Source organism: Lactuca serriola, chromosome 9 (genome assembly GCF_051521515.1).
Source record: "Lactuca serriola cultivar US96UC23 chromosome 9, Lser_US96UC23_V15, whole genome shotgun sequence".
Classification (NCBI taxonomy): Eukaryota; Viridiplantae; Streptophyta; class Magnoliopsida; order Asterales; family Asteraceae; genus Lactuca; species Lactuca serriola.
Genome location: NC_136416.1, coordinates 32,171,075 through 32,243,163, shown reverse-complemented (window position 1 = coordinate 32,243,163; position 72,089 = coordinate 32,171,075). Strand labels below are relative to the sequence as shown.

Below are 72,089 nucleotides of genomic sequence, written 5' to 3'. Positions count from 1 at the left end.
CTGCTATCGTTGTACCTGCTGAAGTGATCCAGAAGATTTGTTCTCTCTGATGTTCTCTCTGAAGATTCTCAAGGTGAAAGCGCTATCTTTCAAGAATCAGTACATCAAGCCTCCTCACCCAATGTGCGTTCAGAGTCAAATCTTGAAGAAAAGTTCAAGTGCTCAAGATGAAGTCATTCATTGAAGATTCATCAAGTTCATCTTGAAGTTGTGAAGAATCTGAAGATAAATGCTGAAGCCAATCTCCCAATGAAGATTAACAAGAAGAGCCAGCTACTTTTTAGGGGGAGCTTATTGGGTAAATTAAGAAAAGAAAGCTATAAACCAAGGGGGAGATTGTTGGGTCAAAATATGGTTTATACTTTGCTTTTCTGGGCATATTTTTATGTAATATTTTATCAGCTTACAGTCTAGTTTACGGTCAGGTGGTGTTTACGGTTGAGTTTACGGCCGTAAACAGGTTTACAGCCGTAAACCCATTTACGGTCCATATCCACCAAGCCCATGTTCCCCTTGTATATATATATATATATATATATATATATATATATATATATATATAGGTGTTAGGGGTGAGGAGTAAAGATTGATGAACAGAAGAGAGTTTACGGCCAGAGAGAAGTTTTGTGTGTGTGAATCTTTTGTATCTGGACTTTAATTCTAATCAATTCATATAGAGATGCATATTCTTCTTCTTCTTCTTCTCTTCTATTTGATATGACATCATCCGTTTGATTGGGATTCCGCACCATCAAACGGATCTGATTGATACACTGACAGATTAGGGACTTACAAGATTTGGATTCTCATTTCGTTCGAGAAAAAATCATTGATCATATTATCAAAGTACTTCCTATAAGGAATCAATTTCAGCTTCCCGATATCTTTATAAAACCATTACCTCATTCCAAATTTCTGCCCACTTAACTCTAAGATGACTTTTACAAATATATTCCCATATACATCTTGAGTTATCGTTCTATTGTTGTAATTATATTAGGGGTTGTTAGCTTAGGTTAAAACAGTGTTGATAATTTGTTGGGTGCCAGTTAGTTAGATATGATGCATCATAGCAAGGGCGGAACTATGTAGTATCCCAAGGAGACCCTCAAATTTTGCAACGAACTGTAAATTTCTTTTACCGATACATGTGTAAACCCTAAAAAAAGTTGGTGCAACCAATGCAATCCATTTTTAGTGTCTATGCAATTATACACTAGATTAAGGCAAGAGAAGCATTCAAAATTCATCCTAAGTGTACATGCACCCTATGATCTAAGTTTTACTATTATAGCAATGTGCTTTAAAACTAACCCAACAAGATATAGGAAAAAGAATTGAAACATTAACCTTTTGACAAATCGTTTTTTCACTTGTAGTTTGATCTCTTTGTTTCTCTTGTTGCTTCTTGGAAAGACTAGTACCCAAAGTAGAGTACTTCTAATGATTCACACCCAAAAATCAAGATTCCTAGAAACTATAGGAGAAAGATAGGAGAGAGGTGGAAATCCAATTTCTCATCCTTTCAGTAGGAGTGTATGAGCCAAAAATAAGAGGAACCCAAGGGTCCTATATATAGTTGTGGTGGTAACAGGATGGCTATGATTTGAATCAGTTAAATATTAAGATTTAATCCATATTCAAATCTGCTCCTTATATGTTACTTAAATTGATTCTAGAAGCCTCCAAGGAGCCTCCTAAAACCTTCCACCACATATAGGTTACATCATATTCCCATTGTTCAACTATTGAACAATTAACATTCATTCCATGTACCTCCATATTAATTAATCCTAAATTATATCTAAATTAATTCAAATTAACTTCAACTAGTTTCTAATTAATTTATTAGCATGTAATAAATTAATAAACCATTTTCTCAATCTTCAAAAAAATTTCTAGCTATTCTTGCTCTTTAGAGGAACCTAGAAACGAATTTTTCATTATTCCCAAAGTTACACCAATAAGTTATGACAATGAACACCTATTCCAACAATCAATGATATATTTTTGGGTACACCTTTGCATGATTGAATACGTAACAATGATTACTATGTATAAATACTTCTATATGCTTCGTAATATGATCAAATGCTCATTTCAAAATCAAAATTACATTTCATTTCCCATTTCTAATAATATTAGTTATCAATTATTTGACGGATTAGTTAGACCTTAAAAAAACTACATATCAAAGGCCACATTGCTTTCCAAAAATAAGGAAAATTGCATCTGTAAAGAGAATTTTACTCGGATGATTTAAATTGTCTTAGGCTGAACAATGTGGAGTCAACCACATCATTGTAACATCCTGAATTTGCAAGTATTTTCATATCCTTTCCTTGATATTTCAGTTGTGACATTTAGGTCCTTGAAGTTGTTTGGAATTAGCCCTAAGGAGCCCTAATGTCAAATTGGTAACTTAGAGGGCATGAGATGTACGCTGCACGTACATGTGGGTACGCTAAGCATACTAGGGCACATCCTAGTACGTTGGGCGTACACATATGTACGCTGGGCGTACTAGTGTCTGAGTGAAACCCTAAATTTTAGGGTTTGAGGAGTATTAACCATCATTATGGACCAAGTCCCCTTATCCTTTCAGCCTCCAAGTCCCTCAGTTGTTCTTACAAAACCCTATCCCCCTTGAGTGAGAGTGAGAGCCTTAAAGTGTGTCTTTGGTGTTTTAGAGTCAAAGGAAGTGCATCAAGAAGGTTGGGAACATGAAGAAAGGATTGGATATGGGGTTTTGGCTTCCTTCTTCATCATCCAAAGGTATAAAGCTCATACCTTTATGATTGTTTTGCTAGATCTCTTGTTGGGTTCTTTATTGCTTCTTTTTGGTCCCAAATGCTCCATTTTGAACATGGCATGTTCTGGTTGATTTGAGTTGTCCTTTAAAACCCTTATAGGGGTCCTTAATCATAAAAATGAGGTCCCAATGGCTAGAAGTGTCCCATGCATTTGGTAGAAAGGTCTTAAAGAGCTAAGATGTTGTATTAAGAACTTTTAGACATCTAAAGTCATAAAGTTGGAAACTTTATGATTCTAAGGTGCATTTGGACCATGGATCTGAAGTTTGGGATGAAGTGCTTAAGGCATTAAGCACTTATTGAAGTTTGGACTCTACAAGGGAACACCCCACGTAGAAGGGAGTACGCCCCGAGTACGTGGTCAATGCCCCCATTTCTAGTCAATGTGAGCCTCGCGTACGCCCTGCATAACTTTGGGGTACGCCCAACGTATGCCTTCTATTGGGCTTTTGCAAATTGGGCTTCAAATTTGGGCCATATTTGGGCCAGTTTGGCTTGGGCCCCAAATGGACTTTCTGAGTAGGAGTATTCTGGGCCATTTAGGGAATTGAACCTTAGGATGAGGCCTAATAGGGAGTTGGGCCCAATTTGGAAAATTAGGCCAATTATGGGTGTTGTATGTTTGGACCTTTTTGGATCAAGGTTTGGGCTTGGGCTTTGGCCCAATTATGGAAGAGTTAATGGACAATTATGGGTTAAGAGATTTGAGGTTATAATCCGATCATTAATTGGAGGTTTATTTATTATGATAGTTCGAGGTTTTCGTGAGCTGGCAGCTGGAGGTTTTGTTTGATACGTTAGTGTGATGTGAGTTTTCCTCACTGTACTTAAGGGTCTAAGGCACCAAGGTCGACCCTTTGGATTGTTATCTTGATTATCATATGATTGAGTACTACAGTGATATGTTGATCTGAATCCTGGTAGACAGGATACGACTATGCTTATTGATTTTTATGATTTGTGCTTGCCTGTTGATTGATTATATGTATGAGTTATGTATATGTCGACATGTGTGTGTGGTTGGATTGAGGCGGTCATGCTTTGTGCTGAAGGCTAACAGACCCAGGGCGGTCCAGATAGACTAAAGACCTGCGAGGCGGAGCAGTCAGGCCGAACTTTTAAGACTTTTAAGATTGTTGAGTTGCTCTAATATTATTGTCGCCATATTATAGAAACAATATTCTTGCAATTATTAATAAATATTTATATCTACCATAATAAATCAAAATCATTTTTGCCACTTGTCACTTACTCAAGACTTTGTCACATGTCATTATATGAGATTTTAAATTTTATTAAATTCCACATGTCATTATGTGGTATTTTTATTTTTTATTAAAATCAATTTCACTAATGAATACATCTAGTATATATATGTAAAGTATCTATTCTATTAAATGTGTAAATTAATCCTTCCCGATATTAAATGTGTAAATTAATCCTTCCCGATTTGTTTATTTCCTACTTTTTCTATTATCTTATATTTACAGTATATAAATATTTATTAGTGAAATTAATTTTAATAAAAAATAAAAATACCACATAATGACATGTGGAATTTAAGAAAATTTAAAATCTCAAATAATGACATGTGACAAAGTCTTGAGGAAGTGACAAGTGGCAAATATGATTTTGATTTTGTTGGAATCCTAAGTCAGGTAGGACCTTGGAGACCATGCAATCATAATATGGCTAGTTGGTCATGTTTCCTAATTCAAATCTAATAGCAAGTCGGTTATTATATCCTATATAAACATTGTCTTAGCCGTGTTAGGATATGAGATAGTAATTGTAAACAATTTAGTTTTAAGCAAGTTTCTCATTAATCAAAGAGCTATTTTGATTAAACCATTTTGCAATTTACTTTCTTTTCATTAATTGGTATCAGAGCTAAGAAACAAGAAGCTGTGAGATCGATTCCTACCTGTTGTCTGTCCGATGCTTACACCAACAAATTACACTGTCTGGGCCCTGCGTATGAAGGTGGTGCTTAAAATTCACAAGGCTTGGACAGTGATTGATCCAAGAATAGAGAAGAATGCGGAGAAAGATTGCCTTGCTATAGGGTTGCTTTATCAGGCAATTCCAGAAAGCTTGATAATGCAAATTGGTGATGTCGAGTCTTCGAAGGCACTTTGGGATGCAATCAAGACTCGATACATTGGGGCTGATCGAGTGAAGGAGGCCCGTCTTCAAACCCTAAGTTCCGAGTTCGATCGGCTCAGGTTGAATGAATTAGAGACAATCGATAGTTTCTCCAGAAAGTTGTCTGGAATTTCTTCAAAATCGGCGGCATTAGGATTTGTAATCGATGAATCCAAGCTTGTAAAGAAGCTCCTTAAGTCACTGTCACGAAAAATCATTCATATGGTAGCATCACTCGAACAGATTCTAGACCTAAATAATACCAATTTTGATGATGTAGTCGGCAGGATGAAGGCGTATGAAGAGAGAATCAGAGAAGAAGAATCTTATGGTGGTGTGAAAGATCAAGCTCTGTTCGTCGAGCATGGTGGAACCTTGAATCGAAACTGGAGAAGAAAGGGAAAGGCAATGGAGGCTCACGGGTCTGGTGCGACTGGGAAGTCTAATAGCTCAAGTAGATCCGGATCTTGTGGGTCGAATGGATCAAATGGTTCAGGCTCTGGGTCTAAATCAAAACAGGCCTAACAATACCGGGTTCAATAATCACCAGTCCAACAGCAGGCCTAATTCTAATTATGAACCTAATCAAAAAAATAAAAATAAAAAAGACCGGTCCAAAATTATTTGTTACCGGTGCGATAAGCCAGGCCACTTCACGTCTCAATGCCCGGACCGAATCAAAAAATTACAAGAAAGTAATTTTGCTGAATATGAAGATACCGACGATGCCGTATTTTTACACGAGACCGTGTTTTTGAATGAAGAGAAGGTGATACCGCCTCGATACGACTCACAAGACAACGATGTGTGGTATATGGATAATGGGGCGAATAATCACATGACGGGAAACCGGTCATTTTTCTCCGAGCTTGATGAAGGTATAACCGGGAGGGTTAAATTCGGAGATAATTCCTGTGTAAAAATCAAGGGAAACGGTGTTATACTTTTCCAAGGCAAAAGGGGTCAACAAAGGCTGATGATGGAGATTTACTACATACCAGATCTCAAGAACAATATTATAAGTCTCGGACAAGAAACCGAAGCCGGGTGTGATATTCGAATGAAAGATAACTATTTGACCATGCACGATGCCGATAATTGCTTATTAATGAAAGTGCAAAGAACTCCAAACCGCCTTTATAAAATAAAATTACAAATTGGAGTTCCTATTTGCCTTCATTCGAGACTAAGTGAAGATGTGTGGCGATGACATGCAAGACTTGGGCACATCAATTTCGAGTCAATGAAAAAGATGTCCAAGAAGGGTTTAGTCAAGAGTTACCTCAATTTGATCATGAGAATCAATTATGTGAATCGTGCTTGGTCGGCAAGCAAACAAGAAAGTCATTCCCGACTATGACGACATACAAAGTAAAACAACCATTAGAGCTAGTTCATGGTGATTTATGTGGTCCGATCACGCCGGCAACCAAGGGTCAAAATCGGTATATTTTTACACTTATCGATGATTTTTCACAATTTATGTGGATTTATCTTATGAAAGAAAAGAGTAAGGCATTTACACACTTCAAAAAATTCAAAGCTTTGGTGGAGAATGAAATTGGAAAGCCTTTAAAAGTGTTTAGAAGTGATCGAGGAGGTGAGTTTACTTTTCTCAAGTTTAACTCTTTTTGTGAACAAAATGGAGTCAAACGCCACCTTACCACCCCATACTCTCCACAACAAAACGGAATTGTGGAACGAAGAAACCGAACACTAATGGACATGACACGAATCAATCACGTTTACACAAGAGTCCTTGGTGATACAACTCCATACGAAAAGTTGTATAAAAGAAAACCGAATTTAGAAAATGTTCGTATATTTGGGTGTCTAGCACATGCAAAAATTGAACCGGTTAATCTAAAGAAGTTAGATGCAAGATAAAGACCACCAGTGCATGTTGGTTCCGAACAGGGTACGAAAGCTTATCGGTTGTTTAACCCGGTAACACAAAAAATAATCATGAGTTGAGACGTTATTTTTGATGAAACCAAAGGGTGGGATTGGGCTAAAGAAGCAGAAACCAACAATGAAGAACCGGGCTCATTCATAATACCATGGGACTATCCAAGAGACGATGTGAACAACAACCAAGGAAATGATGTAAACAATGATCCAATTGAACCAATTGAATCGGATCATGAGATTGGAGACGGAGCGGAAGTACAAGATAATGAACAACCAAGTATGGTAAATAATAATGTTCAACAAGGAGCTGCAAGTTAAAGACCCTCAAGAACAAGAGTACCTCCAAGATGATTTCAAGATTATGAACTTGATCTTGATAATCTCGAAGAAGTCCTTCTAAGTTAGAACCGGAAAACCGGACCGGAACCGTTAGAACCGGAATATATAGAACCGGTTCCGGGTCTAAAAATTGGCTTTATCCGGGTTTTGGGTAATCCGAGTTTAGGTCCATCGGGTCCGGGTAAACCGGGTCTAAAAACCGGAATCGGTGTTCGAAACCGGAACCACTTTTAGGACCGGAACCGGTTTTTGTGAAACATTTAAAAGATGCATATCTCATTCGTTTCAACCCCGATTGACATGCGGTTTTTTCCAACATGTAGTTTAGAGTTTGTACATGACTTTAGACTATAAATTTGCCATTTTTAGTGTAATGCCCTGTTCTAAAATATTCATTTATGGAATTTCAAAGGCCAAGGCCAGGGGCGTTTTAGTCCTTTATTAAATATGGAGGTATTATTCGAGAAGTTTGTGGGCCAGGGTGTATTGTTAGAAACGTAGGGTTTCTCGTCACCTTTCCGTGGATATAAAGTTTGCCGGAATCGGATCAAGAATAAAGAAGTTACAACACTTTGAAGATGTTGACAATGATGGCCCCTTAATGGAAAAGTTGGCAAGGATGCCCCCTTTGCATGCATGTAGTGCACGCGTGTTTAGCTGGGTACGCCCAGCGTAGAAGAGCAAGTGATCGCGGGTCCGGGTAGGCGTACGCCCAGTGTACGAGAAGTACGCCCAACATACGCTCAGAGTCTCAAAACCCTAATTTTTTAGGGTAAGTCACTATATAAAGAACATGATACCTTGGTTTTCAGCCTCCCTCTCATTCTCACTCAGCCACCACGAAACCCTAAACTCTCTAGAGTGTTCTTGGAGATTGTAAGGCCATTTTGTGTGCATTTTGGTGCTTTTGGGGTGGAGTGACCATCTTGAGGTCTCATTGATCAAGGAAGAGCCTTTGGATCCAAGTTCTTTAGCTCAATTGCAAGCTCCTGAAGGTATAAAGTTTCTAACTTTCCTCTTAGAAGCTTAGATCTAGATCTAGGGAGCTTTTGGGACCTTTTTAGGTCCAAAAGTTGGACCTTTAAGATGTAACTTCGCCTTCAAGCTTGGGATTGCCACCCTTAGAGCTAAAAGTTCCCCATAAGCAGTAAAGTCTCGATCTTTAAGGTCCCAATAAGCTCATGCATGAGATCTAGCCTTGGTTTTAGAAGAGTATGGTCACCTTTTTGAGTTTGAGTGTATTTGGTGGATTGCAAGTCACCAAGTTAGTGACTTTATGGACTAAGACATCAGCAAGGACCTGGATCTGATTTAGTAGCCTCTGGAGTGGGGTATTAAGCACTTAATGGAAAAGTGTCTTAATAGGATGGTTACGCCGAGCGTAAGTGAAGGTACGCCACGCGTACTCACTAGCAGGCCAATACGCTTAGCGTACAATGGAGTACGCCCAACGTACTCAGCAGAGTTGGCCTTTGTGCATATTAGGCCTCGGTGTAGGCTGTGTTGTGGATTTTGGGCCTGTGAGCCATAGTGGGCCATCAAAAGTCAGTTAGATTATGGGCCAGGGACATTTTTGGGCTTAAGTAGGGCCCCGATGAGGAGTTAGGCCCAATTTAGACAATTGGGCCATTAGTGGGCCTTTAGTGGGCTATTGATGGACTTAGAAGAATTAAAGGGTTTGGGGCTTGGTTATGACCCACACCATAGTAGGGGGTAAAATAGTCATTTTACCCGTAGATGGATCCTTATTCTGATTTAGTGTTTTAATTGGTCATGATAGTCGGGGAGCAGTCAGAACAGCAGTCAGGGATTTCTTACTCAGGCTTTTAGCAGTCAGTTCTTCGAGGTGAGTTTCCTTCCAGTAGGAACGGTTCTACGGCCACAATGCCAACCCGTCTAGTTAGCAGTAGTTTCCGGACCTCGGTCCGATGCAGTAGTTCAGTGTGCTTGATGTCTTTGTGATTCAAGCATGTTTTTGTGTTATGTGCTCCGAACTTCGGTTCGATACAGTATGCAGTATACGTGATCATGCTAGTTGATATGTTTATGCTATGTTATGTTCAGTTAGTCCGAGCTTCAGCCCGATGCAGGGGCAAGGCCCCAGTTAGTCCGAGCTTCGGCCCGATGCAGTTAGCCGAACTTCGGTCCGATGCAGGGGCAAGGCCCCAGTTAGTCCGGGCTTCGGCCCGATGTAGTTCCCGGACTTCGGTCCGATGCAGGGGGGGCAAGGCCCCAGTGAGTCCGGGCTTTGGCCCGATGCAGTTAGCCAAACTTCGGTCCGATGCAGTGGGCAAGGCCCATTTTGTGCTTATTATGTTATTGTATGGTAAGTGGTAGTTTGGGGGAGCTCACTAAGCTTCGTGCTTAGAGTTTCAGTTTTGGTTTCAGGTACTTCCGCAAGTAAAGGGAAGAGCTTGGGATGATGGCATTGCACACACCACAACTTCAGTTTTTGTCCTGGGAGTTGATTTAACTTTTCATAGATATGATTTGATACAGTTTTCTCGTGATACTTTGTTATGGTTTTGAGATATTGACGTATGGGTTTTTACTTTATGGTATTGATATAATGATTTTAGTAATGACTAAACAAAATTTTTGGGTCGTATTTTGGGTCGTTACATTTAGTTTTATATTCATTGACTTACAGTCCCCCAAAATCGAGATATCAAAGCTGGAAGTTTTTAGTTTTTCAATTTTTTTGTATTCGGTGAAAGTTTTAAAACATGCATATCTAATTCGTTTGAAGTCGGATTGACATGTGGTTTTTTCCAACTTGTAGTTTACAGTTTGTACATGAGTTTAGACTATAATTTTGTCATTTTTGGTTTAACATTCAATGATTTACAGTCCTCTGAAGTCAGGATATCAAAACTGAAAATTTTCAATTTTCAGCTATTTGTTTTTGTACTTTGTATTATGTGAAAATGTTAACACATGCATATCTCATTTATTTAAAGTCGGATTGACATGCGGTTTTTTCCAGAGTGTATTTTATATTTTGTACATGATTTTAGACTATAATTTTGTTAAATTTGGTTTCACATTCAATGAGTTACAGTCCCCCAAATTCGGGATATCATTATGAAAATTTTCAAAGCTCAACCCACTAAGTAGTAAGTAATTACCAAAAAATTCCGGGTTTTCTGGGTCTAAACCCACTTTATCCGGTTCCATCCTACCCACTTTGATGTTTCCGGGTTTTTTCGGTTCTAGACCCACTTTACCCGGAACCAAACCGGAACTGGTTCCTATATACCGGTCCGGTTTCCGGTTCTACAAAATCCCGTTAACCGGTTCCGGGTATTTCGGGTCCGGGTCTATCCGGTCCGGGTTTGGACCCACTTTCATCCCTAGGTTATAGTGATAGTAGTCACAGTGTTGACCCAGATGACGGAAGAAGCACAACCGGTCACATTTTCTACTATGGGTCATCTCCAATTACATGGTGTTCGCAAAAGCAAGATACCGTTGCTTTATCATCTTGTGAGGCGGAATTCATGGAAGCTACAGCAACCGCATGTCAAGCAATATGGCTTCAAGATTTGCTTGGAGAAATCATGAACAAAGCACAAGAGAAAGTGATTCTTAAAGTTGATAACAAGTCCGCTATCGAACTAACAAAGAATCCCATCTTTCATGGAAGAAGTAAACACACCCACATGAGGTTTCACTTCATTCATAATTGTGTTGAAAAGGAACAAGTGGAGGTGGAGTACATTCCCGGTGAAGAACAATGACGGATATCGTTACAAAGTCATTAGCTCGAGTCAAGTTCAAGGAAATGCGGAGCTTGATCGGGGTTGAAGAATTCTCTAGAAGGACTTAGAGATTCGGGGGTGATTGTTGGAATCCTAAGTCACGTAGGACCTTGGAGACCAAGCAATCATAATATGGCAAGTTGGTCATGTTTCCTAATTCCAATCTAATAGCAAGTCGGTTATTAGATCCTATATAAACATTGTCTTAGCCGTGTTAGGGTATGAGATAGTAATTGTAAACAAGTGAGTTTTAAACAAGTTTCTCATTAATCAAAGAGCTATTTTGATTAAACCGTTTTGCAATTTACTTTCTTTTCATTAGATTTATTATGGTAGATATATTTCTTGATTTGTTGAAAAAAACTATAACATCTTAAAATTTGAAGATTTAGTTTGTAGAATAATTAAATTAAATAAAATTGAACTTGAGGCAAAATTCAAACTTGGGGAAAATTGGTGAAGAAATGTAAAAATGATTTCTATTGCTCACTTAATTAAATTTGTAGTGGACCATATTTTCTATGTAGTTATTGAAAGAAGTAAATAAATTTAAAATGAATATAATGGAAATAAAGAAGTACATATAAGAAAAAAAAGATATAACTACTTCACTATAATAAGCGTCCTACTTTAGAAACATGCAAATTTCATATAAATACATAATAAATGTGTTATAATTGTTAAAATGCTTAATTGAGACAATAGATAAGATAATCGACTTTAGATACATCCAACTTTATAGATAACAAACTAAATTATATTAACTATATAATAATTGTATTATATTATAACCTTAATATTTTATGCATTATTAGGATGTTATAAGTTTTTCCAACAAAATCAAGAAGCATATCTACAAGAACCAAAAATCATGAAAATATACAACAAACGATCATTTGGTAATTAAAGCGATCCCAAGACCCTCATGTCCCCCAAGATCACATTAGCTTATATGACTGTGCATTCCACACATTCAAACTTATTTTAATGTTTCGTATTTTATGAAAAATACAGTTATAATATAACCAAAACATATTTATACATAAAATTATGATTTTAATATAAAAAACCTTGTATTTATATAAAAAAATGTGGTTTTTAAATGAAAAAATGTTTTTATATGATTTCAAATGTAAAAAATTATTTATACAGTTTCAAATGGAAAATGGCCAACACCGAACGAAATTGAAAAAATAATGTTCGATTTGGAACAAAAAATTAAAATTGAAAAATTGAAAAAAAAATCTTAGTAACATTTTTTTATGACTAATAAGTCTTTTTTATAATCTTACAACGAACGAGAAGGAAAACGGAAAACAAGTTGCACCGTTAAACATTTTCTTATGGTAACAAAATTGAAAAAAAAAAAAAACAAAAAAACTTAAAGTTTTTAGTGTATTTTTTTTTTCAAAAATGTCAACATGACATATCATTAAAATTGACATATACGTTCTCAAAACTAACAATTATCATCTCACGTTAGCAGACAACCGAATTAAACAGTCAAATGGTCAAAATTGTTACAAATAGTTAAAAAAAATAACGTGTCAAAAATTAGTTTTCATATAAACGAATTTAGTTTACCTTTTTATATACAAAAACCCTACGATTCCATAACAAATTTTTAGCACCAATATAACTAGAATAAATTAAGAAATTAGGTCAACAAGTAGTTCTGAATTGCAGTCAACAGAATGACTAAACTAATGACGAGAATATTAGGATTTTTATATGTTTTATAGTTAACAACTTAACATGACTAAAGTAGTGAATTGCAGTCAAGAGATTAACTAAACTATACATTTTTATATCAATTGAAATACTCGGTTTTATGACTTAGAACTTAATTTCTGTAAGTAATAGTTAATAAATAAAAAAGGTAAAACCAAAATTAGAAAGAGAACTTTCAGAAATTTTGCCTGTCTTTTTATATTCAATATATGATTATATTTTATAAATAAATATGTTTCATTTACTCGATCTTTTTCCAACCGCCTGTTTAATCATATCCTCCTATATTTTAAAACTTTAGCCTACTTTTTCTCTCTCGATGTCCGTAAAGCAAACGTTTTTGCTTTCGATTCGTTAAGAGTATTTGAGAGCAGTCGATACTGCAAGTTTACTCCTGAACTTGAAGGAAATTACAAGATTGTCCCATCTCCAGTCATCGTTATCATTAATAACTTCTGCTTTAGCTTAGTTTCATCACAATAGAACACACACACAGAGACACGAATCAAGCTCTCATCAGATCTGCTCACAAAATATCTCCACACAAAACCCTAAAAAATTTAATATCCTTACTTACTTCACCCACAAGTTTCAAATACCGACAAAGCTTATAAACCAAGCAGATTTAATTCTGATAATGATTCAAGAAAACAAAAGGTGAAAGGAACTCATGCTCATCATGATTCTCAAGCATTATTCATCGGTTCCACCTCTATTTGTTCTTAGATGTTAAAGCATCGGCACATGAATTTCATCTCTCACAGAATTTAACTTTTATTGATTTTTATTTTTAATTTAAGAGTTGGGTTTTGATGAATTTTGATATGAGCAATCAGAACAATAATGGGTTGCTCAGGTTTCGGTCGGCACCTAGCTCTGTTCTTCAGAGTTTCGTTAATGATATTGAAAAACCCAGAGATGTAAATGATGGGTTGAATTACAATTTGGTTTCTCAGAGTTATCAAGATCTACAAGAAGAGGTGGATCTTAAACCTAATTTGATTACTGGGTTCTCTTTGAATCCTCAATTGCAATCATCTCATTATCCGAGACAGAGTACAAGTCAAACAAGCATGGATAGTACAAATTCATACAGCAGGGAAGCTCACTTAAGCTCGTCCATGGCGATGAGTATTGATAATTTGAGCCAGCAATCTAAAATGGGTTCGAGTCTTTTGAGACAAAACAGCTCTCCTGCTGGATTATTCTCTCACCTCAATCACCCAAATGGTACTGTTCAATGTTCTTGATTATATTCATGTTCTTTTCCCTCAAAATTTTAATTTTTTTTTCTGGGTATGTCATGAAATCGTTCTTGTTTATATCAATGGATTGAAGTTCGATTCGTTTTTTTTACATGAAATTCGTATTCAATTTCGATCTCGTTTTTTTGGATTTTTTTACCATTTATGGTAATAGCTGTTGGAGTAAAAAATTTCTATATTTGGGGTCTGTCTTTTGATCCATGTATCTATCTACTTATGAATGTTTATCCCTTTTTAACTTTGCACACCTTCCGCCATGATTAAAACATGGTTTTGATTTTGAAAACTTTATTATTCCACTTAAACTTTTCTAATCCATCTTAGACTATTAAATTGATAAAATCAAAATTAAACCGAATTTCTTCAAAAATTATAAATTCAAGGTATCAAGTTACACTTCATATTTTCGGATTATATCCAATAAAAAACCGTTCATCTCATTCGGGGTTTCGGATATTCTAAAGAATCAAGAACCAAAAACCGAAAAGAAAAAAATTAACAATCTTGAGTTCAATTAATGAATGTTATTCAGCAAAAATATGCAGGTTATGGTTCAATGAGGGGTACAATTGGAAGTTACAGATTGGGAAATAATGTGAACAACAATGGTGATCTAATTTCATCTTCAAGCAGATTAAAGAGACAAATGAGTTCCTCATCTTTAGGAATGCTCCCACGGATCTCTGAAATCGAGCCCGTTACGGTTGAACCGGGGGTCCTTAACGATGCATCGGATTATCCTTTTGGTTCATGGGAACACGACTCTTCACCCTTCATTGACAACTTCACCGGGCTCAAAAGAGAGATAGAAACTCGGGTATTGTTTATCAAAACACATCTTGGATTCTTGACCTCACTTTCATATTGTTCTTGTTATACAATGCTATAGTTAATAGATTTTTCACAATATAATGTTCTAATAAAACATAATTTGAAATACAATGCTACAATAAAAAACAACTCGCATATTACAAAAAGACAACGAGTAAAACGATTATGTTTTTGTCAGGTTTGATGTTTAACTACTAATACTTTATCTTTTTCCAATCAAATCACAAAAGTATCAAAGTACTAATATTTTATCTTTTCCAATCAAATCACAAAAGTTTCAAAATATAATAAGAGATAATTGGACATGTTATACTAGGTTTCACCATATGGTAATTTTCCAAATTAACCATTTTCACTTACCTAAGGTGAGAAATGGTTAATTTTGAAAAACTTCTAAAACTTGTATGTTTGATTAGAAAAAATAAAGTATAAACGGTTAAACTGCAAAATTGCCCTAAAAACATGGGAAGTACATTGCTATTTTCTGCATTTATAATTTTAGTAAATTGCTTGATTTTAGAATGGCGATCATCTTGGCAATCAAATACCGATGTTGTCACATCACTTGAGCTTACCGAAAACCTCAATAGAAATGGCGGCTGTTGAAAAGTTACTTCATTTTCAAGATTCTGTACCCTGCAAGATTCGTGCAAAACGAGGATGTGCTACACATCCACGAAGCATTGCTGAGAGGGTAATTTAGAAATTTTGACGTTTGATTTTTGGTCTTTTTTTAATCATTCATCAATTTCTTTAGGTTCGAAGAACACGAATAAGTGAAAGAATGAGGAAATTACAAGAACTGGTCCCACACATGGACAAGGTATCGACCTTTTCAATATATGTATATAGAGAGAGGTTAAATGCCAAGGAATAACAACGTTCTCTCACAATTTGTCTATCATAATATAAGATTTTAATTTTTTCCTAGTAAAATATCGAACATGAGAAAATATTCTCAATTATAGCGGTGCCAACCGAATATTAAACAATTTTCATTGCTGTAATTGCACATTTTTTAAATATAACGCTATAATTGGGTAATTAACAAAGTACAACGTTTCCATAAGAACACAAATGGAAGTACAATGTTGCAACAAAGGAAATGAAAGTAGGATGTGATAATTCACAAATAAATGAAAGTATATTATGCGTTCTTGGATTTAGGCCATGAATATATACACGCTAGTACTCTTTAAAGACAACTTTTGGAAAACTAGAATCTAAATGTTCTTTATGTTATGGGTAGCAAACAAACACATCGGACATGTTGGATTTGGCTGTTGATTACATCAAAGATCTTCAAGAACAGTACAAGGTATCAAAGGAACAACCTTAACTTTCTCAACTAATTACTATTTATATTTTTTAAAGTTTTTTTTATTTTATTTTATTTTATTTTATTTTTTTTTTTCTGTTTTGTTTGATCGATACCATTTTTGTTAATATTCAAATTTTTATTTTTATTTGTAGGTGTTGAAGGATGGTCGAGCAAACTGTGTATGTTCTGCAAGGTCGGGTCCAACCTAAGCTTATGAAGAAATTTTTTTGTTGGTTATATATATATATATATATATATATATATATATATATATATATATATATATATATATATATATATATATATATTTCTTATGTACTTCTGGTTATTATCCAAAAGAACGTAAGTGAGGATAAACTGTTAGTTACTAGCTTACGTATTAGTTTGACAAATGTTATATTAACGGTTGTCAAACGAAATATAAAAATATAAAATATTATTAGGTATAATAAAGTTTTTATTTAGTTGTACATGGAATGTAATAACATTAATATTTGCTATATATAGTAATATACATATATAAATTGTAATAGTGGACCATGAAGTGTGAACACAGTTTCAAATGGCGGTCTAACCAGTTTAGGAAAGAAAAATGTTGTTAGGAAATGTCTTTTTCTGGAAAGAAAGTGACGCAACATGGCGTGACACTTTGTATTTAATTTTTCATCTGTCACGTAAAACATATGTTGGCCCCTGATAACCCTCCCTCATAAATTGCAATTATTTTTGTTTGTACCTTTTCTCTTTAGGTCATCATCATTCATCAATGCATTTATAAAAGTATTTCATTTGTTTCCATTTTTTTTAATTACTTTATATATTAATTCGGTTACGTATTTTTGAAGATTGTTAACAATGTCATAAGAACGTTATAATTGATAAAATAAATATAGCTTTAGTTATTTATATCTTAGAAAATGAGTTAAATATCTGTCAATAGTTTATTCCAAATTCTAAAAATAGAATAATTGAACTATGTGAACGGTGAAACAAGCGGGCCTATAACGAAAAATCTTAGGGCGTGTTTTGGTTTACAGATTTTAAAAGAATTTGAAGGAATTGTAATGTAAATTCAGTAAAAGTTGCATTTGGTTGCAAAAAGAAATTGAAATCTATTAAATTCTATCAAAGACAAAATCACATAAATGGTCGATATATAAATGGTCGATATGATTTACAAAAGGTCATAAGTTCATATCCCAATCTCTTTTTATGAGGATGATCTCTGCGGTTTTAATTTTTACGTGGTTAGTTCATTATCCATATAAACAAATTTTTTATAAAAGAAAAGAAAACTCAAAACAGGTAGACCCATCCCATTTAACTAATCTCTTGCCGTTCACCACATTGGTATACACACATCTCCTTTCAGTGCAACCACTCTTATCGTATAAATCATATGTTGTAGTAACTCGATTTCAACTTGATGCGGAGCACATAGATGATATGGTTGTAACTTTTATAAATAAGTGGGAGAAAGGCAAACGGAGCCAAAAGAGGCCCAACGTGAAATGAACATAACTTTTGACATGTAAGGAATTTGGAGGCGTGCGAGACAGAAAGTTATTGATGGGCCGGAGCTCCTAACAGGTAGAAAAAGTCGCCTTGCCCCACATTCAACCCTCAAATTCCACAACTTAGCCGCTCAAATCCCAATTTTCCTAAATTTTCGAATAATTTATGTTTTTAATTCATTTTGTTTTAATGACAAAATATCCGTTTTCCTTACTTTTTGAACTTTCCTTTCTTATTTAGAAAGTTATTTATTAGAATTTATCGTTGATTTCGGTTTTCAAAATTTGGTTGTACAATCTAGGATTGCCATTTATAAATGATCCATTGTAAGCCTTAGAGACATCTTGAATTTCATTAATAAAATACTTTGACTTTCTCTCTATTATTTACTTTTATTCTACGTCACAACTAGTGACCCCATAATCCTAACATGAATCAAATTTATATTTTGTTTTGAGATATCCTCTTCAAACCTTTTCAAACCTTGGTTTTTTTTTACTAATTTTGTATTTTTGTTATGAGATTTGTGAGTAGGCTTGCCATGAAGAAGGAAGCAACTCCATTTTAAAAGAAAATGTCAGTTAACAAATGGAAGTAAGATAACAGATCTAGGGTATGGAATCCATTTTTGGAGTGTTCGAAAAGATGACGACACCAACGATGGATGCTCTGTTACGATTTGGGGAGACAAAGTTAGAGGAAGGAAGGGTGATGCATTACTGAGGGAGAAAGGAAATATGGTGGGTAACAAGAAGGAATAATGGGTTGAGCAAGCAACAAAGCGTCCTTAGGTTGACGGTAGCAGTAGTCAACGCCGACAATAATAGCTAAGAGAGAGAGAGAGAGAGAGAGAGAGAGAGAAGAAAGTGAAGGGTTAATTGTTTAATAATTTAAAACTAGGGTTTGAGGGTGTAAATATGTAATATTTGGATTTTTAAGCTATAGGTTTTGAGAAAAAAATTTCATATATATATCTTTACTAACTTATAAAAGAAATCCTACTATTTCTATGAATAGATCCAATAAAATAATATTATTTTTTTAAGACGTTCAACTCTCTAAACGTAAAGTACAACTAATCATGAATAAAATAATATTAAATTTTAATCTGATTATCTTTGAAATCTTATCTCTTTCAAAAATTTGACCCAATCTCTTATCCAATTAAAATAAAACAAATAATCCATTATATAGGCCATTTTATTTGTAATTTTTTTAAGCTTTATTTATTGTTTATGCCATCTAATCGAAATTGACCAATCAGTTGTAAAATCAAATACTTTGTTTAATATTAAGAAAAAATATCTATGTATGATTTATGACTAATAGAACATTAGTATTCCATTTGTTATTCATGTTCCATGAAATATGGTTGTATTAATTTTATTATTTTTCGGTTTAAAACTTTAGATATTAAAGTGGATAATAGGATATATCCGTTTAGACTTATCTGTACCAAGCAAACCGGGTTGTTAAGATTAACTTTGATTTTCCCTTTTATAAACTTTATCAATACTAATAAAGGTATAAGCAAGTCACTTCGTATGGATGTGTCCTGATTTCTAAAATGAAGGACTATAAACGTACACTACACACCAAAATATTTAGTTTCTTTTGTATTGCGAGGGTTACATTTATTTGTTGCCGTAAAACCGATCGATAACAATATGCATATATTTTGTGTTACTTGAAATCTAACATGTTTCCGTATAGAACTTATTGCCGAATGAGAAACTATTTTTCGCCGCCGCTTTGCGCGGGTCTACGGCTAGTGTATATATATATATATATATATATATATATATATATATATATATATATATATATATATATATATATATATATATATATAATAAAACCAAGGTTAAGTACTAATAAAAATAATTTAAATTTAAAAAAAATAGAAGTTAATATAAATATTGATTATGATATATAAAAGATGAAAGGATTTTAGTATGAATGTTAAAAATGTCAAATTGATGAAAAATGGTTGGACTTGAGGTTAACCCATAAGTTGGGTGACTTAGAAATGAAATGTAACTAATGTGATGAGGAAGGACTAAAACTACAAACCTTTGTAATTTAGGACGTTAGGTGCACTAGTATAAAATTGGTTTTTTGACGATGGTTTCTGAAAACTACGTGATGGTCGTTTACTCCCGAGGATTGATAATCTTATTGACCAGGTTCAGGGTGCATCTTGGTTTTCCAAGATTGATTTGCGTTCGGGTTATCATCAGATGAGGGTTAGGGATGAGGATGTGCAGAAGACAACCTTTCAGACTTGTTATGGTCATTACGAGGTCGTGGTGATGCCTTTTAGGCTCACCAATGCTCCAGTCGCATTAATGGAGCTCATGAACCGTGTGTGTAGGCCGATGCTAGATCAGTATGTGATTGTAATCCTTGATGATATCTTGGTCTATTCTAAGACCCATGAGCAAGACGAGGAGCGCTTAAAGGAGGTGCCGGAGACTTTGAGGAGGGAGAGACTTTTCAAAAAGTTCTCTAAGTGTGAGTTCTAGTTGCACGATGTTAGTTTCTGGGTCACCTTGTCTACCAGAATGGTATTCTGCTTGATCCGACCAAGGTTGAGGCGGTGATGCAGTGGGAGGTTCCGAGGTCTCCATCTGAGATTCGGAGTTTCCTTGGTCTAGCAGGTTACTATCAGAGATTCATCCAAGATTTATCCAAGATAGCGGTTCCTTTCACTCAGTTGACAAAGAAGTCAGTTACATTTCGTTGGGGGCCTGAGCAGCAGGCAACTTTTGAGACCTTGAGACAACAGTTATGTGAGGCACCGATTTTGACCTTCCCAGAGGGTGTGGAGGATTTTATGGTTTATTTTGATGTATCGATCACGGGTTTGATGGAGTGTTGATGCAAAGGGGTCGCATGATCGTTTACGCTTCGAGGCAGTTGAAGCCTCATGAAGCAAATTATCTGACGCATGATTTGGAGCTGGGGGATGTGGTTTTCATCCTCAAGATTTGGAGATATTACCTTTCTGGGGTCCGCTATACTATTTACACGAACCACAATAGCATGAGGTATCTGATGGATCAGCCAAATCTGAATATGAGGCAGTGATGAGGTATGGTCCACTGGCATGGCCTAGACTGCTCTAGCGCGCCAGCTTGGCCTGGCGCGCTCCTGCCAGCCCTGCCTGGCGTTCCCTTGCCAGCCTTACCTGGCTCTCCCTTGCCAGCCCTGTTGGGGACTCTCCTGCCGGCTCGGCCAGGCGCTCCCTCGCCTGGCACTCCCTTGCCATCCTTTCCTGGTGTGCGTCCGCCAGCCTCGCCCGGCGCCTCCGGGCGGCCTCGCCCAGCTCCTTGCTAGTTGGGCCTGATTTGGGCAGGCCCAAGGCCTGACCTAATTGTCCCCTATATAATGAACAGTGCCTCCTCCATGGAGAGAGAGCTTCCCCTAGACTCTTCCCCCATGGCTCAGCCGCCACTATACTCCGGCCGGGTGGCTCAGCCGCCACCCGCCGCCGCCATACACTACCACTAGCATCAAGATGGTTCTCTCCAGCTATGGAGGACCATCTCAGATCTTCTAGCTGATCTAACTTGACCGTCGGAGCCCGCTCCCGGGGCACAGTCCCTGGGACGGCTCTAACGCGTCTCCTTGATTACGACTTGCAGATCTCCGACGTAGCAGAAGACCAGAAGCACTGTCGGAGGTCCATGTTCCATCATTTGGCGCCATCCCGGATTCGAGCAAGCAGCAAAAGCCTCAGTTGGCCTCCAGCTCGTTCTTGCCTAGATTTGTTCAGATCTGATGTGTTTTCATCTAAGGTTTGTTCATATCTGTTCATTTCTACCCATCATTTGTTCAGATCTGTTTGGATCTTGCCAAGATCTGTTCAAATCCGTTAGTTATTGTTAAGATCTTTTCAGATCTGCTTCTCTATCGTTCAGATCTCTTGATTTGTTGAGTTTTCTCGCTCAGATCTTTAGATCTACCTCATTTCTTACCCATATATCTAGATATTTTTCATTTTAGATCATTTGAGCAACACTCAAGTTTTAAAAGACTTCATAAGATCTAATTTTCGTCTATATTTTAATGGGTTTCTTCAGCAAATAGTGAAGAAAGAATTTCTTATGAGTTCTTAACCAATTTTCATTTTCATTTTGGTGTTTTTTCAAACAATCTAAGAAGAAATGAAGTTTTCATGGTGTTTTACCTCATCTCCAGTGGTTTTTCTTAAAAGAAATCATTTTTGTTCTCTGATTCTCTTTGCAAAACTATGTTGAAGTTGTTTATTTAATGTTTCCTTCAAAGCTTAAAGAAGGAAAACGAAAATTTTTCCAGATCTGTCTTTTGTTCAGATCTTCATAGCTTGTTGAGCAAGCTGAAAAGAAAATGAAGTTTCATGAACAAAACTCCACATCAGATCCGTTCTTTATTTATGATATGGAATTTAGAAGAAAAGAAGTTTTTATGAAGTTTTACTCCATCTTTTGTTTGTATTATCAAAAAATCCTTCCCAGGTTGTATATTTTCGTATATATTTTTACCTACTGTATCAATTATTTGTATACACAACTATATGGCTTGTAAGTTTCACAAAACCTTCAAAAAAATAAGAATGGAGGAGAAGTTTTGACGAGTTTAACCCCACTTTCAGTCCATAAATTTTCAAGGAAAACTTATGTTTATGATTTTATTTGTTTAGAAATTTTAAAGAAGAAATAAGTTTCTATAAATTTTTACCTCCTCAAGTTTTCAGAAAACATATTTTCATCCAGGTCAGTTTTACCATTCCTTTTTAATGGTTTATTAAGAAAGTTAGAAGCAAAGAAGCTTTTATAAATTTTACCATATTCCAGTTCACATATAATTAAAAGTTCATTTTAGTAATGAGTTTATGTGTAAGTTGCGCTATAATCCTTACACATTTCAAGACATTGGTAAAAGTTATTTTTACCCTATAGTTTTACCATCAATAAATGGTTTTAAAAAAAAAAGAAAAAAAAAGGTGAAGACAAAGAGAAAAACCTTTTACAGCTCATACACTTTGTCTGTCTATTGCAAACAACACAATTTTTAAAAAAAAGGGGGGGTTAAAGCTGCACGGTGCACTAGATAAATGACAACAAGCTGTCAACAAAAGTCAAAAACAAAGTTGGACCCCACCTGGTCCAATCCCCTATGTGCAGAAAAAACAAAAGAGCCCATCGGGTCAACACATCTTCCGAGTAGCCAAAGAGCTCCGATCACAACCACTAGCTTCCAAGTCTTCAAACACCGCTGGAAGATTCCCAAACACCGTTCACTGGTTACCTTCAAAACGACCAAACAACCGTCTCCAGCTTCGACGAGGTAGCGCTATTCTACAACCTGTTTCCTCGATTCGCCACCGTTGGATCTCTTACAGTGGCCGACCACCGCTACTCCACAAAGCACGTCGGATTCCGAAGATTAGAACCCGGGCCGCCCCCAGTCATCACCACCGGTCTCCACCTGTGCACCATTAAACTCCAACAAAAAAAAGAAGAAGAGAAGAAGAAGCATCGGAGTTCTCATCAACCTTCGCTCCGCTGACCACAACCCCAAAATCCGGCTATCGAGCACCTCCATCCGTCGATCAATTTCAATGGCAGGGCGACGGGCGTCCATTCTCTGACGCCTCCATAGGGAAAACGAAACGAGATGCAACTGAAAGGCTTTTTCCCTGTAAACTGATTATAAAACAAACTAACAAATTAGAGTGGGCCCGCAAGTGTTATATGGACTAAACAAAACCAACATCAGGTATCACTTGCTATGGAGTATGGACTACCAAAACTATTATCTGGGCTTCTCACACACATATTCACATATGGGCTCCCGAATTTATTTTGGCACTTTAGGCTTTAGTTCTTAATTCTGACGGACTAAAAGGGAAGAACGGCCCAATTTTCTTTTGCAAAAATAAATTAGTCTTTCAATCAACGCTCAAACGTTATGACTCTGCTCAACTAGTCAGATTCTAAAAAATGTGTTGCAACCCGGGGCCAAACCACTCATCATTTTCGAAAAAAAAAGATTTGAGAAAAAGAATATTGCACTTTCCATCGTAAATGGACTACAACTTTTATACTTTGGGCTTTGCATATGGGTCTGCAATACATAAATGGGCTGTAACATATTAATCATTGGGTTGGGCTCATCTTCACGACTATTGGGCTACTCCATTAACAAATAGAGTAGGCTATATTGCAAGATAAAAAAAAGTTGTTTAAAGATCATGCACCGCAAGCCCCACACAACAAATACTCTTTCAGAATATGCGTTGCGGCCCGGATCACTCGATATTCTAAAAAAAAACAGAGGGGGAGGGAGAAGAGTAGTACGCTACTACTACTCGTGACGGCAACTACGGTGTCTGGCTATCAGAAAGTTGCTTTGACTAGCGCCATGCAGTCTCACTGCTCAGCTCTCATCAGTCGTGTTGGCCAACATCTCGCAGTTGCGCTACCCGACCCTCAACAGCCATGCGATCCAGCTCAGTAGTCGCAAATCCCAGTCACCAACAGTCATGTTGTCTGACTCGTAGCGGTCGTGCTGCCTAGCTCTCGGCAGCCACACTACTCAGTTTTTGTTAGTATTTGGATCGCCTAGCTCTTCCCAGCAGCTATGTATCTCAGCGTTCAGCAGCTATACATCCATCTTTCCCTTTCTTCGTCTCCTCTAAAAAAAGTGAGGGTGGTATGACACTATGCAAAAGTAATTTTTACTCCGAATGGGCAGAGTTAGTGTACAGGAGGAGCTGATGTTGTGCATGACAGTGCACCCCCAGGGTGACGCCAATATTCCATATCAAAAGAGCAGCCTTGTGGTCCAACTCTCGGTAGTACTATTGCTCAGCTCTCAATAGTCGCGTTACTCACCTATCGCTAGCAGCTCGTTGCACGGGCCTCAACGGCCCTGCTGGCCAGTTCCTGACAGCAGTCTCGCTATGCACCACTTGACAATAGCTACACTGTCAAGCCCTAAGTAGCACCGCCACATGGCTCTCCATAAACAACCAAGACAACGAGGCATCAATTATTAGTACGACTAGCGATGCAGCAAAGCATCAAGTACCATTCCGCTTTAACTCAGACTGGTCACACGAGCTAGACACACAGATTGTAGGGTGCTATGCCCAATCAGGCGAGGTTCAGTACTCTCGCCTCGAGTCGCCTGGCTTCTCAGCCCGACTCCATTGTAGCGGCAAGCTCCGCATGCAAGGTTCAGCACCCTCGCCTCGAGTCGCCTGGCTTCTCAACCCGACTCCATTATAGCGGCAAGCTCCACATGCGAGGTTCAGCACCCTCGCCACGAGTTGCCTGGCTTCTTAGCCCGGCTTCATTATAGCGGCAAGCTCCACATGCAAGGTTCAGCACCCTCGCCTCGAGTCGCCTTGCTTCTCAGCCCGACTCTATTATAGCGGCAAGCTCTGCATGCGAGGTTCAGCACCCTCGCCTCGAGTCGCCTGGCTTCTTAGCCCGACTCCATTATAGCGGCAAGCTCCGCATGCGAGGTTCAGCACCCTCGCCTCGAGTCGCCTGGCTTCTCAGCCCGACTCCATTATAGCGGCATGCCCCGCATGCGAGTTTCAGCACCCTCGCCTCGAGTCTCCTGGCTTCTCAGCACGGCTCAATTATAGTGGCAAGCTCCGCATGCAAGGTTCAATACCTTTGCCTCGATTCGCCTGGCTTCTCAGCCCGACTCCAATAGCAACATGCTCGATCCATTCCACGCGATGCTGTCTCGCGTGATCTATCTACGATCGTTAGCAGCCAAACCTGATCTGTTATATGCGATGCTTTCCCGCAAGACATCTCCATGATCGCTGGCTACTAAGCCCAAGCTATTCTCCTAATTCGCGCATCACAAGCTCATTCCACGACCAACACCATGATCTTGGTGTTTCCTATCTCATAGTTATCACGACTCTCTGGTGATCGGACGATCGATGAAGTGTTATCCGCATTACAACCTGCTATAGTGAGGATACTCTCCAGCAAGAAGGTCATCCCGACAGCGACCCTACTACCTACGACCCCGCGGCACCTCTGTTTCCTGGCTCTCGGAAATAGTCCCGCTGTATAACCCTACCTGTAGCCTCGTCGCGTACCCCACAACATCTCTGTTTCTCGGAAACAATCCCGCTGTGTAACCCTACCTGTAGCCTCGTCGCGTACCCCACAACACCTCTGTTTCCCGACTCTCGGAAACGGTCTTGCTATGCAGCCCCACCCTATAGCGTCACTGCCTATCCCTCAACAATTCTATTGTCTGACTATCGACAATAGTCTTACTATGTGACCCTCGCTAAGCAACCTAGTCGCCAAGCTCTCAGAATCTATTCCTTGCCTCCCCTAAAAAAGGGGGGGGGGGAATAGGGTTGGTATGCCGCAATGCAGACTATGTAGATGGTTACTGGTGGCATCCCATCTCACATGGCTACCACACCAATCACGTCGGATAACAGTCTCAGGGACTGAATGGCAAGCTTACGCTTCTTAGTTACCCCGGTCCGACATTCCACCGACATCAGTGTCGCGTAACACTCTTTAGCAGCCTCGGTCCGCATGATCGCAACAACAGTTACGTTGCATCTCACTGACCGGCTCGCACTCCTCTCAATGAAGGAGTATCAAGTCAACTCAAGTAGTGTTTGGCTCATCGCGTAACCCCACGGCGTTCGTGGGCAAGGTTCGGTCATTTATCTTTATTATTTAAATGCTTTGGTGCTTTAACTAGTCCGATCTGATTGTCAGCAACCCAATCGCATCAGATTAGGGGGACTTGAAGACGTATAGTCTATATGACTAAGTCCAGTCCGATGTCATTGGTCGCATACCAATAACACCAGACTGGGGGGACTTGATGATATATGGTCCATTAGCACGGCCCAAACTGCTCTAGTGTGCCAGCCTAGCCTGGCACGCTCCCGCCAGCCTTGCCTGGCGTTCTCCTGCCAACCTTGTTGGGGACTCCCTTGCCAGCCTCGCTGGGGACTCTCCTGTTGGTTTATATGACTAAGTCCAGTCCGATGTCATTGGCCGCGTACCAATAACACCAGACTGGGGGGACTTGATGGTATATGGTCCATTAGCATGACCTAGACTGATCTAGCACGCCAGCCTGTCCTGGCACGCTCCGGCCAGCCCTGCCTGGCATTCCCTCGCCAAGTCCTGCTAGGGACTCCCTTGCTAGCCTCGCTGGGGACTCTCCTGTTCGTTTATACGGCTTAGTCCAGTCCGATGTCATTGGCTGCGTACCAATAACACCAGACTGGGGGGACTTGATGAGATATGGTCCACTGGCATGGCCTAGACTGCTCTAGTGCGCCAGCTTGGCCTGACGCGCTCCTTCCAGCCCTGCCTGGCATTCCCTTGCCAGCCATGCCTGGCTCTCCCTTGTCAGCCCTGCTGGGAACTCTCCTGCTGGCTCGGCTAGGCGCTCCCTCGCCTGGCACTCCCTTGCCATCCTTTCCTGGTGCGCGCCCGCCAGCCTCGCCCGGCGCCTCCGGGCGGCCTCGCCTAGCTCCTTGCTAGTTGGGCCTGATTTGAGCAAGCCCAAGGCCTGACCTAATTGTCCCCTATATAATGAACAGTACCTCCTCCATAGAGAGAGAGCTTCCCCTATAATCTTCCCCCATGGCTCAGCCGCCACTATACTCCGGCCGGGTGGCTCAGCCGCCACCCGCCGCCGTCATACACCACCACTAGCACCAAGATGGTTCTCTCCAGCTATGGAGGACCATCTCAGATCTTCTAGCTGATCTAACTTTACCGTCGGATCCCGCTCCTGGGGCACAGTCCCTAGGACGGCTCTAACGCGTCTCCCTGATTGTGACTTGCAGATCTCCGACGTAGCAGAAGACCAGAAGCACTGCCGGAGGTCCATGTTCCATCAGGCAGAGCTGATGGTTGGATGTGGTGAAGGATTATGATTATGAGATCATTTATCACTCGAGGAAGGCTAATATGGTGGTCGATGCTCTCAGCCTCAAGGCGGTTTCGGCTCCGATCAAGGTTATATGTTTGAGGATGACCATGATTACTCCGCTTTTAGAGAGGATTCGTGAGGCTCAGGTTAAGGCTATGAAGGAAGACCACCAGAAGAGTAAGCGTATTGTGGGTCAGGTGGCTTCCTTCGATTATGATAACCGTGGGTTGTTGACTCTTCATCAGCGGGTTTCGGTTCCGTATAATGGCGGTGTGCGTTGGGTTCTAATGGAGGAGGCGCATACGTCTAGGTTCTCCTTTCATCCCGGGGCAACAGAGATGTAGTTAGATCTTCGTCCTGGTTATAGGTGGCCTTGCATGAAGCGAGATGTGGCTTGGTATGTGGAGCGGTGCTTGACTTGTAGGAAAGTCAAGACCGAGCATCAGTGACCTCACGACAAGATGCATCCGTTAGAGATTCCCATATGGAAGTGGGAGGATATTAGCATGGATTTCATCACGAAGTTACCCCAGAATGCGCACGGAGTGGATTCGATTTAGGTCATCGTGGATCCATTGACAAGAGCGCATTTTATCTCGATTCAGGAGAGTATTTCTGCAGAGAAGTTGGTCAAGGTGTACATCAGGGAGGCTGTGGCACGGAACGGGGTGCCAATTTCCATGGTTTCAAATAGGGATGTCAGGTTTACTTCTAAGTTTTGGAAGAGTTTCGATGATGATTTAGGTACTTGTCTCCATTTCATCACAACATTCCATCCGCAGACCGATGGTTAGAGCGAGTAGAGCATTCAGACCTTGGAGGATTTGCTTCAGGCGTGTGTTTTGGACTTTGGTGGGAGTTAGGATACGTATCTTCCATTAGTGGAATTTTCGTATAATAACAACTATTACACCAACATCGATCAACCTCTTTTTTGGATGCTCTATAGGAGGAAATTTAGACCTGATTTGTTGGGGTGATGTCAGTCAGCGAATTATAGGGAGTACCCTAGTGGTACTCAAGACCACTGAGTTGGATTCAACAAGTTCGGAGTAGACTCCAGACAACTTAGAGCCGACATAAGATCTATGTGACAGGCGCTGATCAGATTTTGAGCTAAGATTCGGAGTCGGGGCCTCATCAGCTATTGATTCATATTCAAAGGTGAGTTTTCCTCACTGTGTTTAGCGGGTCGAAACCACCAATGCTAACCCATTGTTTGTTATGTTAGGGTGCTAGATGTATGCATGACTCTTGCATGTGTATGTGTGCTACGTGGGTAGGGCCCAATGGGTAATTTGTATGCCATTACTTGTTTATTTATATGTTTGTATGTTGGGCGGGGCCTATTGTGAGATTTAGGGTGAGACCCGTTATACTCAATGGCGGGGCCCGTTATGCGAGTTAGGGCGGACCCATTATGTAAGTTAGCGCGGGGGCCGTTACACTCATCGGGTGAGGCCCATTAAATGTTGATATGAGTGGTATGTGGTATTTGGGGGAAACTCACTAAGCTTCGTGCTTATAGTTTTCAGTTTATGTTTCAGGTACTTCTGGTGCAAAAGGGAAGAGCTCGGGGTGATTGCAGTGCACACACGATATAGTTATGCATTTTCATGATAACTCTGATAATTTTTGATGTTTTGATACATTTGGTCCTTAGAGATTTATGTTGATGTTTTGGGATAATGTTTTATTTATTGAAAAATGAAATTTTTGGGTCTTATTTTTGTGATGTTACATATATCAACATATATAACAGACAAATAAATAAATGGTCCAACCTAACCGACAACTAACTAAGCTAGTCTACTTGCTTTACAACACACTACAATATAACTACATCCTAACATTTAGAGGATGCATATTGTAATATATATATATATATATATATATATATATATGTATATATATATATGTATATATATATACACACACACATACATACATATATACATATATATATATATATATATATATATATATATAGAGAGAGAGAGAGAGAGAGAGAGCAGTGTGGAAACTTACCTGAACAGTATCGAAATAGCTAAGTATGTAGTTGCTTAGACAACTCAGCCAACGTGTAACAACCTATAATATACTATATTGGTTGCTGACTATTTGAGCATAAGAAATAATATTTAGATCCTTTACTAATCCCAAAATATACTTTCATGTTTATCAAATAAGCATAAGTTAGTCAAGACAGTCGGGAGGCAGTACCATTTCGGCTTATAGTTTTTCTAAAATCCAACAATTAAGCTATCATGTCTATCCTAGATACTTCTCCCGTAAGAAGACCAATCATAACATTTAACTGGAATCAAACAACTAATATAGTACTTATAGGTTCATAACAACAATTATGATGATAATCAAATATAAGTAAGAGTTGTTGGATTAGTGTCTAAGCCCGTAACCATATTTGGTAAGTACTTGACCCGGTTGTGCATGGTCCTTTTGGGTTGCCTTCACCAAAGCAACTTGACTGGAGAAATAATAGAGAAAGAGGTTATTATGATTTATTAATACATTATAAGAATAATATATTAAAAGATAAATCATATTATTTAATTAATATTAGTCATAAATTAATTAAGAATTAATTTGGTGACTAAAAGAAATTAATTGAATAAAGGGACTTAAATTGTCAAATGTGTGATAGTTGGATTTTGGGCTGGGAAACCCAATGGGATAAAGGGATGAACGAAATTATGATGGGAGCCCATCATATTTCGTCCATGGCCTTATTCTAGAAGGTTCCATGGACTGCTTAATGTCTAAGTTGTCCATTAGGGTTTTTGGAGGAAACCCTAGCTGCTCACAGTATAAATAAGGACCCTAGGCTACAAGAATTCGTGCACTTGCTTCTCAGAGAACCCTAAGGCCGAATTTTGTAGCCTCCTCCCTCTCTCTATCTCTCTTGCCTCTCCATTTGCTTTTGGTGTTTGTGAGCCATTAGAGGTACTACACTTGTGCTACTTGCTTTCAAAGGCAAGAAGATTGAAGATTTGAGTTGTTATTACAATATAACAACAAGAGGTACGTAATCCCTTATATTATCTATATTTAGAAATACATAGGAGCATGCTAGGGTTCTTCATATGTTCATAATGTTGTGTATCTAATAGTGAAAACATAGATCCAAATCTAGGGTTGCATGTCATGGGTTTGAGCAACAAGAACTTTCCTATGTGCAGATGCAAACCCTAATTGCTTGGATCTAGGTTTCTCTAATTGAACATGCATTGAATCCAAGACTTACAATACTAGATCTAATGTAAACAAGTGATTCTAATCATATGAATTAAGATCTAGAACAATACCTTGGATTACTTGCTTGATACTTCTTCTTCTTAGAGCTTAGAGTCACAATTGTCACTCCTCTAATGGCTTACAAACATCAACTAGCAAGAAGATGATTTGAGAGATAGAGAGAGAGAGTAGGGTGAGAAATCGACCCAAGGGTTCCTTGCCTTGCATGAGTGCCGATTTCCCTCACCCTAGGGTTCTATTTATACTATGAGCTACTAGGGTTTCACCTTAAACCCTAATTGAATAACTCAGGCCCTAAGCAATCCAAGATCCTCTTAGATAATAGGCTTGTACGAATTTAAGGTTCCCAAACCCTAAATTTCGTCCACCCTCATATCCATAAGGATACATAGCCCAAAACACAACTATCACACATTTGACAGTTTATGCCCCTTTATTCAATTAACCTCTTTAAGTCACCAAATTAATTCTTAATTAATATATGACTTATATTAATCAAATAACAATATTATTAATTTAATATATTATTCTCATAATATATAAACAATAATATCTCTTCTCTCTTAACAAATCATCCTGTCAAGTTGCTATGGTGAAGGCAACCTAAAAGGACCATGCACAACCGGGTCAAGTACTTACCAAATATAGTTATAGTTTTAGACACTAATCCAACAACATGCACACATAAGATTGTTTGTATAAAACCCATCAGTGGTTCTTAAACCTTGTTTTTCGAAATTTGATAATGTTTTTTCAAACCCTTTTCTTAGACCCCAAGATTTCGAAATCTAGGGTTTGCAAATCCTAGGGTTTCCGAAATTTGCCTCCTCCCCAAGATAAGATCCTAAATTTTAGGGATTTGGATAATCCCGTATCTTGTAATTATCTTTTAATGGTTTAAATATGGTAATTAAAGATTTTGAATTATCCCATCCCATATTTTTCGAATTTTAGGGGATATAAGGGATTAGGATAAATTAAATTGTTTAGTTTAAAAGATAATCCTTCTAGATTTGATAATTTAAATTATTTGTTTAATTTAAGGATAATTATTAAATAAAGAGTTTTAATATTTAAAATTTTAAAATTTAAAAGTTTTAAATTTCGAAAATTTTAAAATTGAAATTAAAACCCTAGTATTTTGAAATGTTTAAAGTATACCCTATATTATTATATTATTACAATATATATATATATATATATATATATATATATATATAACTAAAATGCTAATCTTACCGTTAGTAGGCCTCATTCACGAAGTCAATCTATAAGGGGGGGGGGGGGGGGAGGGTATAAGGTTATGGCCTATAAATTTTTGCCATTTAATGGGTGTCCACTCTCACCCACCGCTTCCTTGATTGGTGGAGGGTCGTTAGAAAGAAATTGTTTACAAAGTATGTGATTCACATAACATAGTCTACAAAGTAAATAACAAAACAAGACTTGAAGCTATATTGCTCCATCTTCTGAATCCCAGTGCACGTACCTGTCTACAGATTACCTGAGAATACAAGTTATTTTGAAAGCGTACATCAGCATTTAAGCTGGTGAGTTCATAAGATTTTAGTGATGTAAGTAAGTTGTAAGAATGTTGTAGTAAGTTGTAAGTTCTGTTTAGAAAAGTTCGCCTGTTCCTCCAGAAAATCCTATATTTCCTGCTTTGATGTAAGATAAGTAAAAATGACTCTACAATCCTTTCTGTGAGTGCTAAATGGATACAAGTTATATAAAACCCAGAGTAAAGAAACAATCAATTGTGTGTATCTGCCCTAAGCCCACAACCAAACAAGGAACAAGAAGTAAGGCGGAAAGCACACATCCTATTGTTTGTTAGATCATCGTTGTATATAACCCTGGCGTATTCACTTGGTACTCATGGAGTTAACTGTAATATTTCCTTTATATTTGATGAAAAGATTCTTTAAGAAAACCATTATTTCTTTAGTAAAAATGGTAACCACAGTGGTTCCTTCTATAACCACTTAGTGTATACTAGCTATATATAATCTAATATCAAATAGATAGTTAATTGTGTGAATCTACCCTAAGCCCACAACCAAACAAGGAACAGGAAATGAAGCGGGAAGCGCACATCCAACTACCTATCGGGTATTAATTATATATAACCCCGATGTATAAACTAAGGTATTATAGAGTTAACCACCTAAGGTCCTTTAAGTTTATATTGGTTTAACAAAATGGATTAAACCCTTTACTGGTAAGTTTCTAGTTTTGTTTACCAAATGTTCTATTTGAAAAGTATGTTTTGTACTAGAAAATGGTGTATTGAATTTGTGTCCTATAACCTGGCCCATACCTGGTACTCCTTATGATTACTTGGTGTATACGGAATATATATAAAGCTAAGATCGAATAGATAGTAGGCTGGGTGAATCTGCTCTAAGCCCACAACCAAACAAGGAACATGAAAGTAAGCTAAAAGTGCACATCCTACTACCTGTCAGACCCGTTTAATATATATCCGTGAATGCATACACTAAGAAATCATAAAGTTAGCATTATATGCCCCCTTTCTACTAAATGTACTAGAATCGACTGTTCTGTTTGTCGTTTGTAAAATGTAAGTTTTCCCTAGTTTATAACTATCTTAACTCAAAAATAGTTTGCATTAACTTTCAAGTGGAACTTTCACAATATGAAAGTAATGGGAAAATGTTAGTACCCAGTTGTCTTTTGAATTGAGATCCTGACGTACTGATTACCTTAAAACATGTATGTTTTATTAAGGTCATAATGTGATGCATAGTACCCATACTATACACTCTCCGTGCAAGTGATTATGGGGACCAAACACAACTTCCGCAAACAAATTGCTAGGTCGCGTAAATTCACATTAAATTTATATGATCATGTATACCCAATTTACTATCACCTTTTGTTGAGGACAATTAGTTAGTGATTATTGGTATAGTTAGATCCTGTATTGTTCTCCTGCTATAGCATTTAGTATGTTCGTTCTGTTATAGTATCTTAGTATGTTCCTTCTGTTGTCATGTATAGTGTATAGTATGTCTCTCTGATGTACTATATCTACCTCCATGTTTCTCTTTATAGTATGCTCTATTATCTAGTATGAACTGAACCTCTAAACTATACCCCTTATAGTTTACTGGTGTCTTTACCTGAATTGTTATTGAAAGACTCATTTTACTACTAAGTTATGCTTGTACTTTAAAAACGGAGTTTTGTTAAACTATAAAGTAACATAACTTTAAAAGAGTTTTTGAAATGTTTTGATCACTTATAAAAGACATAAGCAATCTTTTGAAAGATGTTTATAACAAACATTTACACAATTATCATTGTGTTCAACTTGTATTCCCCCCCCCCCCCCCCCTTAAAAGCATTTAAAACAGTTAAAAGATTCATTATAGGGGTATGAACTCATCTTATGTGGGTGATCTAAACGAATATGTGTGTAAGGATGAGAAGTTCCACGAATGAAGTCTCAAGACACAACGAGTCCTAAAGGACATATAATGGCATATATTGGCATGGATATAGGGTTTAGAAGCAATCACATGCAAGGAAACACCTTGTAACTTCCGGATTTCCTGGTATTATATTTTATCATTTTATTTTTGAGAAAAAAGAGAGGGACTCAACGAGTAGGACCGCGACTGCTGACTAGATTAATGAACGGACTCGACGAGTCGGAAAGGGTGGACTCGACGAGTCCGCGCTGTTGATTGAAACCCTAATTCTCGGGGTCTGTGCCCTATTCAAAGGCCTTTATGGCCTCCATTTGCGGCTACCTGTCCAGAGAGAGATACCCTAGCGATTGTGAGCGAGTTATGAGAGAGTTTGAGCCTTTTTGATCATTTTTGGTGTGATTTTGCAAAGGAGAAAGTGTTTCCAGCCAAGGGAGGTCAAGAGGATTGCATTTCAGTGGGTTTCCAGCTTGGATCTACAACTTTGAGGTAGAAAATCAATCCCTTTTTCTGTTTAGTATGAGATCCTTGAATTTTAGGGTTTTCTATACCCTTTATTGGCTTGATTTGATGCTTATGTTGTCCCATTGAGTGATAGACTCTGGATCCGGACCTTTTAAGGTCCAGAGAGCCTTAGCCAACCTGCTTTATATGGTTTCATAGAGGAAATGAACTTAGGTTTGCCTTTTAGTAGTTATTTCATCAAAGGAAGCTTTGGGGTTGTTGCATGTGTACCAAGATTCGACCATTACATGATTATTATGCTTAGGAAGGTCAGATCTATGGATTAGAGAAACAGATCGGACCTCAGAAGGTCATTTGAGTATGATCATGGAGGCAACTCGCCGAGTTCATAAGTGGACTCGACGAGTCGAGTTGGGGTTGCCCCGCGATTCGTGACAGGAGGAACCCGTCGAGTGGAAGGATGTCTCGACGTGCCAAGAGAGGCTAGAAGGACTCAGAGGACCCGCTTGGACTCGCTGAGTCTCCCGAGTGCACTCGACGAGTCGGGTCAAAGGTTAACCATTGACTTTTGGTTGACTTTTAGGGTTTAGTCAGTGTCTGGACTTATGAGCCATTAGAGGGGTAGAATGGTCTTTTACCCTTCTTGGAGAACTTACAGAGAAGGGTTAGCCTAGCCTTTAGAAGTTGTATTAATTAGAGTAATTATTTATGTGATTCGGCGGAGGCTAGTGCAGTATTTCAGAGTTCGAGGTTTACCGAGTTACCCAAGGTGAGTCTTCTTACTATACTTTACATAGAGTGGTAATTAGAGTTATGTGACAGAGTATAATGTATGCTATGTGTTATCTATGTGATTCTGTGCTATATGTGATTCATATTCTACAGAGTTAGGACCGAATGGTCCATAGAGTTAGGACTAGAGGGTCCAAAGAGTTATGAGACTGGAGGGTCCAATTGAGACACTTTGACCAGAGGGTCATACAGAGTTACAAACTCGAGTGGCTAATATGTGTTGCATGTGGTATTTTGAGGAACTCACTAATAATTTATGCTTGCAGTGTCTTGTGTTATGTGTTTTAGGTACCAATGACGATCGCGGGACGGCGCCGACATGATCAGTACACACGCGAGGAGTTTTTATACATTATGATCTTAGGGTGTGTTATTTGGATTGATATGTGAAACAATGAGATTTTATAATGTTTATGAATGAAAATATGTTTTTAAAATGTGAAAAATTATTTGAAATTTTTTTGGTGTTACAAGTTGGTATCAGAGCCTTGGTTTGAGGGATTCAGGTGCACCTTGGGGGGTATCTGAACTCAAACTGAGGATTTGAGATATTTTCAAATAAAAATCACAAAATTTTTCTCAAAGAGTAAAAGTTTTGAAAAGAGCAGAGAAGAGCAGTGTGTACGATCAACCAGCGCCCGAACGATGATTTTCCCAAAATAACCTTATATTATGTGTTATGAGATATGAGATAATATGTTATGCATGCTAGAGTAGGCTAGGTATTCTTATTAGGACTAGAGTGGCCTGATTTGTGATGCCTTAGCCTATGGGATTTGCTGCAAGGAGATGCTTGAGAGTGAGTAGATAGCAGCGAGGAGCTATGAGAGATCTGCTAGAGAGTAGACTATGCATAGTGAGAGTAGAGTACTTGGGATTTGGAATCCAAGGAGGAGGACTTGGGGTGAATACTGATGCGGTGTGGACAGTAGTATTGGGCCCGTACTACTGAAGACACCGGATCAGTGCGCAACCCAGGTAAGAATCCTTAGGGTACCAGGGATCGAGTAGGAATGGGATATCGAGTGTGTGTACGCTCGAGCGAGTCTCTAATATTTTGTGTTGTATTTCAGAGAGACATCATGGTTGGGACACGCCACACACCTGAGAGCAGTGGTGTCAGTGACGAGGAGATCCGTAGGTTGATTCATGAGGAGGTGGCTGCTGCTATCTGCGCAGAGATTCCAGAGATGTTCGGGGCTATTAAGACCACGTTGATTGATACTTTTGATGAGAGATATGCAGCGATTACTGAGGCTGCATCCGCTGCAGCTACCGCAGCTGTTGCTGTTGCCAGACCTCAGGGTGGTGATGCGTTGCTGTTCCGAGAGTTCAGTAACACGAATCCACCAGAGTTTGATGGGACGCAGGATCCGATTGCGGCGACGAGATGAGTTTCTGATATTGAGGGATGCTTCTATACGTGTTCATGTCCGGAGCATCTGAGGGTTCGGTTCACGCTGAACCAGCTTCGCTTGGGAGCGAAGGACTGGTAGAAGTTTGTTACATCGCACTATTCGCCTGCTGATCTTGCCGCGATGACCTGGGAGAGGTTCACCGCCATGTTCTGTGATGAGTACGTTCCCCCGGTGGAGAGGGAGCGATTGGCCCAGGAGTTTCTGACCCTCAAGCAGGGTACTGAGTCTGTTATTGTAATCACCAGGATGTTCATGAGAGGGCGATGTTCTGCCCTGAGCACGTGTCTACCGAGCAGGCACGTATGAGTCGGTATCTGAGTATTCTGAGGAGGGATATACGAGAGTTCGTGGCGAACTCGTCGTACCGGACATTTGCCGAGCTCCAGGAAAATGCTCGGAAGAGGGAGATAGAACTGGAGACTCAGGCTAGAGAGGAGGCGGAGTCTCAGGGGAGGGATCGGCGGCCGACTCAGTCCCAACCGGCAGCCAAGCGGGCCAAGCCCGCCGATTCGAGATCAGGGAACCAGAAGGGCCGCACTTGTGGCAAGTGAGACAAGGGTCATGAGGATTGCCCCAAGGGGTTTGCAGTCTGTTTTCACTGCAACCAGACCGGGCACCGGAAGGCCGAGTGTCCGCAGTTGCGGGGGTCATCCTAGGGAGCATTGTAGGGATCTCCCCCTGCTGCTGTTCGAGCTACCGAGAGTCGGCCAGTGAAGGCTGAGGCGCCAAAGGCTCGCGAGAGAGCCTTCTAGTTGACAGCGGAGGAGGTCCGCGCAGCGCCAGATGTTGTGGCCGGTATGTATTCTTTCATTTATTTATTTTGAATTTGTGGTGTTATGCTAATATTATGTTATGCGTAGGTACATTTCTTGTGAGTTATGTACCTGCTTTGGTGTTATTTGACTCGGGTGCGAGTCGGTCTTTTGTGTCGTTAGCCTTTAGTCAACATATTAGTATCGGTTAAGAGGCGTTGAGTTGACCTTTGCGAGTTTCCATAGCTGACGAGAGAGTGGTGTACGCCACTGATGTGATCCGAGGATGTGTACTCGAGATCTTCGGCATTGAGTTTCCGATTGATTTGGTCCCGATTGCGATGGGAGATGTCTGCGTCATTGTGGGTATGGACTGGTTGAGCAGGTTTGGTACGGTTATCGACTGCGAGCGGCAGCTGGTGACCATACGAGACCCTAGTGGGGGAGTTCTTACGGTTTATAGCGAGGGTACCCGTTCTGGGTCAGCATTTTGTTCGGCCGCTAGAGCGAGGCAGAGCCTATAGCAGGGCTGTAGTGGGTTTGTGGCATATGTGGTGGATACGATAGTAGATGGAGAGAGACCGAGGTCGGTCGATGAGGTCCCAATAATGTGTGAATTCCCTGATGTTTTCCCCGAGGAGTTGTCGGGTGTGCCTCCCGAGAGGCAGGCGGAGTTCCATATCTATTTGGTTCCGGGGGCAGCTCCTATCGCCAAGGCGCCCTATCGCCTTACGCCTCCAGAGATGCAGGAGTTATCATCGCAGCTTCAGGAGCTGCTGGGAAAAGGGTTTATATGGCCGAGTAGCTCGCCGTGGGGAGTGCCAATCCTTTTTGTCAAGAAAAAGGATGGTTCACACTGGATGTACATTGATTACCGGGAGTTGAACAAGCTGATCGTCAAGAACTGTTACCCCTTGCCGAGGATCGACGATTTATTCGATCAGTTGCAGGGAGTGTCTTGGTTCTCCAAGATTGATCTGAGGTCTTGGTTCTCCAAGATTGAAAGGGTTGGTTTCGGTCCAAAAACACTAGAGTGTTCTTGGTGTTCTTGGAAATCTAGACAAAAGGGATGTTTTCATGGATGAATCATGAGGATGATGTATGATTAAGAAGGATAACAACAACTAGAGGGAAGAACACTTACGTTTTTGGAGGATTTGGATGAAGAGCTTGATGATACTTGAGAGATTTTGAAGAGATTTCGGCCAAGGAAGGAAAAGAATGAGGAAAATGATGTGCTCTCATATATATAGGAGGGGTTTATGGCCAGTCAAGAGTTTACGGCCGTAAACTCTTGTGCCTTGGCCGTGAACTCCTTTTTAGTGGTCTAAAGGCTTGAATGTTGCACAGTGTCTCTAGCAGGTACATTCTAACACTCATTCCTTAAGTGTACTAGGCTTAAAACTTAATAGAATGACTCTTAAGAAGGCTAGGAAGCAATAAATTTTTGGTTTGTCACAGTTCAAGTCCCATTATGGATATGTGAAATAATTTAGAAGTAGTATAATATAATTTCCGTTTTTTCTTTAAAAAAAAGTGGCATAAGATTCATACAGTCATGTATAGCATAAAAGCACCCAATTCCAAACTCAATCACAAACCGGACTCGTACCCCGAAACGGATTTCGAGCCGAAAGCGATTTGGCCAGAACCCAAGAAAACAAAAAAGGCACTTCCCAACCAATCGACAACGAATGAAGAAACGATGTCGACTCGTGCATGGGTAGATGTTTCAGAAGATTTGGTGTTAGGGAAAAACCAAGATTCACCTACTTTTTTTTTTCGGAAAATCACTTGGCATTTTCCTGCAAAAATGAATTGTGGAGACTACAGAAAAAAGGATCAAATTTACTCGAAGTGGAGAAACGTCAACAAAGTTGGCATGGAGTTTAATACGACATTCTCGATCGAGAAACGACAATGGCAAAGTGGTGAAAATGATGAAATAATCTTGCAAAAAGCTCTTGCACTTTACCGGAGTCAGGAAGGGACAAATTTCAAATTTCTTCATGTTTGGAATGTTGTAAAGATGTCAAAAAAGTGGTAAGATACCGAAAATTCAGAAACGTTCATGAGTGGTTCTTCTAAAAGAACCAATACATCCAAAACAACTCATAATCAATCGTCCGATGCTCATGTCGGGATTGACCTCAATGGAGAGGAGTCTATTGAGGTTCCAATAGTCATTCGTCCCATGAGTAGAGACCAAACTAAGTGAAAGGAAAAAGCAATGACAAATGGTTCTGGTGACATCAAGTCTCTAAGAAGCAAAATGAATAACTTGAAGTCGACGGTTGAGAAATACTTGATTGTCGCATAAGAAAAGAAAAAAAACAATGACATAACGATCTTAACAAAAACACTAGCAATCTTACCGGACGCAAAAAATAATTGGCATTAAAGGCAAAAGATGACATTGCGAAAAAATATAATATCTAGGTTTCGTTATCTAAATTTCTAGGTTTCCTAAGTCTAAATTCTATGTTGTATTTTTTTAGTTGTGTTGTAATTTCCTTTTTAGTTTAACAAAATTTTAGTTTATATAAAAATAATTTGTTTAAAATGTTTATTTTTTTAATTAGTTTATTTTTTTTTGAAAAAAAACAAACATGACAAACATACGCCTTTTAAATAGTAAATCTAAATAGTAAAATTTTGATTTAGTCATTTAGTGTGACTAATCCTACACACCACTCCTTTGGTAGCTGACCTAAGCTATTGGCATCACAAATAGAATCTCAAATTTGGCCCAAACCAAACGTGTGACTAATTCACTAATCCATGATACCACATGTAACAATAAGATAAAAGGAGTAATATTTTATAAATAGATAGACAGGCGTTCAACTTTAACCTATGCAACTAGCCAACTGCACAAGGCCCATTCAAGTATAGGGCCCAACCCAAAGTCTGTTACTTGCTTCAAGTCAGCGTCCTTGTAGTATATTAAATAGGGGCGAGCGTCGAACCGAGTATCCGTTTTTGGAACTGAAACCACCTCGGAACCGCCGGTTTTGGAGCTGGAACCGTCTTAGGCGGTTCCAGTTCCGGTTCGTAAAGTTATGAAACTGCCTTAAGCGGTTCCGGTTTCGGTTCTCGCTTTTTCGGAACCGCTACCCGTTGGGTACCCGCCGGAACCAGTTTATATATATATATATATATATATATATATATATATATATATATATATATATATATATATATGTGTGTGTGTGTGTGTGTGTGTGTGTGTGTGTGTGTGTGCGCGTGCGCGTTTGTGTTATACCGGTTTAGAATGTATTGGTATGATTTTTTCCGTCTTTAGTCCGAATTGATTTTATTTGGATCGAACTAAATTGCAGTTTTATCAACAAAAGTTAACAAAATTAATTTAACCGGGTTACCTGCTCCTAGAACCGGAACCGCCGTTTCCGGGACTGGTTCCAAACATTTAAGAACTGCCTAGAGCGGTTCCGGTTCCGGTTCTAACTTTCTAGGAAACGCCGGTTCCGGTTCTCACCAAATGAGGCGGGTACCCGCTTACGCTCATCCCTAATATTAAATAAAAGAAGGAAGCTTTCATTGGAAAGTTGATGAGCTTTTTGAACACAATCAAGATAAACATATATAGGGTGTTTGACTTAGCTTTTTAGAGGCCAAAAGTCTTTTTAGGAAAAGATAGAAAGCAAAAGATGTTTGGCAAATGCATTTTAAAAACTATTTTTGGATTTGGATACAAGTAAAAATGAACTTTTTGAAAAAGTCAGGAAAACCTGACTTTTTATAAATTTTTCAAAAATGATTTTTGCCCCTGAAAAGCTAAGCCAAACACCCCCATAATTTGAGTTGTGATAAGAATCAGTAACAACAAAGCTGATAATTAAGACAGGATAGCGATTATAAATATGCTACAGAGAGAGAGAGAGAGAGAGAGAGAGAGAGAGAGAGAGAGAGAGAGAGAGAGAGAGAGAGAGAGAGAGAGAGAGAGAGAGAGAGAGAGAGTTGGCGTTTAGCCAGATTTGGAAAATTTGTATAAGTACAGAAAACTACTATATAAACAGAGAGATTAACACTCGTACCTCTTAATTAAGCTATTAAATACATTTTAAAGGACAATACTAATAATAAAATACTATATAATGTAATAATAAATAATTTAACGATAGTTCCTTGCCATTTCATGAATTAAATTAGATATTCAATTTGAGTATGTATAATAATTACTTTGAAAAACCGTTTTGGGCCCCGCACAAGGCGTTGGTCATTCACCTCCATCTCGCCCCCCTTTCTTCCAACTGCTTTTCGATCAAAAGAAAGAGAATCGTCATGCCGATACACCGATTTCCTTGACAAACCCTAACCCTGAAACACATTGCTGTAAAACATCTAATTAATTCTTCACATTCCTTACGATCATCTCATCACATTGCCTCGTTGTTATCATATTCATATCTGCGTCAAAAAATCAGAAAAATCTTTTGGATCACAGTCCAAAAGATTTCCACATGATTCATTGAAGGAGAAAGATTAATTTTATTTTGTTAATCAGGGGGTGACTCGATCCAGGTCTAGGAATTGGTTGAAAAGGGTTATATTGTATTTGGCAGGGTTTGAGGATGGGAGATTTGAATGCAAAGGCCGATTATGTGTTCAAAGTAGTATTGATCGGAGACTCGGCTGTTGGAAAATCTCAGCTCCTTGCGCGTTTTGCCAAAAATGAATTCAATGTCGATTCAAAAGCTACGATTGGGGTTGAATTTCAAACAAAATCTTTGTTAATTGATGGGAAGATGGTGAAGGCGCAGATTTGGGATACTGCTGGTCAAGAAAGGTTTTTTCCTATGCCTTAATTAATCATTTCATCTGTACAATATCTGATCATCTTCGTAAAGTTAGGTTTTGAATTTCTTCTGTTTATGAAGTTTAACGTAATCCTATACCAGAAAAAGATGGACTTTTTCAATCATACCTACCTAAATTACAAATCTTTAACGTCTTTTTGTCAGATATCGGGCAGTGACAAGTGCATATTACAGAGGAGCAGTTGGTGCAATGTTAGTATATGACATGACAAAGCGCCAGTCGTTTGACCATATGACCAGGTGGCTAGAAGAACTGAGGGGACATGCTGATAAAAACATAGTAATCATGTTAATTGGAAACAAATGTGATTTAGAAACTCTTAGAGCAGTTCCAGTTGAAGATGCTAAAGAGTTTGCAGAAAGAGAAAAACTATATTTCATGGAAACATCAGCACGTGAGTCCACAAACGTTGAAACTGCATTTCTAACAGCTTTGACAGAAATATATGGGATTGTAAGCAAGAAAACTCTAAGTGCTGATGGAGATTCTGATAAATCAGCATCTCTCAAAGGAACAGCGATACTTGTTGATCAGGATGCAAACTCTGGTGCAAAGGGTGGTGGTGGATGCTGTGGATAATTTTTTGTCAATATATTCTACAACCCAAATTGGCTTTTTAGATTTTTAACTACTTTTTCATATATTGTCATTCATTAATTAGGCCAATTTTCCCACTCAAGCTGAAAATTTTGTACAAAGAGAGTATAGAATTTTTCTAGGATGATCGATTTGTGTAACCACTCAGTGCTCCAACGATGTATGATGTTACCATTCTTTGCAATTGGTTATTATTAGTATTAACATTAATAACATTTTTATTATTTCTAACAGTCTTACTACAATATACAAAATTTTGATTCATTTAATGAAATAATTCTTTCAGTAGGAAAATGGAAAACCCCTTTATTGAATTTCTAATGCATGAGTTACAAGTTAGTAGAGCATTTGTTTGTTTGTACGTATGTGATGCCTTGATAGATCCAGTCAATTCTCTAAAAGCCCTTTTGTTTATTTAATATTATATGTTATTAAGACCATTTCTTCTTGATGGAATTTTCTAGTTGGATCATGTAACACAACAAGACAAGTTACTTGATGTTTGCATGATTAAATATTGCTGAAATGGGTGCTCGATTAAGCTTCTTCAATATGATTTAAATGCTCCTTTCTTTTTGCGTTCATAAAACTGATATATCAAGGCAGAAAAACTCCAAATATATGATGAAAATAGTAACTAACAATCATTAACAGAAGACTTGGTCTTAATCCCATCAACCATCATCTGTCAATTGTCATTGCCGTCTAGCATCTGCTTAAAAAAGATAAATAGCAGATGTGGAAAGCGTATTTTATTCATTATAACTTAGAAAAGAGAGGTTTCATTTTATATAAATATAAGAATTTTTTTTCTTGTTTGAGCACATCATCTTCTTAAAAGTTCTTTCTTACCATGGCTGATTTCCATGGCTACTTCATCCTCTTTCTCATATGGTTGATCTCAACCATCTTCATCCGCTCATTCTTAAAATCTATTCGTGCTAAAAAACTTAATCTTCCACCAACCCCCTTTTCCCTTCCAATCATTGGACACCTCCATCTCCTTGCTCCAATCCCTCATCAAGCTTTTCACAAGATTTCTCTCAAATATGGGCCAGTTTTTCGCCTCTTTCTTGGCTCTATACCTTGTGTTGTTACTGGTTCACCAGAAGTGGCAAAAGAATTCCTTAAAACCTATGAAAATGCGTATTTAGATCGACCCCAAAACTCGGCTGTGGCTTATTTAACTTATGGATCAAAAGATTTCTCCTTTGCTCCTTATGGATCATACTGGAAGTTCATGAAGAAGATAGTCATGTCACAGCTCCTAAATGGCACAACACTAGACTTGCTCCTTCCAGTTAGGCAAGATGAGATAAATCGTTTAATTAAATCGTTAGAAAGAAAGGCAAAAGCTGGGCATGCGGTGGATCTTGATGTGGAGCTTGTGAAGATGACAAACAATGTCATATCAAGAATGCTTATGACAGAAAGGTGTTCAGAGGAAGAGGATGAAGCCGGGGAAATGAAGAAATTGGTGACTGAAATCGCTGAGATTACTGGTAAATTCAATCTCTCGGACTACATTTGGATCTTTAAGAATCTAGACTTGCAGGGTTTTGGGAAACAACTGAAGGGGATTCATGGAAGATTCGATGCATTGATTGAGAGGATCATGAAAGAGCATGAAGAGGCAAGAAAACAGAAGACAGGAGTAGTGAAGGATTTACTCCACATGTTACTTGATGTTGCAGAAGACCAAAGTATGGAGATAAAGCTGACCAGAGAGAACATCAAAGCCTTCATTCTGGTAACATTATGATTTTATATTTCCCATGTATTTTGGTATTTGTAGATTAAAATATATATACTGACCTATATATATATCTATATGTCGTTATATCAGGATATATTTGCTGCAGGAACAGACACTTCGGCAATTACAACAGAATGGGCTTTATCAGAACTTATAAACCATCCAAACATCATGAAGAAAGCAGTAGAAGAAATAGACAAAGTTGTGGGAAAAGACAGACTTTTACAAGAATCAGACATACCAAACCTTCCTTATCTTCAAGCAATCGTGAAGGAAACCCTACGACTCCACCCCACAGGCCCAATGATTCCAAGACAATCAACAGAAGATTGCACGATAGCAGGTTATCATATTCCAGCAAACACTACAATTTTTGTCAACGTGTGGGCCCTTTGTAGAGACCCAAACCATTGGGAAAACGCTCTTGAATTCAGGCCTGAACGATTTGAAGAGTGCCACTTGGATGTGAGAGGACAACACTTTCACATGCTGCCATTTGGAAGCGGGAGGAGGATGTGTCCTGGGACTTCACTAGCGTTGCAGGTGATACATGCAACTCTTGGTTGTATGATTCAGTGCTTTGAGTGGAAGGCTGGAGAAGATGGGAAGCTTATTAGGGTGGATATGGAAGAAGGAGTTGGGATCACACTTCCTAGGGCTAACCCTTTGGTTTGTCTTCCAGTAGCTCGGCTAAATCCAATCCCATTGTCAATCTAACATGTCGAAAGTGGATGGAAGTGCATACACACCGGCTTTCACCCATTACTTTTGATTAATCACTGTACACGTCATTTATAGATGTCATTCAAGCTTTGCTAAGCTTATCATTTGGATTCACCATAGGATCCCCACATTATTCACTGCTGCACAATTAAATCATCAAAACCAGAAAATGATCATATATTGCATTGCAGTCACTTTCAGCAGAATTTTTTACATATTGATGATTCTAGTGAGCTAGCTATATGCATAGAAAAGGCTAGGATCAACTACGTCATGCAGACTACGCAATATATACATAGTATTTGAAACTGTTCAATTTAAAAATCATACCATTCATTAAAGGGTAAATGTGGCTGTAGTTTAAAATGGATTTTTGGAATCATCAATGTGGAGATGGTGGGGGTGAAAAGTGGAGAAGTAATTACAAAATGCATATGGTGGTACCAAGGGAGATTGCGATGGTTAGTGACAGAGATGGCGAGGGTTGGTAACAGAGATGAGGAGGTGGTAAGCTTAAGGTTCCGGAGGTCTTGAAAACTCAGGAGAAGATAAAGTGGGAATGTGGCAATATATATATATATATATATATATATATATATATATATATATATATATATATATATATATATATATATATATATATATATATATATATATATATATAGGTTTAGGTTTTATGAAAAACAAAAAACTCTAAAAGAAACCCTAAAAATACATAAAAAAAATACTTAAAGATCACCAAAACAAATTTTGAATTTTTTTTTTATAAAAATTCGTAGGTTTTTGTTAAAATTCGATGAAAAAAAAATCATTTTTTTTTTGTAAAAATTTCTTTTTTCAAATTTTTTTTCACCAATTTTGTATAAAAAGCTGCGATTTTTTCAAAAAGAATTTCAAAAAAAAGTTTTGTGATCTCTAAGTATTTTTTTTATGTATTTTTATGATTTTTAGGGTTTTTTTGTTTTCCAAATAACCCTTCCCTATATATATATATATATATATATATATGGAAAGACTAACGAGATGATCGATGAAGATAAAAGGGAGGTAGGGTTAGCATGAAAAAGAGATGAATAAGGATTAATCCCTAAAATGGTGGATTTGAAATCAAATATATTAATTACATTTCTAAATTTATAGAAATTTAAATTTTATAGTTATTAATTTAATAAATCAAATTACTATAAATCCATTTTAAAATGATTGGATAATATTTAACCATACATTTATAGGTTATATATGATCCTAACTCTCTCTCTCTCTCTCTCTATATATATATATATATATATATATATATATATATATATATAGGGTTAGGTTATATTGTTTCCAATAACTATTGTGTGCCAGAATGCACAGATCTGGACCATCGGATGAATAGAATCAACAATCATGATCTGAGGGTCTATGATATTACAATAGGGTAGCACGTATCATATAATCACAAGATTTTTATCAAAAGAGTATTTTGGACAATTAACTACATTTATAAAAGGAAATTTTCGGATTTTTAGGGATGATTAATTCTCCTAATTTAAAAAAATCTGAATTTTTTAATTAATTCAATTTCAATTTTTACCGAGTTTATTCTATCAGAATATTTTTTGTTAGAATGATACTCTTTCAGAATTTTATTCTAACAGAATATTACTGAAGAAAAACAAAATTCATGAATAAGATGTTCAAATAACAAACATTCTAATATATTCTTATACATCCGAACTTAAATACAAATTCATACATATTCTTATAAACTAAAAGTCTTATACATTTTAATATAGTTATAAAAATTCTAAAAGAATATAAGCAAAAATGAATAACATTCTTAAAAAAAAATAACAACATTCCGCTAGAATTAGGGGTGAGCGCGGTGCGGTTATTAGCTAAAACCTCACCATTAACCGCAAATGCGGTTAATCCATTTTCAAAACCGCATGGTGCGGTTAGGCGGTTATTTTTGCGGTACGGTTTTGTTTTTTTTGTGTTGCGGTTATTAACCGCATGAATTTGGTGTCGTTATTTTGTGTGGTTTTTAACCACGGTTTAGAGCTTAAACAGTTTTAAGAGTTCAAACATATTACTTGTAATAATATAAAAAACCTTAAGGTATAAGAAAATTAACTTAAATTACAAACAACTAATATCTTAAAAACATCAAACCAATAGTAAGTAACAATAAATATCTTAAAATTGTCTAATTTCACCATTTTTTAACGTTAGACATAAAATACTTTTGTCTTATGGTATTTATCCATCTTTCATCTATGAAACCTGTCTTATTTTTAATATTTAATATGTTAATAAATTAATAAAAAAAATTATATATAATATATACGGTGCGGTGCGGTTTTTTTTGCGGTTTTTGAAAACCAATAACCGCACCGCACCGCAAGTTTGCGGTTTTTGGAAAAAAGAAAACCTCACCATCGGTTTTTATTGCGGTTGCGGTTAATCGATTGCGGTTTATGCGGTTTTTGCGGTTAATTTTTGTTGCGGTGCGGTTTTTGCTCACCCCTAGCTAGAATCATGTTTTCTTCTTGAATTCTTGAATTCTGAAAGAATATTGCTGTTTTTGGATGTTGAATCTTGAAATTCTGAAAGAATATTGTTGTTTTTCTTCTTGAATTCTTGAATTCTGAAAGCTTTTCACCAAACCAATTAAAACCACCTGTCCAATTAACACAAAATCTTTGTTAATTAATCAAAAAAGTAATTTGAATAAAAAACAAAGCTCATGTATAACATATCATTACGCATACCAACTTTGGAAGTATCTGCATGTTAAACTTATAAGAAATCACATTAGCAAAAAAAAAAAAATCATGCTCAAGATTGCTGAACCTGAATAGTAACTGGAAATTATAAAGCTCACCATAAATAGAAGCAAAAAAAATTGAAATCAAAACACAAAGTGAAATTGAAACCCATTCATTAAAAAACAAACAACATATCCACAAAACATGTATGGCATAGGCATTTTCCCCTCATCGATGTTGTGTAACTAAGTAAAATTTTGAAAAATTCAAACCCGATGCTTACCGGAGGGGATTAGGGTTCACAGTCCGAGCGCATATAAGCATGATTCTTGGCAGTTTGATGAAAGCATAAGGCTTGACTTTGGGAATCTTGCCTCGGATGTCTAAGTATGCAGGTAGGTGCAATCGAAACCCAAAACGATGAATCTTGGCTCGTGCGTTTTCTTGGTGGGAAGTCCGGTTACCGGAGGAACAACCTTTTGCTGCCAACGTTCATCGTGATTGCATCAACAAATCAAATAATTTTGTAGAAGAAGGGGATGTGAACCTTTAGAATCTTGATGATTGATTGTAGAAGAAGAAGCAGAAGCCATGGATTAGAAACGATGACGAGTTAGATTTAGGGCTAGGGTTAAGTAGTTGGTCAAAGAGATTTTTATGGTAATTCCCATTAATTAAGGGATTTTATTTTAATTATCATTCTAAAGTTACATAATTACCCTTATTCAATTTTTTAATTATTTAATTATTCCTCAATTCCTATTGGTGCATTTAGTCACACAATAGTCAAGATCAAATAAGTAGGAAATTTTTGGTAGGAAGGAAGAAATTTTTTATATACATATTTTCTTAGGAAAAAAATGAAATGAATCATTAGATGATTCACAAGATAAAAATCCGGAAAAAAACACTTTTATGATTCATTTTTAGGTAAATCAAGAAAAAAAATTCTTTTTTATGACAATTTTAGTGAATATCAACAAAATTATCATAAAAATGAATCATCGAAATGTTTTTACGGGATTTTTTTTGTGAATCATGTTATTGTTGATTCATCTAATGATTCATTTATTTTGTTCGCAAAAAAAATAAGCTGAAAAAAAATTTCTTGCCTTCCTACCAAAAAAAATTTCTTACCAGATCTATATCCTATATATAAGTTCAATTGTGAAAAAAAAATGTTGAGAATGAGAGAATCATTCTCAGCCACTTATTTATTTTTGCCGCAAAAGCCTACGTCCTACCAGCAGAAATGGGAAAAGAATACACATGTGTTTTCCAACAAAACATGTTTCCTTAAACTATGCTAATCATTACCTTAATATATACAAATAGGGATGATATTCGGGTCGGAACCGAACCGAACCGACCCGAACCCGAATAAACCGAAAACCGAATAAGGGTAATTGTATGAACCGAAAACCGAACCAAATAAGCAATATAGGTTCGGTTCGGTTTGGGTATTATTCGGTTCGGTTTGGTTCGGACCCGAATAACCCAAATAATATGTACAAGATGATTAAGGAGCCGAATAACCCAAATAACCCAAATTACATTTACAAATAACACATTGAAAGATTGAGTAGTGGATTAAGATTACAAATACTTACTTGAGTTTCTTGATTTGGAACCCAATTTTCCATGACTTGAATGGAGTTTGATCACAATAGAAACTAGAAAACGAGGATGAGGAGACGATTTTTTTCCAAACGCAAGGGTCGATTTTTTTTCTTATCGTTAATGGACTTTGAACTTTGAACTAGTGATGATCGATCAAAGATTCTAGGTTATCGCAACTCGCAAGGGCAGCAGATGCAACTCGCAAGGATGAGAAAATCCTCAATCGATCAAAGAGTAATGTCGTCGATTTGGTGTAATACGCTACTGTCGATTTGGTGTAATACGCTACCGGATGATCGAATATCGATTTCGTTGATTTTTTATGGTGTATTACCTGGGTATTTTGGGTAACGATCGATAGAACACAAGACCGAATAAGCAATCGTGCAACGGGAAAAAATGTGAATTTTCATATTCGGTTCGGTCCTTTTGGACCGAATAAGCCCTTATTCGGGTAACCCGGACCGCATAACCCGAAAACCGAATAAGCCTTATATAGATACCCGAAAACCGAATCGAATTGCTTATTCGGGTCTAATTCGGTTCGGTTCGGGTTTTCAGGCCAAATTCTCATCCCTATATACAAAAACATGGTTTTTTTTTTTTCATTTTTTTTTAAATTTTAAGAAACTATTTTTATCAAAAAACTATTTTAAATATACCAAAATTCATGATTTTTTATTCTCTACAAATAGATATCCATATTGATATAGTTTTAAAATAAAATATTTTTTTTTTATATATTTTCAGCTATCGTTATTCATAAGTGAATAAAAATTCATCAGATTGTTAGTACAGTACATTCGTTATTCACTTATGAATAAAAATTATGATTTTTTTTTTTACAATTTAAGTATCATTCATATATGAATATAACATATAATAAAGATAGTATATTCATATTTAAATATTAGACGATGCATTCACTTATGTATATTACATAGTATATTCACTTGTGAATATTAGATGGTATATTCACTTATGAATATTAGATGATATTTTCATATGTGAACAGTGAATATTACATAGTATTGCATAGTATATCACATATAAATATTACATAGTATATTCACTTGTGAATATTAGATGATATATTCACTTATGAATATTACACAGTATATTCACATATGAATATTACAAGGTGTTTTCACAAATATATATAATTTTTATATGTTATATACATATGAATAACATACAGACTTGCATATTTGTTTTGTGTTTTAATAATCATATACTGATTCAGGTGAGAAAACATATTCATATGTGAATATAACGTGGTAATTTAGTTTATGTATTTCATCAAACAGTTGGAGTGCATACAAGTTAACCTTTTTAAAAATGTTAAAAACGTGATACTTTGACTATTTAAATCTTACAACATAGTAGATTGATAGAGAATTATATAAAAATTTTCAAAAAAAAAAACGATTTGATCTTTTTCTAACTTTAATTTTGAAGTTTCGATGTTGAATGAATGATATGAAGTGGATTTTTTGTTGATTATCAATGTTGTTGATCTAATGATGCTGGGAGTATAATTAATCGTCGATGTTGAAGATCTAATCGTATTCAAGCAGAATTGAAGATTGGATTAAAAGAACCAAAAATGAATTTTTGTTATCAATTGTTAAATGGTGTTGATAAACGTGTTATTGACGAAGATCGATGATTGATTAACACTGGATGACGTTGATGATGGTTTAATTGAAGAAATCTGGATGATTGCTGAAGGTTGGAGGAGAAATTTGGATGATGAACGATCAATTAGGAATGACTTTGAACTGTTATCTAATTCTCTATAGTTACATATTTGAGATTGAAGGTTATTATCATATTTACAAGTTACTTTGCCATCGTGTCTTTTTATGCTTAGATTAAATGATTGGCTGAGAATGATTACCTCATTCTCAACCTTTTTTTTCTCAATTGAACCCTCCTATATATATATATATATATATATATATATATATATATATATATAGAGAGAGAGAGAGAGAGAGACTTCACTTTTTTACATGTAAAACCAGGAAAAAAAATGATTAATACACTTTTTAACAGGTCAACATGGATTTTATGTCTCTTGAGTGCCAAAAAAATAATATTAGGGACTTTTTAAACCAAAAAGGAAGAGTTCGTTGGAGTAGAGTGACATTTACCCTTAATTAAATGACTAAGAGCAACTCCTAGAATAATAGGTCTTAATGACAAATTCGTGAGTGATTACACTCATTACTAAGATGTTTGTTTTTTCGAAACAAAAATTTATAAAGTCTACGGACCACCTTTGCAATCCTTTGTCGCAAAAGAGGCGGAACAAACGGCTGCAGCCCATAATAAGAAACATGTTTGTTTTTTAACATCTGCAGACTGCTACAGTGAACTGAAATTTAAATAAACTAATTTTATAAACTGAAAATACTTCTCAACACCGAAATTTTAATAATTCTAGTCTTAAAACATTGAAAGAATACTAAAAAGAATATGCAAAAAAACAAAAATTTAAAATTTAAAAAAATATAAAAGAAGCTAACAGTTTTATTTTAGAAAAAAAACATAAAAAAAGAAAATAAAAAAAATTAAGAAAATATTGCGAACGATATCTACAAAGTTCGTAATAAATTAAACACGTTAAAAAAGATACAACTGAAACTGAAAATATGATTAACAACAACGGTAAAATAATTAAAAAAAAAAATCAAAGTTTAAAAAAAATTATGGAAATTATAAAAAGAAATTATATCAAATTGGTAAATAAAAGTTAAAAAAAATAGAAGTTTAAAAAAAAAATAAGTTATACCAAAAGTCTAAAAAAAACACTTGGAAAAGATAAAAGCTGAAGAGGTTTGAAGAGGCAAGTCAAGTGATGTGTCACGCAGCACACGCACAAAGGTTTTGTATTCTGAAGCCTTTTAAAAAACAAACTGTTGCGAAAGGGAAAGTGTTGCGCGTGTGCTGCGCCACGCAGCAGGAAGTGGTTTGAAGAGCTTTTGTTTTTTTAAAAAACAAACAACACCTAAATAAAGGATAACTAGTGACACGATGTTCTTATCATTAACCAAAGATCAACAACAACAAGCGACATAAGATGTTCGATAAACTACGAAAATGCAAGTTGGAGAAGAATTATTCACGTGATGGTACAGGCTACTTCGTCTCTGCCTTGCGAGAATTAGTATGAAAGAACTTAGACCTATCTGGGAGAACTTTCTTTTTATGTTTGATTGTTCTTGGCGGTTTCAACTTGGCCTCATGATGTTAGAAAATAAGGGGACAAAATTACAATAAACTTAAACTTGGATAGATTCAAGGATCGTGTTTAACAAATACTTTATGAAATCTGTAATTCGTCCATTTTGCATGGGGTATACTAATTCAGAAGTGGGACAATATGAATTACATACCTAATTCAGATTGTGAAACACATAATACATGTTAATGTGTTCTTGAGAGATAGATAAATTATGAAATAATTTCGAGTATATGAATGTTCAACACTTTTTCTATAACTAGAGAAAAGTTCTTATACTTGAGGGAAAAGTGGTTAGAATAGGTTAAACGAAAAATAGCACAAAAACATGGTAGTTATTAGACACAATCGATACCTACATCATCATGATGTCATCGGTGGGTTTTTGGCGGGAAAATGCATGGCTGGAGTCTTACTTGATACAACTAGATACAACCGGTTAGCGGAACCACTACCAAGGGCTCTGCCCCGTAGACCCCGCCAATGGGTTGCAGCCCCTTGGAACCCTACACCCAGGGGCGTTGCCCCTGGACCCCCGTATTCCCAAGGTCACATGTATCACACCAAGTGTGCACCCCGTACCTCCAAACTCGGTTAGTAAATGGAGCTCGACCTATATCATTATTAATGATAATTACACCAAAATAAGTTGATAATACCAAATCACCAACACACGAGATGTAACTGAAACCGCTTGGAGCTCGTTACAGGTTATATTGTTGATAACTATCATTTTAAGTCGTGTCTTTGCCTTATATATTCTTCTCTCCAACGATTTCTTGAAGATTAAGGTCCTTGATTTTTTTTGTTCGCTCTACAAGTTAGTTGTAACCCTGATTTGCATTGATTAATATATAAGCTATAACACCCTAATTTTTATAAGATGCTTTTATGCTACGTTAAAACATTTCATGCCATATAGTTATGTTTTACAAAAATAAGGTCCAATAAAAATCATTGTTAAAGTTTTACGTCATGAATGTTTCATATAAACTAAACCATAGCAAGCAATTAAAGATTTACAATAGATCAAGATAAGAGCCTACAAAAGCTCAAGTCCATCTAACTTCAAACACTTTAAATAATCTACTCACGTGCATTTACACCTTGGAACTTGCACCAGAGATACATGACATTAAACAAAATACAAAAGACGAAAATGAATCGTGAGCTACATGGGTTAATTTTTTTACTTTCAAAATACATAAGACACAAAGATACTTTCAAAAGCTTTAACATAACTATTTTCTTTATTTTTTAAAGCTATCTCAAAAAATTAATTTTTTACTTTCAAAATCATATACTTATATGTATGCAATGCATGATCTAACTCTAGTGCTTTTCTTGCTACTACAACTTACTCTACTCATAAGTTATTTACCGATTCAAGATTTTTATACTTAGGACATGATTACATTTAGTGATACAAAATCCTAGAAAAAACGAGAAGAACATATCAACCCGTCTTGGCTCTTTAACAATAATACATCTAATTGTGAAAGGGAAGTACCACCTTGGTATCAACCCGTCTTGGCTCTTACTGATCCCTCGAATAGGTCTTGAAGTGTGTCCCAAATATCTTTAGCAGATTTATGCAACTTAATGTGCTCAAAGAGAGAAGGAGGAACACCAAACATCATTTCGGAAATTGCAATCTGATATGCATGCAATTTCTCGATGTCATCAGCAGTAAGAGGTGCTTCATGCTGTTCTTCTTGTCCCATGAGAGTTGCAGCGACATCTCTCACAGTTTGTCGAACTCGAACATGTGGACCTTCTTTTACGGATCTCCAGATAGCTTCACCTTTTTCTTTACCAAGTAAGAACCTTTCCACTCTGACTTTCCAGTGATCATACTCTTCAACAACTAGCAATGGGGGACAAGAAGGGCAACCCCCGCTATTTGCTACTTGTATTGAATACATTTGTTGAGAATTAGGAGCAACCATTGAAGTTGAGATATTAGAGCAAAAGTGGTATATAGAAGAACTTTTATCCTGAACACAGAATGATCAAAATACCAAGGTAATTTTGAATCAACTGTAATTAGTTCTTATGGATTCAAAGGACAACCACTCAAGCTCTGATACCAATTGTGAGTACTAAAATCAATGCACGAGGACAAGGTTTGAAAACTCAAACCTTGAGTTAATCTCTAAGATAAATGTCTGCTCTTAATTAGATGTTCCAGTCGAGTCTAGTAATACCAGTCAAGACATGAATGAAATATTCAACAAAATACTCAATATTAAATGAAGTAAAACTAGGAGTATAATCAATGTAAAGGCATTTAAAGAACAAGAAGAATGTTGTGAAAGATCTTGACTTGAGAGAAAAGTGAAAGAGAATTAATGAGAACATTTTCTATCTTTGGAGTAACAACCGTGTACTTCTTGTCATTCAAAATACTCCTTAAATAGGCTAAGGAGGTACATCGTACATACTCTAAAAACATTCATAGGACTGGTTAATAATCAACTACTGACAATTGATTATCTAAAAGATACAACAAGATAAGTCTTATGAAAAGTTACATCATGAATAAGACAAGAAACAATCAATGTTCAAACAGACAATCTGATCTCGGATCTTTACGGCATTTAGGATTGATCTCCATCTCGGACTCCATCTTTATTTCGAACATCTTCAATCTCGAAAATTGCTGATTTCGGATCTTCATATTTGTGATTGTTAGAGGTTCATTTTTCACATTTCAACACTATATATATATATATGTGTGTGTGTGTGTATATATATATATATATATATATATATATATATATATATAAAGAGAGAGAGAAATGTATCATTATCATTATCATACATACTTATAAAGCTAGCATTTTTTTCTTGAATCTCATGCATTTGAAAATTCCTTTTTTAACTTCCTTTCACCACATTCATTTGAAACTCCCACGACTTTTCAATTTCTTTACAATAATATTATAAATAAGTTAAATAATGTTCTATAAACAAGAAATGGTGTTTTATTACAATGTCTTCATCCCACATCGATGGTGAGAGTAAACAAGAGAATGTTTCCTCTTCTATAAATAGGAAAGGTTGTGAAATGTTTCAAAGAGACCAAACCTTGAGAACTTTCTCATGCCTACCTTTGTAGGATGTTAAAGGTATTATTTGGTGAGATTGTCTACATTGGCAAGTGTCCATTTAACTTTTAGAATTCCAAAAATGGTTTTGAACTGAATTTGTTCAGGTTTAAACCGTGTTTCAGTTAGAAAAAAAATTATGTAGTTGGGTATATTGAGTTGAACCGGAGCTGGATCAATTTGGACCGATAAAGGAATCATTTTCCTTTCACAACAAACATTTGAAACTCCCATGATTTTTCAAATTATTTCTAATAATATTATAAATAAGTTACATAATTTTATATAAATATAAACATCTACCTAAACCTAAAATTATAACTGTTTGAAAAATCACTTTGATTCAAAAGCACAAAATATATACAAACCGGGTTTCACTAAAAAAATATGTAGTTTGGTATATTTAGTTGAATCGGTCCGAGTTTGATCTATTTGGACCATAAAAGAAGCATTTTCGTTTACTACATACATTTGAAACTCCCATGATTTTTCAAATTGTTTCCAATGATATTTTAAAAAAGTTACATAATGTTATATTAATATAAAAAAAACATCTACCTAAAAATAAAATTATAATTGTTTGAAAATTCAATTTGATCAAAAGCACGAAATATATACGCAGATTATATTTTATAAATGAATTCTTTTTATAACGAACTTTTGAATCTTGAAAATACATATAAACAAGCTTTCTATATTAAGTACCTAACTGAATTTATGATTTTAGAATTGAACAAAAAGTTATTAAATAAGAACTTACTTATTTGGATAGCAACTTACAAGATTATAGAAAAATGAAACTATTGAACAATAAAGAAAGGGTATACAAGAGAAAGGGTGTTTTACTAAATAAGTTGAATAATGTTTTATTAACAAGATAGCGTGTTTTATTACAATGTTTTCATCCCACATCGATGGTGAGAGTAAACATGAGAACATTTCCTTTTCTATAAATAGGAAAGGTTGTGAAATGTTTCAAAGGGACTAAACCATGAGAACTTCCTTATGCCTACCTTTTTAGGATGTTGAGGGTATTCTTTGGTGAGATTGTCTTTATTGGCAACTGTCCATTTAAGTTTTAGAATCCCGAAACTGGTTTTAAACAAGATTTTTTTAGGTTCTAACAGAGTTTCAGTTGAAAAACCGTTATGTAGTTTGTTATATTGAGTTTGAATTAGTCTGAGTTTGATCAATTTGGACTGATAAAGGAAGCATTTTCCTTTCAGCACATACATTTGAAACTCCCGTGATTTTTCAAATTGTTTCTAATAATATTATAAATAAGTTACCTAAACATAAAATTATAATTGTTTGAAAAATAAATTTGATTCAAAAACACAAAATATATAAAAACCGGGTTTCAATAGAAAAAACGTTATGTAGTTTGGCATATTAAGCTAAATATAGTCCGAATTTGATCAATTTGGACAGATAAATGAAGCATTTTCCTTCCACCACATACATTTGAAACTCCCATGATTAATCAAATTGTTTATAATAATATTATAAGCTACATAATGTTATATAAATATAAAAAAATCTACCTAAACATAAAATTATAATTGTTTGAAAAATCACTTTGATTCAAAAGTACGAAATATATACTCGATTATATTTTATAAATGAATTCATTTTATAATGACATTTTGAATCATGAAAATACATATAAACAAACTTTCTATATTAAGTACCTAACTGAATTTATGATTATAGGATTTAACAAAAAGTTATTCAATAAAAACTTGATTTTTTATAGCAACTTACGAGATTACTGAAAAATGGAACTACTGAACAATAAATTTTCTGGATAACGTTTTATTTTTATTATTTAATATTTATTTAACAAAATGAAATTATTGGCAAATAAAGAAATAAGTTTAATTAAAATGTCTTCATCCTACATTGACCGTGAAAGTAAACAAGATAATGTATTCTCCTCTATAAATAGGAAAGATTGTGAAATATTTTAAAGGGACTAAGCCATGAGATCTTCCTTGCATCTAACTTTGTAGGACGTTGAGTGTATTCTTTGGTGAGATTGTCTTTGTCGACAAGTGACCAATTAAATTTCAGAATTTTGAAAATGATTTTGGACCGTATTTTTAGATTTGGATTGAGTTTAATAAGGATCCGAGTGTCTTCTGGTTGAGTTATGCAAACTCACTTCCATTGGAGGCCGAGTTTAAGTAACATGCCGAGTATTTGGTTATGTTAACAAAGTTTTACAACCTTCTTTGTAATACAATTTAAAGTTTTAACCTTATAAAAGACGTCACTATTATCATATGTTCTACATAATTATGGTAATATTTATGATACAAAACATTTTTTTTACTATTTAAGATAAAAAGCTGTCTCTGTTATCATATGTTGTACACAATGATAAAATTTAAGATAGATAAAAAGATGTCTCTATTATCGTATTTTTTACATAATGATAATATTTAATATAAACGTTTTAATTTAATATGAAATTATTATTTAATAAACAACAATAACGATTTATTTATTTTTAAAAATTAATTTTTTTCTATTTTAATCATATAACTTTGTATATGCAAAACAACTTCAAGTTCCAACCTTATCTCTTATAATATAGTTCAACATAATAACAATACTAAAAATCATTTTTTATATTTTTTATGAAGTTATTATTTAATTGTTAATAACAATGATTTAGTAATTTTTAATATAAAATATTTTTTTATATTCCACGCAACGCGCAGGCATTCGCCTAGTATACTTATAAAGCTTGCATTTTTTCTTGAACCACATTCATGTGAAACTCTCATGTATTTTTTCCTTTCACCGCATTCATTTGAAACTCCCATGACTTTTCAATTTCTTTCTAATAATTATTATTATTATAAGTTGGTTAATAAGGTTAAATAAATATCAAACCTAAAGTGTAATCATATATAAACTAAATTTCAATATTAAAAAAATATATTTTCTTCTACTTATAAAGTTTGTTTTTAACTTTTAACGTATTATACTTTATTTATTAGGTCTAATATGTTGTATGTAAATCATTATTACTTTAAAGCTACAACTTTTGATCAATTTGTATAAAATACTTAAATTGTTAATTTAAATATAACTTTACAGGATCAACTTAGATATAAAATTTAGTTCAACTTAAACAACCCAAAGAATATTTTGTAAATAGTTAAAAGTGATAAATTGTAGTGTCTTTCTAAAAATGATTATAAATTCATTAATAAGGTTAAATAAGTATCAAACCTAAAGTGTAATAAAAACTAAACTAAATTTCAATATTAAAATAATATTTTTACTTCTACTTATAAAGTTATGTCTTCAACTTTTAACATATTATACTTAATTTATTAGATTTAATATGTTGTTGTATGTAAACCATTATCAGTTTAAAGCTACAACTTTTGAACTGTATGGGCAAAATACTTAAATTATTAGTTTAAATATAACATTACAGGGTCAACTTCAATATAAATTTCAGTTCCACTTAAAAAAACCCAAAGAATATTTTGTGAATAGTGAAAAATGATAAATTGTTGTGCTAAATACAAAAACTAAATTGTAATATCAATTCACTAAAATATTTCCTAAAGATATTTTTATAATCGTTAAAAGTTTTGAAATAAGTAGCTTAAAATAACTTACAATAATAAAAGTTAAAAATAACTCTATATAAATGATTATATTGTTACCTTTAAAATAAAAAAAAAATTGTTTGATGTTTTAAATGATTACACTAATGGAAATTAAAACGTTAAGCAAATAAATTTTAAAAATGAATTAAAAATAATAACAACTATAAATAATATTAAACCATATATTATATTTAATTTTATTCATGAATAATCCGCAGATAGAGGTCATTCAAAAGATTGAGATTATGCAGTCTTAATAGATGTATATATTATCATACAATTCAAAACATATATTTGTAAAGATTTCAGCTATATAGATGCTTATGCGCAACGCGTGGGCATTCGCCTAGTTTTTATATATAAATGTGTATTTTTTACATTTATTATTTTTATATATATTTAAAGATATAAATACATATTCAATACATTTTTAAATATACAAAAATCGCTTTTAAACGTACAGTATATTTTGAACTAGGGGTGTTCAAAACCGGATATCCGAAAATTCGGATAGTTGATTTTTGATATCCGAATCCGTATCCGAAATTTCGGATATCCGAATTTCGGATACGGATTCGGATATTAAACCGGATATCCGAATTTCATTAATTTTAAATAAATATCCACATCTGAACATCCGATCCGTAAAATCATCGCAACTCTTAAAATTAATAATACCAACTATGTTAAATCTTACGACATAGATGGATATCGATAGCAACAAATAAATATATGTAGCATTTACTTAATAGTTTTTGATTATAAGCCAACGAACCAGGATTATAACAAACAAATATATAACGATTGTAAATAGAAAGGTTTGCAATAAAAGTTTGGAAAGAATGGTCACGAAAAAGTTGAAAATGGTGGGGAACATTAGTCTATTAAGCATGTCAATGTTTCTAATTTCTCATTTTAAAATATTAAAAAATAAAGAAAAATTATTTTTTTCGGATATCGGATATCCAAAATATCCGAAACTTTATAAATTCACTATCCGTATCCGAATCCGAAAAATCGGATATCCGAGGATATTTTTGAACACCCCTATTTTGAAGCGGTAAGTTTTCGACTATTGTAGGTCCTCTTATTAAAATAAGATGTGTTTTAGTCTTCCCGTGTTTACACGTTATTGATTGAAGTTCAACAAGTTATAAACATAAATTGATCCAATTTAGGGGTAATATTGTCAGCAAAATTCTCATGGTGAGCCGCATGTCATGGGTGAGCGGCTGTGCAAAACATGACAAAAAGTCAATCTATTCTTTCTAATAAACAAAGTTTTTTTTTTTTTTTTTTTTTTTTTTTTTTTTTAATTATATTTTCATTCAATTTACCAAATTTTATTTTGTGATTATTTTAATTTTTTTTCACATTTCATTTTATGAGTTTTTTAATTTTATTAAATTAAACATAACATTTTAATGTATAAATTGCAATAAATATAATAATAAACGGATATCAATTTCATTAATGGACTTACTTTTTAATTTAGTTTCTTTTATTAATTTAAATTTAAAAGATAAATACATTTTCATTTTAATAATTGATTATTTTTCTTATTTTCTTATAAATTCAAAGTTCTTTAAGTATTTTGACATTAATATTTAGGGTAAATTAACCTATGTAATAAATGTGTTTTACACACAATTTATAACAAAACATTGACAAATGTTATTTAGGGAAACCCGTAAAAAACAAACACACATAATAGCTTTTATACCGATAAAAAATATAACGAATAATATGGTATTGTTTTATTTATTTGTTTATAAATCCAATCCAAGTAACATAACCAATATATTTTAAAATAAATTAATAAAATAATGACATCTCTAACAATCATGCAATCATTCTATATTTTTCAAATGAATTTTCAAAGACCATGCTGATCTCAATGATTATCGTTGGTTCCTTTGATTACGCGAGAAAATATTCATTTTGTATTGCTAAACTATTATTAAACAACGAAACCTAAAAAGAATCATGCAACAACGAAATATGAAATATATATCATGCCTTAATGATGGACCATAAAATATGAAAGAAATATTATTTTGATAAGAGATCTCCAACAACTATATATATATATATATATATATATATATATATATATATATATATATATATATATATATATATATATATATATATATATATATATATATATATATGGAAAAGTGAATATACCTAACAACCTTATATAAGCTTAGGTACCTAACCACATCATAGTACATAATTTTGTATCATATTTGCATTGTAATCACCCAAAGTTCTTAATATTCAACCTCATAATTTGATTGCTTCCAAAATCTTTGGACTTCAACCGTTATCTTCCTTCAAATGACGTCTTTCTATCGGAGACCCCCAGGTGAGCTTCATATACTACCGTTACAAATCAAATGGTGTAGGAGGAATATAATAGTGAATGTCTGAAAATCTTGGAAGTAAATCAAGTTTAGGGTTGAAGTTTAAGAACCTTACACGATTGCAATGGAAATATAATGCAAAACAATGTAGTATAATGTGGTTAGATACCTAAGCTTATATAAGATTGTTAGGTATATTCACTTTACCCATATATATATATATATATATATATATATATATATATATATATATATATATATATATATATATATATATATATATATATATATATAGAGAGAGAGAGAGAGAGAGAGAGGTTCAAATATTTCTAATATCTATTGTGTGCATGTAAGGCTGTGTTTGGCGCGCCACAACTAGCTGATAAGCTAGCTTATTTTTCGAGCTTTTTTATATTGTCGTGTTTGGTAAGCCAAAAAGTAGCTTATAAGCTAGTTTTTTGAAAAGCTACTTAGACTAGCTTTTTAGGAGTTTTTTTAAAAATTTTCAAATACACCCCTTAATTAATTATAGAAACACATACTTTTACATGTCCTTTTATGTAATTTTGTATATTTCAGCTAGTTTTTCAGCTACTTTTACCAAACGTCGTTTTTTATCAGCTAGCTTTTCAGCTATCAGCTAGATTTTTATTTAACAGCTAGCTTTTCAGCTATCAGTTAGCTTTTCAGCTAACAGCTAGCTTTTCAGCTAGTATGCCAAACATAGCCTAAGATTTATTCTGGGCTAATCATTTTTGTTATTTTAAGAAAATAATTAATGCATATTAAATACTAAAGATTTAATTAATACTCATTATATCTTCAACATGTAATATGCACTAATTACTTTTTTAAAATAACTAAAATGATCAGTCAAGAATTAATCTTGCATGCACACAATAGATAGCTAAAACAAAATAACCTAACCCTATATATATATATATATATATATATATATATATATGTATATATATATATATATATATATATATATATATATATATATATATATATATATATATAAAGCATTTTAGACATTTCTTGAAATTTAAGAGGTACCAAACCTACTACATCATGTACAATCAACTTATGCTTACCATTCAATACACATATTACATTTGTATATTTAGTATGTTGTAAATCTTAAATACGGGTGACATACGTTCCGGTGGTTTTCTTCACACCATAGGATTTTCCGGAGAGGTAATGATAAAAAAATTGAAAAATACATTGTTAAAAAATAAAAGTAAAATGCTATAATAAACAAATAAATAGATAAACATTTGCGTTAAATTTATAAATTAAAATGGTTTCAGGACTACAAAAAACAACCTAAAATAGATTGAAGAAAATTGGATTGGATTTACAACCCAGCAAACCGGTCAAAGTTATGAAACAAATTAAGATGTTACGGTTATTAGGGTTAACATTATAAATGAGTGATTAATTGCAATTTACAAAGAAGTGACACATAAATGGATTTTTCAATGTTTGAGGAATGTAAAAACGAAAAACTTATTAATATTGTAACTTGGTTATACTTAAAGGTTTTTATGGTTTGATCCGATAGCCGCAATAAACCTATTCACCGAAATAAATTAATCACCGTCCGGACACTATTTTCCGCCGCTGCTTTACGCGGGCACACGTCTAGTATATATATACTAGGCGAATGCTCGTGCGTTACGCATAAACACCTATATAGTTGAAATCGTTACAAATATATGTTTTTTTAAATATAACAATAACATTGTTGTTAATTTGATATAATAATTCGTATATTAAATTGATATAATGTATTGATTATTTTAAATTATATGATAATATATAATCTTAACTGTTTGAATGACTTCTACCAGCGAGTTACTCATGAATAAAATTAAATATAATATATGGCTTAATGTTATTTATAGCTTTTGTTATTGTTAATTATTTTTTTAAAATTTATTTTCTTAACGTTTTAATTTCTATCATTATAATTATTTAGAACATCGGACATTGTTTTTTGATTTTTAAGGTAACAATGTAATCATTTATATAGAGTTCTTTTTAACTATTGTTATTGAAAATTATTTTAAGGTACTTATTTGAAAATTTTTAACGATTATACAAATATCTTTAGGAAATATTTTAGTTAAATCGATATTATAATTTAGTTTTTGCATTTAGCACTACAATTTATTATTTTTAACTATTCACAAAATAATCATTAGCTAGGTTTTTAAAGTGGAAATGAAATTTATATTTAAGTTGACACTGTAATGTTATATTTAAATTAACAGTTTAAGTATTTTGTCCAAACTGTTCCAAAGTTGTAGATTTAAATTGATAATGGTTTACATACAACAATATATTATTACATATAATGAATTAAGTATAATATGTTAAAAGTTAAAGACATAACTTTATAAGTAGAACTACAGATATTATTTTAATATTGAAATTTAGTTTATTTATGATTACACATTAGGTTTGATATTTATTTAACCTTATTAACCAAATTATAATCATTATGAGAACGACACTACAATTTATCACTTTTAACTATTTACAAAATATTATTTGGGTTGTTTAAGTTAAACTAAAATTTATATTTAAGTTTTTAATTAAATATTTTATACAAATTGTTCAAAAGTTGTGGCTTTAAAACGATAATGATTTACATCCAACAATATATTAAAACTAAAAAATTAAGTATAATATGTAAAAAGTGAAAAAACATAATTTTATTAGTAGAAGTAATGATATTCTTTTAATATTGAAATTTAGTTTATATATGATTACACTTTAGGTTTGAAATTTATGTAATCTTATTAACCAACTTATAATCATTATTAGAAAGAAATTGAAAAGTCATGAGAGTTTCAAATGAATGTGGTGAAAGAAAAAAATGTTTCCTTTATAATATAGTATGATATGATATGATATGATATATATATATATATATATATATATATATATATATATATATATGTGTGTGTGTGTGTGTGTGTTTAGGTTCTATGGAAGACAAAAAAAACTCTAAAAAAACCATAAAAATCAAAACAAATGCATAAAAAAAATACTTAGAGACCACAAAACTTTTTTCTGAATTTTTTTATAAAAAAATCGCAGCTTTTACTTTAAATTCACTAAAAAAAATTGAGGGTAGGAAAAACCAAAAAAATTAAATATGATAACCGATATAGAAAAATTATAGCAAAAGAAGCAAATGACAGACGTAGAAAATGCAAAGGTGAAACACCCGGGTTTTACCCCGGACCGTTTTTGTTTTTGTTTTTGTTTTTTTTTTTTGTGTTTTTTATGAAAAAATATAAAAGTTTTGACTTCAAGGACCAAAAGTGTCAAAATGGCTAAAGAATTAAAAGGGTAAGAATTAGCAAGTTTTTAGAAAAATGATCAAAGTTGTCAAACCGTTAAAGTTTTGTGGCCAAACTCCACATGAGCCGTGTGCACCTGATTTGAATGTCGTTTTTGTTTATAGATTAATAGACGTTGTTGTTGACTGTTTTAGTTGACTTTGGTGAGGGTAAGAAAAACCAAAAAAATAAATATGATGACCAATATAGAAAAATTATAGCAAAAGAAGAAAATGAAAGACGTAAAAAGTGCAAGGATGAAAAACTCGGGCTTTGCCCCAGACCGTTTTTTTTGTGCTTTTTATGAAAAAATGTAATAGTTTTGACTGCAAGGACAAAAAGTGTCAAATGGGCTAAAAAATTAAAGGGGTAGAAATTTACAAGTTTTTAGAAAAAGGACCAAAGTTGTCAAACGGTTAAAGTTTTGTGGCTAATTTTTGTTTATAGATTAATAGACGTTGTTGTTGACTTTGATGAGGGTATGAAAAAACAAAAAAATTAAATATGATGACCAATAAAGAAAAATTATAGGAAAATAAGAAAATGAAAGACGTAGAAAGTGCAAGGGTGAAAAACCCGGGCTTTGCTCCGGACTGTATTTTTTTCTTTAATTAAAAAATGTAAAAGTTTTGACTATAAGGACCAAAAGTATTAAAATGCTAAAGAATTAAAGGGGTAGCAATTAACAAGTTTTTAGAAAATAGACCAAACTTGTCAAACCGTTAAAGTTTTGTGATCAAAATTTAAATATTAAAAGGTTCCTAAAAATGTAAAAATTTTGATTGCAATGACCAAAAGTGTCAAAGTGACTAAAGAATGAGGACCAAAATTGACAAAAACCATCCAAATTTACTATTACTAACTTTAAATATCTTATATATATATATATATATATATATATATATATATATATATATATATATATATATATATATATATATATATATAGTAGACTATAATCCGTGGAAACCACGGTCAATATATTTAAAATTTTTATATAGATAAAAAATAATAAATGTAAAAAACCAAGATATTGACGATTGTAAATAATTATGAATTAATTTGTTAAACAAAATAACATAATAATGTTATTAGGATATGATTTTATATTTTCAAATTTGAATTAAATTTGATTTGTTACAAAAAATAATAATAATAAAAATCATAGAATAATACCACTTGTCAAAAAGACATTCTGAAAAAGTGACATATGACATTTATAGGTTTCATTTATTAGAATATATATATATATATATATATATATATATATACACACACACACACACACACACACATACACTAGCCGTTTAGCTGCACCAAGCGACGAGTGTGGATAGTGTTTTCAGAAATTAGTTCTTAGATTACTACATGTAAACAATTATCAATAAAAGTTAATCGCATAACAAATCTTTATACGCCACATTTGAGGTATATACTTCGTCCTCGTTGGACTTTTTTCAGGATTCACAAATATATTTGTATTGGCACGTGATGTCCTTCTGGACAATGCAACATAAAGTTTCTCATGCGTAAAAATAGTTTTCGGTCGACTGGGTTTTCTTTAGGCAAACGTTGGTTAATTCCATTTCGATAATTAGATTCTTGTTGACGAATAATTTTGTATAACTTCATTTTGACGGACAATGATAATTTCTTTACAAACATGTGATATTACAAAGAACATGAAATACATCAACATAGATAAAATCATAAGTTGGGAATTTATGTAGAAATATTTTTTGGGAAATTATATATGTCAAAATAATAAGATAAAATCATAAGTTGATTGAAATATATAACAAAATCGGATACATGTGAATACACAAAAAATGAAAAGCACATAATGGTCTCACTTCATGAATAATTACTGAAAATTTAAGATATATATGTAGTAATAATCACATGTGTGTGTGTGTGTGTGTTAAATAATAAATCATTAAGTATATTACACATATTAATCACTGAGTTGACCGAATTTCACAACACTACTTAGTTCGTAAGGGGCCGATCGGGGAGTACTCGGGATTATATAACTCGCCTCGGCTAAGGGGGGAGTAGCGAGTACTCGGAGGAGTAATCGGCCAACTCGGCGAGTTTTACAACACTGCTATAGTTAGACAAAACTGTCATGCATTAAAATCATGTTACTTGTCATAATTCCATAATTCATATCCAACAGGTGACCATTACACAGCTTAAAATTATAAGTTATAACTAATAAGTTATGGAATACAATGGTATATCAATTCCCCCTTTTTGCACCGATGATGTTTCTTCCCTCCTGTTTCAGCAACTATCATAACATCACAAAGGAAATGCAAAATATAAAACATTAGGCCTATCAACTATATCTTCAAAATCCGAATGATAATTGCATATGCACCAATAACTTAAATGACTAATAAAGGCTCTTCATACCTAATGTCTACAAAATGAACATATTAAGCCCATCTGAACTAACTTTGTTGGTCCTCCATGTAAGTTATTCCAGATAAAAGTTGTAAAGATCATACAAAATAGAAGCATTATACTTAATTACAATTATAGAGAAAATGATGTTACCCGTTTTTTTTAAATAGCAAACCCACTAAAATTCTCTTTCAACAACCTTGTTCACGTCAAAACAAATTGTTATATTTGTATTATATATTATAATCATAAATTTATAAAAACCCTTAGCATTTTTACAAGAACCCAAACATAACTTCAACTCCCATCCCTAGAATTCAAAAAACACATGATTCTGACCTTAAAAACTTGAGTTTGCAAAAGTTTAATCACCTCGAATTAGAACAATACAAATAGCATTAAAAAATTCAATCTTTTTTTTGGATGATGGTGAAGCGATGATGTATGCGTGTTATGTAAATCTAGGGTCTTATCAAAATACTGATAGAGAAGGAGGTTGATGTTGGATTAGTGTCTAAGTCCATAACTATTTTGGTATGTACTTGACCCGATGGTGCATGGTCTTTTTGGGTTGCCTTCACCAAAGCAACTTGATAGGATGAATTATGGAGAGAGAGGGATAATTATGATTTATTAATATATTATAAGAATAATATATTAAAGGAGAAATCATATTGTTTAATTAATATTAGTCAATAATTAATAAGAATTAATTTTATGGCTAAAAGATATTAATTAAATAAAGGGGACTAGAACTGTCAATTGTGTGATAGTTGAATATTGGGCTAATGGACTCCATAGAGGATGGAGTGGACGAATTCTATGGGGAAAACCATTAGAAATCGTCCAAGGCCTCTAAGGAGGGAGTCCATGGGTTGCTTAGGGCCTAAGCAGTCAAATTAGGGTTTCCTTGTTAGATAACCCTAATAGCCTCACTATTTAAGGACCCCTAGGGCACCAAAAACGTGGCCAACTGATTCCTTAGGCTTTCTACACGTTTTTGGGTGCCTCCTCTCTTATCATTCTTCATCCTCTTGCTCTTGGTGTTTGTGAGCCATTAGAGAAGTGACACTTGTGACTCTAAGCTTTCTAAAGCCATTACAAGGAGGATTTCAGATTGTTATTGCTACATAACAATCAAGGTAAGATCTAACACCCTTTCATATGTTAATATGATTAATTGTATGCTAGAAATAGGGTTTATAGCTTTGGATATTCAATTGCATGTTCATTAAACAAACTAGATCCAAAAGCTATTATGGTTTGCATGTACACCATAAGAATGATGTTTTGCTCATAATCCGTCAGTGGTATTAGAGACATGGCTGTTTGTTTGATTTATTTGATGCTATTATGGATTATCCTTGCTTAAAATTCAAAATTTAGGGTTTCTGGGGCTGAACTCGCCGAGTCCATGGTGAACTCGCCGAGTTCATGCCTGAATCGACGAGTCAGTTGGTCAGAATGAGGGAAAATCGGAATTTTGTGCTATTTTGGCTTAGGATTATTACCAAAAACGTTTTTGATGTATAAAATCCGATTTTTATTGATTTTGGGTGAATATCCTTAACAAAATAGAAGATAATTACCAATTAATCAAATATTTGTTTCCTTATATGATTAGATTTATTTATTTGAATTATTTGGTGAATTATCTTGCAAGAATTTGGACTAGGTCAAATTAGATAACCACTAATTAATTGTTAATTGCCTTATTTGAATTTTGTGATCTAGAATATTCTTGATAAAGTTTGGAAAAGTTTCAAATTAATCCCTTTAGGTTTTATAGTTTAAATTTGAACTTAAAAGTTTTGTTTTTGAAATTTAAATAGTTAAACCCTAATGTTTTGAAATGTTTCAAAACTTGCCCTCAAGTTTTGGAATTTAAAAGTTGATTAAAAGTTTAATTTAGAAAATGTTAAATTCTAAAACCCTAGTATTTTGAAAAAGTTCAAATTACACCCTTATGGTTTTATTAATTAATTAAAGTGTATAATTAAAGGAGATTTAATAAACCCATAAAGTTTTGGTTTACATTTAATTGAATTAAAAGTATAATTTATTAAATTAGACCACCTAGTATTTTAAAAGTGTAAAATACACCCTATACTATATATAACATTAAAAGTTTAGTATTATATATGTATGAGTAAACAGTCAGTCTTACCGTTAGTAGGCCTCATTCACGAAGCTAGTCTATAAGGGGTGTTTAAGGAAATTGCCTATAAAATGACGATTGAATGGGTATCCACTCTTACCCACCGCACTCTTGACTAGTGGAGGGTCGTTAGCCGAACGGGTAGGATAGGACAGAAACCTTCCATTATAAGTATAATGAAGTATAAAAGTAACTAAATGCTTTTACAAAATTCCCAATCTTAGTTACTTTAGGCAAAAGTGAATTGATGCAATTCCATGAAATTACACTTTGTGCCCTTGCGAAGACATTAGTGGAGCGTGTGTGGTTAACCGACACACTAAATGGTTCTAAGAAAAGGTAGCAAAGGGTGACTCATTGTTTGTCATAGTTCGGTGGAGCGTGTGTGGTTAACCGGCACATCGAATAGGTGACTGTAACATTGGGGGCACCATGTAAGTTTGCATGGTTATTCACACCCAGTTTTGTGATCCTCGGCATCCCAGTCACAAATCGAGGGGCATATCGAGATTTAAACATGCCATTGAAAAGTTCAATGAATCTCAAAAGATCTAGGAATTTTCAATAGATTTAAAACTTAAATTTCTTTTTCGTTTTTTCATGGTGGAAATTAGTGAATCGTCATTCACTTACCTTCAAATGTTCTGCAATTTGGCTTACGGCATCCCTCTCCCAAGTTGTGGAGTATTGTGTTGTATCCTAGCCTCGATGTTTCATTTGGGTGTCACATCGAGGATCCTAATCAACTTAACTTGAATTTTCTCCCGTTTTGTAGATGTCAAAGTATGACAACTATGGTCTTCCCAAATCCCGTGGAACAAGTTTTTCACATGAAGATGGTATTCCACGATTCAATTGAGGAACACGAGATCATGCTTCACTTCCTCCACCTCCTCCTATTGTTCTCCCTAACCCACAAGTTCAAAAGATTGAAAAGTTCAAACTCACTCAAGCCCTTTTGGCAAGTAAACATGAAGAAGGAAAGTCAGTGTGTGCACACGTCCTAGAGATGAAGTCACACATTGATAGGTTAAGAATGTTGGGATCTGTTGTCTGTGAAGAGCTGGCTGTTGACTGGGTTCTTCAGTCACTTCCTGACTCATATAGTGAGTTCGTAAGATAGTAGTATATGATGAACCACAACGTAACCCTCATCGATCTCACCTATATGCTTATTGCTGATGAATCAGCAATGATTTGGCGCACTGGAAAAGCAAAGTTGAGTGGTGGATCTGCCTTCCAGACCTCTATGGATATAGGCAATGGCAACGAAAGACATGCCATGATCGAAAAGTTTGATCATAAGAAAAAGGCAAAAGTAAGAAGTAGTTCCATGTGCTGTTCCAAAAGAGTCAATTTGCTTTTATTTCCAAGAGAAGGGGCATTGGAGATGAAGTTGCCCTATTTACCTAAGAGATCTAAGAGATGGGAGAGTCAAAACGTATGACTCTACTTTAGGTAAAATCCATTAACTAACTCTTTTAAGTTCCTATTCTAGATTCTTAACACATGATGTGATAAGATTACATTTCGATGTTTTGTAGGATCGAAGAAAAGAGAGGAAGCTTAAGGGAAGAAGTGAGCGAAATCTAATCATGAAGAAATGGATTTCGATCGCATTACTTGAAGATTAGAATCTTGAGGTACTACTTGGAGTTAGAATAAGATTGCTAAGAAATATGTATTAACATAGTTCTTCATTTGAATTGCATTGTAAGAACAATTTTTTCCGCAATAAAATAAATTTTGATTTTATATTATTTATTTATCCTTGCAATGGCGTGTATG

At 35.0% G+C, this 72,089-nt stretch overlaps 4 protein-coding genes across 4 annotated transcripts; all 4 read left to right on the top strand.

Moving 5' to 3' along the window:
- Positions 1–12,972: 12,972 nt before the first annotated feature.
- LOC145073783 (transcription factor bHLH130-like) lies at positions 12,973–16,635 on the top strand. The gene is made up of 6 exons (XM_079020275.1): positions 12,973–13,930; positions 14,511–14,782; positions 15,317–15,490; positions 15,554–15,619; positions 16,046–16,114; positions 16,270–16,635. The coding sequence occupies exons 1-6, from the start codon at positions 13,513–13,515 to the stop codon at positions 16,324–16,326; spliced, it is 1,056 nt and encodes a 351-aa protein (XP_078876401.1). The 5' UTR covers positions 12,973–13,512; the 3' UTR covers positions 16,327–16,635.
- Positions 16,636–39,281: 22,646 nt separating this feature from the next.
- On the top strand, positions 39,282–39,770 carry LOC145075510 (glutathione S-transferase T3-like). Its single transcript, XM_079021734.1, has one exon. It carries the CDS (start codon positions 39,282–39,284, stop codon positions 39,768–39,770), a length of 489 nt encoding a protein of 162 aa, XP_078877860.1.
- Positions 39,771–41,958: 2,188 nt separating this feature from the next.
- LOC145074323 (ras-related protein RABA4d-like) lies at positions 41,959–43,375 on the top strand. Its single transcript, XM_079020724.1, has 2 exons — positions 41,959–42,533; positions 42,709–43,375. Exons 1-2 carry the CDS (start codon positions 42,319–42,321, stop codon positions 43,142–43,144), a joined length of 651 nt encoding a protein of 216 aa, XP_078876850.1. The 5' UTR covers positions 41,959–42,318; the 3' UTR covers positions 43,145–43,375.
- A 617-nt stretch (positions 43,376–43,992) lies between these two features.
- LOC145073423 (cytochrome P450 93A3-like) lies at positions 43,993–45,802 on the top strand. Its single transcript, XM_079019973.1, has 2 exons — positions 43,993–44,912; positions 45,009–45,802. The coding sequence occupies exons 1-2, from the start codon at positions 44,016–44,018 to the stop codon at positions 45,633–45,635; spliced, it is 1,524 nt and encodes a 507-aa protein (XP_078876099.1). The 5' UTR covers positions 43,993–44,015; the 3' UTR covers positions 45,636–45,802.
- Positions 45,803–72,089: the final 26,287 nt, after the last annotated feature.

Bases quoted from the DNA above. Each gene is read 5' to 3' on its own strand.
- LOC145073783 (XM_079020275.1), top strand. From the start codon at position 13,513: ATGAATTTTGATATGAGCAATCAGAACAATAATGGGTTGCTCAGGTTT. The intron at 13,931-14,510 runs GTACTGTTCAAT...AAAAATATGCAG, and splicing joins TCACCTCAATCACCCAAATG to GTTATGGTTCAATGAGGGGT. The intron at 14,783-15,316 runs GTATTGTTTATC...GCTTGATTTTAG, and splicing joins AAAGAGAGATAGAAACTCGG to AATGGCGATCATCTTGGCAA.
- LOC145075510 (XM_079021734.1), top strand. From the start codon at position 39,282: ATGTATAGCATAAAAGCACCCAATTCCAAACTCAATCACAAACCGGAC.
- LOC145074323 (XM_079020724.1), top strand. From the start codon at position 42,319: ATGGGAGATTTGAATGCAAAGGCCGATTATGTGTTCAAAGTAGTATTG. The intron at 42,534-42,708 runs GTTTTTTCCTAT...TCTTTTTGTCAG, and splicing joins GATACTGCTGGTCAAGAAAG to ATATCGGGCAGTGACAAGTG.
- LOC145073423 (XM_079019973.1), top strand. From the start codon at position 44,016: ATGGCTGATTTCCATGGCTACTTCATCCTCTTTCTCATATGGTTGATC. The intron at 44,913-45,008 runs GTAACATTATGA...TCGTTATATCAG, and splicing joins ACATCAAAGCCTTCATTCTG to GATATATTTGCTGCAGGAAC.